General features: G+C 34.9%; 1 protein-coding gene across 1 annotated transcript; it reads left to right on the top strand.

Moving 5' to 3' along the window:
• The first annotated feature begins 36,547 nt into the window (after nt 1-36,547).
• LOC147396589 (AP2-like ethylene-responsive transcription factor BBM) lies at nt 36,548-41,315 on the top strand. Its single transcript, XM_086450767.1, has 8 exons — nt 36,548-36,964; nt 37,064-37,676; nt 38,189-38,271; nt 38,589-38,677; nt 38,753-38,826; nt 38,942-38,992; nt 40,033-40,109; nt 40,223-41,315. The coding sequence occupies exons 1-8, from the start codon at nt 36,721-36,723 to the stop codon at nt 41,071-41,073; spliced, it is 2,082 nt and encodes a 693-aa protein (XP_086306893.1). The 5' UTR covers nt 36,548-36,720; the 3' UTR covers nt 41,074-41,315.
• Nucleotides 41,316-72,089: the final 30,774 nt, after the last annotated feature.

Below are 72,089 nucleotides of genomic sequence, written 5' to 3' on the forward strand. Positions count from 1 at the left end.
AACAAAAGGTTTTTCTTAGAGGTTAAAAATGAGGATATTTATGTCATTCTTTATTTTTCTATGAAGAGAATACCGAGGTCAAGGGCAAGGGCGGAGTAAGGAATTGTTTTTTTGCCACTATTATCTCATCTAACAAAAGCATAAGAATCTTATAAGTTTGAAAATTAGGAAAATTACTTAAAAGACGATTCTTTCTAATTAGTCCTTGAGTTTTTGGTGATTGCTTGATAGTCCATTTAGTAAAATTTTCTTTTCTTAATGATCCCTCAACCTCATCTCACTTTATAATATTTTTGAAATTCTTAAACTACCATTTTTCATGTTCGTCATATACTTAGGTTTTCCAACTATGATTCCATTAATTTTCAATGAATTTTTATTTTTTTTTATCATGAATGACGAATGAAAATTATAAACTTTTAATTTTATTAAGCTCACCGGATTTATTTATTGTGAGATCACCAATTTGTACTTATTGTTGAGCTCAATAAATTTTAATGTTGAGTTGAACATTAAAAAAAAATTGTCAAACTTGACAATAAAAATGTTGAACCCAAGAATAAAAAGTAGTGAGCTTGACGTTGATAAAATCCACCCGTTTTCACTTTTCAAGGTTTTTTTATTAAAAACTTGACATAACGACTTGTGTAGATGATGTCAATTCAAAAGAATCATCCTCGATTGATTTTCATCCAAAAAATGAAGTAAAATCATTGAAAAAATGCTAATTTTTTTACATATATCTTCAAAATGCTTGAAAAACTTTTGAAAATGACTTCTACCTTCTCAAATCCTTTCCATCGGAATGGAGTCTTCGAAACTCGATTAAGATATCAAAAATATAATCTTGTTTGGATGAAAATGGTGAGCTCGAATGGTAAGAACAATTTTAACATTTCAATTGTAAGAGATGTGTGGGGTGGGATTCAAGGATTAATTAGAAATAAAAATTTTACTAAATTAACTATTAAGAGAAGTCCTAAAATTTAGGGATTAATTAGAAAAAAAAAAATCCTTCTACTAGGTTCCTTTAAGTAATTTTCCCTTGAAAATTCTTTGGGGGCCAGTGGCCCCTTGACCCAACTATAAATTCGCCCTTGATCAAAGGTTCCATTACTTAAAGCATAGGAGTATCTCAAATATTCACCAAATTGATGTGGAAGGGTCTATCAAAATCATGATCACATTTATTATATATCAAAGATATTTTTTTCCCTTTAAAACCAGTAGATCCACTAACTAAAATCAACTAACAAAGCCTAAAATTACTCCATTGAGTCACAAAAATGTGAATAACATGAGCTTTTAATAAGTATTATTTTCTATCTTCATATTTAACTTTTTTCCCCCTTACAAATACCTATTTTTAAAGGGTCTTGTTAGCATGTGCTCTTAAAGTACAATAAATGCACTTTGGAAATTAGAATTTACAAGTATTTTATTAAAAATAACAATTTTTTAAGGGCATTTTCGATACAAAATCCAATTTCGAAAATGTATCGTTACGGTACACGTTAACAAAATCCTTTTTTAAGAGTTTCTAGTTGTACACAAAACATGAAAGTGGCAATGGGACACGTGCACTAGTCTAACTAGTAATTCAAGGATACGCATGGATCCACGTGCCAGGAGGTATGATGGTAATCACACCCATAACACGCATAAATGAGGTTGGGAGTGCATGCACATCCACTTGAGAGGTGAGAGTAAACCTGGTATTTCATATCCCACAAGAGTTACACGTGCGATATTCAAAATCTTGGATAAATGGTTGTTTCAAAATTTTCAAGATGTGAATTGTGTGGGGATAACTTTATTTTACTAGAACTAGAAGGTGGCATGTTATTTGTTATTTAAAATAGGGTAAATTATACTTTGACTCCTGTAGTTTGGCATAATTTCACTTTGATCCCCTAATATTTTGATAATTGCATTTACCTCCCTTTTCACTGACGATGTTAAAATTCAGATGTTATTTTATTATTTTACTCTCTTATCATATATAGGAAATGTTCAGCACCCAACCATTTACCCAATAATTTGCCCAACATATTTTGTCCTACATGGGTTAGAAGTTTTGGAATGGGCTGATTTTTGGTGAGGATGATCTCTACGGTTAGAAGATCATCCTCACCAAAAATCAGCCCATTCCAAAACTTCTAACCCCATGTTTAGAAGTTGAAAAATCGTGGACCGTCCTTTTTTGTAAACCATTTGTGATGGGGTTAGAAGTTTTGAAATGGGCTGATTTTTGATGATGATGATCTCCTCACCGTAGATATCCTCCTCACCAAAAATCAACCAATTCCAAAACTTCTAACCCATGTTTTGAAAAATGTTTTGCCAAAATGTTTGGTGCCGAACATTACCCATATATATATAATTTTTTTTTTATTATTATTAAAAGATAAATTTTAAAACAACAATTAAAATGCCCAAGTCTGTGCATTCATTGAACCCATTTTTTCACAGGCATGTATTTTTTTTATATAAAAAATTACATTTTAAAAATGGCAAAATGGACTTTATAAAAGAAATTTAACTGGTAGATTGACAAAAAATTGATGGAAGGGGGTAAGTGAATCTCTTAGAAAACTATAAGGGAGGTAAGTGCAATAATCAAAATAGTAGAAGGTGAAAATAGAATTAGGCCAAACTATAGGGGGACAAAGTGTAATTTACCCTTTAAAATATGGATTAAAGGGTTTTTGCATAAAACAAAGTCAAAAAGGATAATTTTGTAATTTTGAAAACAAAGCAATGTTATGGGTTGGAATTTTTTATTTATTTATCAAAATGACCTTGATTATATAAAATTAAATATAAAATTCGGGGCATTGATGGCTACTGAAATTTTGGTGTCAAACCACTTTAACTTATTGGACAATTTAACTTAGAAGGAGCATAAGCAATTTTGGGAGGAATTGGACAATGTGGGAACTTATTGGAATCATCCGTGGTGTTTGGGTAGAGACTTTAATGTTATTAGATTCGCCCGTGAAAAGAAAGGGGGATCGAGGATAACTTCAAGAATGAGGAGATTTGGAGAATTTGTGAATCAGAACAACTCAATGGACATTTCCTTGCAAGGTAGAAGTTTCACGTGGTCCAATCATCATGATGTGCCCATTCTCAACAGAATGGACAAATTCCTTGTTTCAGAAGATTGGACTTTGTTGTTCTGTCAAATCTCTCAAGTAGCCATTCCTAACCCAGTGTCTGATCATTGCCCCATATAATTGGAAGCAGGGCCATTTAGTAGGGGTCCTATTCTGTTACATTTTGAAGTCATGTGGTTGAAGCACCATAATTTCAAGGAATTGGTAATAGATTGGTGAATGAGTTTTGCGTTTGTAAAAACAGTAAGGGAAGTGTTCAGAAAGAAATTGAAGGCTCTAAAAGAGGTTTTAAAAAATGGAATAAGGAATCATTCAGAAGGGTGTATGTGTAGGAAAAAGAGGCCCTGACAAGAATTGAGGAGTTGGATTGAATTGAAGAGTTAAATTCGATCTCGATGAACGCCAAGACAACAAGAATCAATCTTTGTGAGAAGTATCAGCAGTTGGCTCTTATGGAAGAGGTTAGTTGGAAACAGAAATCTTGACCTAGATGGCTTAAAGAAGGTGATGAAAATATAAAAGTTTTCCATGGTATGGCTAGTGTTCGCTATAGAAATACTTGCATTACAAGAATAAAGGTGAACGGGGATTAGATGGAATGGGAAGAGGTGGTTGCTAAAGGAATTGTAGATTTTTATTTGAAGCTATTTTTTTATGGAACTCATTTTAAACCTAAACCCAATTTATTACAGTTTGATAGAGTCACCGAGCTTCAATCTGATTGGTTGGAAAAATCTTTCGAAGAAGATGAGATTTGAGATGTTATCTCAAGCATGAAACGCAATAAAGCACCCGGGCCGGATGAATTTCCAACGGAATTCTACAAAACATGTTGGGAGACCATCATAAGTGACTTCACCGCGGTCATAGTTGAAATTTTCAGAGATGGATTGCTTGATCCTGGTTCTAATTGTAGTTTCATCACTTTAATCCCTAAAGTGGCGGGGACAAAAGATATTAAGGATCTAAGGCCCATGAGTTTGGTAAACATTAATTACAAGATTATCACAAACCTAATAGCTAATAGATTAAAGGGCGTCATTCAAGGGTTGATAGGTTGTAATTAAAGTGCATTCATTAAAGGGAGACAGATTCTGGATGGGGCCTTAATAGCAAACAAATGTATTGATTCTAGACTTGAGTCTAGGAAAGCGGGGGTGGTTTGCAAAGTAGATTTTAAGAAAGTATATGATCACGTCAATTGGCGATTCTTGGAATACATGTTGGGGAGATTGGACTTTGGTAGAAGGTGGATTTCCTAGATTATGATGTGTATGTCTTCTCCATCTTTCTTGGTGTTGGTGAATGGGACACCCCACGATTTCTTTAACAGCACCAGAGATCTTAGACAAGGGGATCTTATATCGCCCTTCTTGTTTATCATTATGGCAGAATCATTCGAAAATATGATGGAGAGAGGGGTGGCGAATGGATACTTCTCTGGATTTGGAGTAGGAGTAGGTAACGTTACCATTGCTCACCTTTAATTCCCAGATGATACACTAGTCTTCTTAGATGATTCCATAGAGCAAACAAGAAGATTAGGTGGTTTGTTATGTTGCTTCAAAGCAATGTCGGGCATCCTAGTTTACATGAGGAAAAGTAAGGTATTTTCGGTCGACATGATCAGGAGTATTCCTTTACTTGCAGCCTCGTTGGGATAGCAAGTGGGTAGTTTGCCTACCTCTTACTTGGGGATTCCGTTGGGGGCTCCATATAGGAGGGTGGCGATTTGGGATCCGATAGTAGAAAGATTCAAAAGAAAGCTTGCGAATTGGAAAACAAATTTCCTTTCTAAGGGGGGTAAGTTGACTTTGATTAAAAATGTCTTATCTAGTATTCTAGTATATTTTCTTTCAGTACTTTCATTACCCCGCAGTGTGGAACTAAGGCTAGATAAGTTATTTCGTAACTTCCTATGGCATGAAAGAAACGGGGGTAGAAAACATCATTTAGTAAATTGGAAACAGGTTTGCTCAGACAAGAAAAATGGTGGTCTCGGGGTTAAGAGACTTGGGATAATGAATTTAACATTGAGGGGGAAGTAGTTATGGAAGTTCGGGTTTGATGTCAATAGTTTGTGGAGACAAGTCATAGAAGGAAATATGGAGCTAGGCGAATGGGGTGGGAAAGCGGACTAGCTAGACATCCCCATGGTAGTGGGATGTGGAAAGGCATCATGAAGATCATTCCTCTGCTCAAGTTGAGAATCAAATTCAAAGTGGGGTAATGAAACAAAGTAAGATTTTGAGAGGATATTTAGTGCAACAATCAACCACTTATGGAGGTATTTCCTTCCTTGTATTCCATATCCTCAAAAGGTTCCCAATCGAATCATTAAGATGAGTCATAGGTGGAGAGTTGGCTTGGGATTTTGGGTTTCGAAGAGGTCTAGACGGCTTGGAGTTGGTAGATTAATTGACGAAGCTTCGTGCATCGATATACGTATGGGTAGGGAAGACGAGAGAGTGTGGATGGCAAGCAAGGATGGTAGGTTTTCGGTACATTCTTTTTACCATTCCTTGCGTAATAATGAAAATAATTCATTTCTATATGTCTCAATTTGAGGACTAAAGGTGCCAAGTAAAGAGAGACCAAAACGAGTTTGGATTGCGTAAGGGAGGAACGACTTCTGGCAGAAGATAAGTTACGAGTATTATTGTTCCAAGCTCGGTCGCTTGGAGAAGGGTTGTAGAGTTATGCTACACAAATTGGATCATGTTCCGAATCATAAAGAGGTGGTGAAGGCTGCCCCTACAATACCACAAGTTGAGATGGAGGTTCTGAATCCTTTACATAGGAAGAAGAAAAAGAAACATGTTTTGATTCTACTCAGGCCTAAGAAGGTGTTGAATCGCTTAAAAAACACAATGGACTGCTAAAGCGATTGTTATTAACAATGATGTTCGTTCGGCCCAAGGTGAAAGACCATCCCATAGGTAAAGCTAAGGAACCTACTTCAATGCCAACAACTTCAGAATCCAATGTCAAAGAATTTTGGAGAAACTGTAATATTTTAGGCAATGGAAGGTGCAACACGTTTGGAGCGAAGCCAATACTATCGCAGATTCGTTAGCAAAATTTGCAATTCAGACACAAGATTCTAGAGTTTTCGACGATGTTTTGAGTCTGCCCATTGGTGCCAAAACTGGCTTAATGGGCGATAAGTTGAGTTTACCTATTTTCAGACTTGTAACCTCGAGGATTTAATCCTCCTCTCTCTTGTACATTCTTCTTCATATTAATATACTTTTTCTGCTTTGCAAAAAAAATAAATAAATAAAAGGAAAAAAAAAGTTTAATGTAATTTTTAGAAAATAATTAATTTTTAAAATTTTTAAATATCGGATCAATCACTAGCATATTAGCTAGATCCCATTGCACCCCCATCACTTAAAAGTCCCCATTGACTCCATTGATATACTTGCATTCTTGAAGAAAAAGAAGTTGCACTCCTTCATCTTCTTCCTATATAGAGAGATCCTCCTCCTCCTTTCCTTCAACAAACACATTTGATGGAGAGACTGAGAATCTCCTATGTAAATTATATTTTAGTTTTTATTAACTCTTTACTTTTTAAGAAAACAAAAATGCCCTACAATCGTTTTTTTATGAATATTATTTTTTTCAACAATTTTCTAGTCAAATCATGGGTGCCACACAAGACTTATTAGAGAAAGCAGTAAAATTCGCAAAAGGGTTTTTGTATTTGAGGATGTTTTCAAAAATCAAAAGTCATAGCTCACTCTTTCAATTTTTGGATCCATGGCAATAGGAGAATGGTATCTTTCTAACAAAATTGTTCTTTCAAAATGCATGATCACAAGCTTGGGAGTCGTTTTTTGCTTAAAAAGAATTCCATCAATTTTCTGTGGCGGAGCCAGGAAGGGGCTAGGGTGGAACTTCTCCCTCAACTTTTTCGGATTTGGTAGACTACCCTCTACATTTTGATTAATATTTGAGATACCCATATGTTTTCAAATTGATGAGATGCCCCTTCGACCAAGTTGCCCCCTCTCCCTCCACACTTTCAATTTTTTCCCTCCACCCTCCCCAAAATATTTGTAGGTGATTTAGACACCCTTGTATGATTTAGTGAATATTTTTTATACCCTTAATGTAACAGTGTTCAACTTTTTAGGTTTTTAGACATCTCTCGGCATTTTGGTCAATATTTGATGTGCCCCTATGTTTTCAAATTGATGAGACCCCTTTAATAGTGTTTGTACTACCCTCCACACTTTTAAGTTCCCTACCCACCTCGCCCTCTCCCCTAGAAAAAAAGTTTCTTTTGACTTGATTTAAATACCTCGTATGTTTTGGTGAATATATGTGATACGTTTGATATTTTTAAACTAATAACAAGTCCCTTTATTTTGTTTCTCCCCCTTCATTAATATTTTGCATAACTGAGGCACCCCTGTATCAAATTGGTGGAATTTGAGATACCCTTGAGATTTCAAATTGAAGACATGCCCCCTTTAACCTGGATGTTCTTTTATAGATTAACAAAAAGAACCTAAATACCTTCTTTTTCAAGTTTGTTTACCTTATCTAACTAATTTTAATTTATTTAACATTCTTCAATCCATTGTTTTGAGCATTGCCATAATCCTTTGTAGAAAAATTCTAGAATTTTTAATCAAAAAATATCATCAGCTTTACTTAAAAAATCATAAAAAAAATCCTATTTATATTGCTCTTTTGATTTAAAGGTTAATTTATATTAATTTCAAGGTTAAAGTCTTGGATTAAATCATTTGCCCAAGAGATTGAAAATGACTGGTTTTTGAGGAGAAAAAGTGAAAAGAGTTTTCTATTTCAAGTTTAAGACTATGGTCAGGGGAATAAATGCTTTGGTGAATGTTTGAGATACCCTACGTTTTTAAATTGATGACATTGAGCCTTGAGTCTTTTTTTTTTTTTTTCTATATTTCCAAAGTAAGATGTATATTGATTTATTTTTATTTTTTAAATTGTAAAACGCTATTTGCTTCCCCAATTGGGGAAGAGCAAGTTTATCCTCCCCTGTGAGAGATTTTCTAACTAGGTGAGGAAGACTGTCAAAAGAATGGAAAGAACATGAAGAACAACTAAACACTACTTTTGTTGCTAGAGCATCCGCAACGCTATTTGCTTATCTCCATTAGTGCGATATTCTCCAAGTAAAGTGCAATAAATGTTCCTTAATTCGTTGCATGCTATGGTCGAGCTTTCAAGGTAGACTTGCACCAAGAACTTCATTGATGATTATAGATGAGTTCATCTCAATGATCAAACGCCTCCCTGATATAGCTAACTCTTCCAGCGATCTTGTTAGAGCCTTGACTTGGTTCTTTTTACATATATCTTTACTATTATAATGAGAGAAGGCAAAGTAAAAGTGGTTCAACATCAAGTTTAGATCTCACAAATGCCCCCACTTTTACATTAAAATTTAATATAATTAAGGTCATTTTGAGAAAAAACACATCAGCACATCCCTAGAGTCATGTTAATTAGATTTTAAAATTACAAAAATATCATTTTTTTAATATATAACGTTGTCAAAAATTATTTAATCAATATTTTAAATTACAAATAAACCCTTTTGTTACATGTGCGCTTGCACATGCCACCTTCTAGTATTTACTGATAAGAAATGATCTAAATGCCCTTTTCTTCAACCTCTACCAAAAAAACACTTGAACTTTCTTCTTAAAGCTAGCAAGTCATCTTTAAGCTCTACAATCTTAACTACAATTTGCCCCGAACAAGAAAATCATAACTCCACCCTTGATCAAAAGTGTAGGCCTGGCATTGATTCAGATAACATCTGTTTACACCTAACTCATCTAAACTAAGTTATTCAGATAAACATTTTTATCCGATGAAGAACTTGAGTAAAATTACATGTAATTATTTAGAGTTGGATATGGATGTGCCGTATCTGACCTAAAACCCTCTTATCCATCCAAATTTAAAAAGGTAAATTGAAAATGAATATATATATATATATCCTAAAATTAGGTTAAACATTGCAAAGTGATTTTGTAAACCACTTTAAGGACGGGTTTTAAGGTCAAAAGCCATTCATATCCCAACTCTATGCCTCACATCTTTTAACCTCACTAAGCTAAGGTGGAGTGTAAATGTATGATTATTGATTAGATTACCGAGAGAGCATTTATTTTTACAATGGTGTGCAGGCTTTAATTATATTAAATTTGGGAAGCTATGGTGCTGATTGATTCAGCTTCTTAAAACTGCTGTCAGCTTCTGCTGTCAGAATCTGCTATCTGAATCTGCTGTCAGAATCTGAAAAGCTGAAAAACTTGTTTGATAGAGCTTTTTTAAAACTGTTGTGCTGTTGACTAGAATCTGACTATGGACTGTTTGATACAGCTTCTAAAATCTGCTGTAGTAGGGTAAAAGGACCAGAATGCCCTTAAGGTTGATAATGCAACCAGAATGTATAAAAATTAACAGAATACCCCTATACATATATAATTACACTAAATATATATATAAATATAATAAAATTATATAAAAAATTAAAAAATAATTATTTTAATTTTAAAATGTTTATAAATCTATAAAAAATTAAAAAAAATTTATAATTCTATAGAAATTTCGGCAGCATCTCCTCTTAAAAATAAACATATAAAATTTTCCTGATAAACAAAATACCTGCATAATACACAACCCAACATAATGCACGCAGAATGCATCAAAAATTACTAAAATACCCCTATAAATATATAATTACACTAAATATAGATAAATATAATAAAATTCTATAAAAATTTCGACAGCATCTCCTCTTGAAATTAAACATATGAAATTTTCCTGATAAACAAAATACCTGCATAATATTCAATCCAAATTTCACATTTTACATAACACATCCACATTACATCGTATATACATAACACATCCACAACCACCACATTTAGATTCTGACATCATTTAAACATAATAATCATAGTGTGAAATCAGTGTCCTCAACAAAACTAGCCCACATGCAGCATATGCTTTTTCTCTATAACTGTGTGAAATCAAGCAACCATAAATGGGAATTTGTTCTCCTAGGTAATCAAAAATTACCCCCAACAATGGATAATGTCGTAATCCAAACCAGCCTTGCAATTATATGTACTAAATCAAGCAAGCATAAATTGAAACTTGTTCTCCTAGGTAATCTAATTACCTCCAACAATGTACGACGTCTTAATCCCAACCAACTTTTTCAGCACATAACTCTTTTGTCGACTTTAGGATGATCTAATCAATTCTACCGAGTTTTGAGTCGACTCAAGGAGTTTGTAATATAACATAGCTTCATCCCTTTCACTAATTAAGACACATTAGCTAATAAATGATCTAGTTGGCCGATGAACACTACTTCATATTATTAGTAAAAAAATTAAAAAGTCAATATATTTTAATAATTAAAAATATTATAAAATGGAATCTCTTTACAAGGAGCATTTGCAGCCTCAAGTTTAATTATATTCCAATCCTTCTTGCAGTTGGATTGTATTGGAATAAAAGAATCCATAAATGTTGGATCAGAATATTAGATAAGTTCGATTCCTAATGCAGGATGAGCCACGAATGTATGACAAAGTTACAATAGTCCACATGGCATGATCTCATTGGTTAAAAGATAGTGGTATTAGTCGACATGGCACTTAGTCATTGGATGACAGAAACATATAGGCGTAGGCATCATGAGCAGAAAGAATAATAGAAAAGCTTTGAAATTAAAGCTGAAATTTTTTCTAAAGCTGTGGACATGGCATGATCTCGCCATTCATGAAAATCCTCCCCAAAGCTAAATTTTTTTCTAAGGTGAGCTACTACTCTCATTGAATTGGGGAGAAATTTCCAAGGTCATATGTCAGAAAATCCTCCCCAAAGCTGAAATCCCAACATTGTAAAGGCCCAATCAATTTCAATATCCCAAATGTTTTCTTCTTTCGTAACAAATATTGCTTGTTTCTAACAAAAATTTCTAAAAGGCGTTAATCGATGCAATTTCTAACAAAAAAATTTCTAAGAGGCATTAATCAACAACAATCATTCACAAATATTTCTAACAAAAATTTATTTTAATAAAAATCAACCAAAAAATTACAACCCTAACAGAAAATTTTCTGTTAATATGCAATTTCGTCAAAAAGAGATAGTGAAATCGATGAGATAGAGAGAGAGAGCTCACAGAGATGAATGGTGTCGATCGACGGTGGGTTTCGTTTGACCGAAGCTAGCGTCGTAGTCATCGATGGGTTTCGTTTGAACAAAGATACCGGCGTCGTCGTCGTCGTCAAAGAGTTAGATCGGTGATTCGGTGGTGGTCGTCATCGATGAGATCGGTCGGCTGGTCGTCGTCTTCAATGAGATCAGTCGGCTGTGAAATCGAAGGGTGAATGTGAACGAGGTTAAAATCGCGGACAGTGATGTAAATGTTAAAAAAGTCGAAGGGCATAACAGTCTTTTCATATCATCGCGTTTTAACGTTGTTGCGCGAAGCTCTTCACATCCGCTTTTCAAAATAGTGGTAAAAATGACAAAATTGCATTAAAAATTTCAAAACGCTGCGTTTTAACGCTGTATCAAACACTCAAAAAAATAATAAAATCCCGCATTTTGACGCAAACGCCGGTAAATTTGCGTTGTGAAGCGCAATCAATTGCACCCTATGTGTTTACCGTCTTTGATTCCTTTCTTGACGGTCAAACTTACAATGAGATCACACGCATCGAGATGAAACTATTTCTATAAAAAAAAATTATCTAAATCACCTTACATGTTCGTACTGCCATAGTTGTGCGGTAAGAGAAGAAATATTGTACAAGCTTTTTGAGTAACTTACTCTTAAAATTATAAGGGCGTGTTTGACTGCACGGCAAATCTTGTGACAAATGATTTGCCACGAAAAATCATTATATTTCGGTGTTTGACAATGAAAAAAGTTGAAAAAAGGTGGTAAAAAGATTTTGCCTCGTGCATAAGATTTGACAGTTCAAGCGAAAAATCTTTTTTTACCCCCCAAAAAAAAAATGATTTTCCACATTTAATTAGAAAAAATCACAATTACTTAATAAAAAAAATACGATAAAGAGTAAACATATTCAACCTAAACCACTATCTTCTTTGAGTTTCAGTTTGCCCCAACACTTTCAATCACTAGTTTTTCTTTGTTTTTGTAATTTACACGTTTTTATTTTTTACTTGCTTATATTATTTCTTTCGATTGGTTGTTGTTATTGTAGTAGTTGTTGGTTAATATAGACCATTTGAGCTCATCTTGTGGCATCCAAAAACATGATCCGATTCCAAAGGAACATGGTTGAAAAAATTCTATGAATGGTAGAATAAAAAAAAGTTAATTTTCACCATTAAATTTTGGGATTTCCATGTGAGTTCAACAACCATCTAGATCAAGACCAAATAAAAACAAAAAAAATATGAATTTGTTTTTATCTGAGTTTTTCCATGAAATCAAGAGTGATGTGTTGTTGGATTGCCAATTTAGTAATCCTTTTGAGATCAAGAAATTTTTGTATGATTTGAAAACTTACCAAGTTTGTAAAAAAAATGTTTCTCTTTGTTGATTGGAAAACACTTTCCTTACTAACATAGTAAGATTTCAAGTTTTGTTAAGGATCATTTAGCTCAAATGGATTACGACATTGGTAATCCAAGACCATAGTCCTCTAGATTTCATGGAAAAATTCTCATCTAATTTTTTTTTTTTCAAAATAATAATTTATTTTGGATTTGATCTAAGGTTTTGAAAATGAACAACTATCAAATTCCCCAATTTAAAATTATTTTAGACGAAATTTTCTTTGATGCTCCCAAACAATGGAAAAGGATTTTCCTGGCAAATCACTTGTCAAGTAATATTTTGTCTACAATCAAACATGCCTTTAGTATATTTGAAAGGAAAATACTGGAGTGCCTTCGTTGGACACTATACTCAACACTTCGTTGACATGGCAGTGCATAGAAATCCATTGACTTGTTTATCTTGTATCTCGAGGAAATACAAACATGGTTATTTGTGCACTACCACGTCAGTGTAGTGTTGAACACAATGTCCAATGAAAACAATGTAATACAAGTACACAACTCTATTTGAAATGCCTCCTTACTTTAAAAATTGATTGTTTCCTTTAATTTAATTCGCTCTTTATTAACCTCACTACCAAAGCTAAATAAAAACTCTATTTTACATTTTCATAGGTTTAATTAAATAATGCCAACTATTTTCTTAGAAGATTAATTATCTTATGATCATTTTCGTAAGAAAATATTTTTCTTACAATCATATAGCTCAACTCGGCTTGTCCAAGAAAAATGATTAGGGACTTGACCATGAGCTAACAAAGGTAGGGTTAGACACAAAATTTTCTAGCTCATTAAATTCATGCTATGCTAGAGCTCAAAATTGGTGTGGAGCCGCCTACGAGGCTCTGATACTCAAGTTAGAGTTCAAATAAGTTGTAAAAAAAAAGTTAAGTAGAGATAAAAGTGAGTTCATAATTCACTCCTTAGTGTGGAGGGGCTTTTCTATTTTATAAGCTTGGATGACTAGTGTAGATGCAAAAACTTGCACTATCTCGAGATTCCTACTGAATTTTGATTCCTCCTTTTCTTATACACCTAGGTGTGCCTGCAACAACATCTCTCAAACGCCCAAGTTAGATCCTTAGTACAAGAAAAATAGTATTTAGAATTTTTAGGGAGAAAATCACATACTTATACAGTGTCTTGTGTCTTTCTATTTATAAGGGTTTCTTTCCACTTTTTTTCTTTCAACCGTTTTCGCCCTTTTTGGGATTTTCCTTGATTCTTGAGAATATAGTTAAATTCTTGATTTTCAAGGATTCGATGTTTTCGAACTTTCGTCCTAGACCATTGAAATCTTGATTTAAGATGTCAACCGACCTCCTTTCTTCCAATCTCCTTCACTAGATCGGATATTCAATAAAATCATCTCGTAACTGCCACGTGTCATTTAAAAAAAAAATATCCTGCATAATACCCCTTCTTGGTGCTTTGGATCTAGATCTGAGGGGTCGAGACTAGTTTATTAAGTATCGACATGTGGTAGTTTCCTATTGGATTGTTACTGTTCAGTTCTCTTTTCGCCTTCTGCCTTTGGCATTAAAATCGAAGTCTGACCGTTCGAACTTTCATAACGACACTTTAAATGATTCTCTCGTTCAACATGTTGTTGACTATCTTGTATTGATAATCGTGAATGTTTATTGTGGCACATTTATCTGCCGCACACACTTGTCAAATTTCGCATGGCTAATTGCGTACGCCTGCTCATACCATTTTTTCGTTTCCAGCGTGCAATCAATGTTTCGACAACCTATCATCATCACGTTCATCAAGTTAATCTCAGCCCTCTACTATTTGCATATCTTAGTGCTTTTGAAGTCTATAAATACTCCATTCTCCTTCTCATTTTCATTTTTACTTTTCTTTTCTACTTTTTCTTCTTTTTCTCTTGTTTCCTACTGTAGACACCCCATTTTTGCACTTGCCTGATTAATCAACTCGTCAACCCGATTGCAACGGTTCTCAATGATGGATAGTTATTCCAATGCTTCGTTTGTTACCAGATATGTTTTAGAAATTCAAATGAAGTATCTCAAACTAACAAAACTGTAGAAATCACACTACGCTAGGAAAATATGACCCAAAAAACATAGAAATTATTATCTTACAGACTAAAAAGAAGCTTCACGGTAAAAATTACTAAAAAATGATCAAATTATCAAAATACCCCTAACCTCAAAACATCCCTAGAGCCTACATTACGCTTAGGAAAACCCTTTTAAACAAATAAAATAATAAATTGAAATCAAATAAATTATTTCGCCAATTTCATAAAATTTGATAAAATTACGAAAATACCCCTCATAAAATTCACGACCATTTCACACAAAAAATTTCATAAATGACACAAACTAATATTCCCATTGAATTCCTTACAAAAAATCGATTCCAAAATATCGTGGAACATTGAAAAACGACTTAAAACGAAAAAACTCATCTCCGATGACAAAACGGTAATTTTACAATTTTAATAATTAAAATTTTTAAAATTAATAATTAAAACATTAATTAATGTAAAGTGAAATCTTAATTAAAATTAAGTTAATCAATTAAGACTTAAGTCAATCAAACGAGACTTAAGTTAAAATAGAATTCTAATTAAACTCTAAAACTACCTAAAAGAATTCTAATTAAACACCAAAACTACCTAAAAGAAACATAATTAAACTCTAAAACTAACCCTAAAAGAATTCTAATTAAATACTAACACTATCTAATAAATATATAATTAAACTCTAACTCTATCTAAAATAATTATAATTAAACACTTACTCTATCTAAAAGAATTATAATTAAACATTAACTCTATCTAAAAAGCACCTAAAAAAATCTATAAATAGAGACCTCTACAACCTATTTTCGAGGGTCAAAATAAATCCTAGAAAAAGTAAGTTAAAAAGCTTCCCTAGCCTCCCCTAAACCCTAATTTTGAAGTCCTAACTCCTTACCTAACATCCATACCCCCACTTTAGCTCAAAAAACACTTAGAAACCCTTCAAAAACACTTAGAAATTCATAAACAAATCAGAAAAATTCAGATCTAAGAAGGAGGTATTTCATCTTGGAGATCTGAAGTGAATTCGGTGATAAAACAAAGTAAGGAATATTAATCAAGGGATCTCTCCGCTAGATCTGAGGGAACAAAACCGTTGTATTCGTAAAGGTAAATATTTTTTATTTTTTGTTATTATTTAGGTCTTTTTAGCAATGTAGTCTTCTTGAAAAATAGTAGAGACTGGCATTTATCGGGCGGGGTTAGTGCCTAACACCTTCCAACCCCGTAACGTGATCTCCGGACCTGTAGTTTCTTTCATAAATTAGTATTATTTATCTTTTTAGAGTCAATGTTCGATTCCTAGACCATAATAACTAGGTGACGACTCCCAAACCTCAAAAATCAAAAGTGGATCCACGCACCCCAAGGATTGAGGGCGCTTTCTGTGGCGACTCCACTAGGGATTATTGATGATTAGACTTGAAAAACCCCACGTTTGGGGAATATTGCCATTTAGACCTACTTTTTATTATTTTATTTTTTATTTATATTTTTTTTATTATTTGATTTGATTATTTGTTAGGATTATATTGCATTCTCTCAGCATTGTTTGGATTAATTATTGTGGAATGTTATTTGCTATGACTTGTTTAGGGACATTTGGAATGACCCTAAATAATGCAGGCTGTGAAAAGGATTTGACCCATTTTTATTTTTTGGATTATTTTTGGGTTTGTATTATCCATTATTGGTACTCTTTGATTCAATTTTGGATTTGACATATAATTTTTTCTTTTTGGTTCAATCGAGGGTTATTTAGAATGACCCTAAATAATGAAATATTCAAATTGACATATGAATTGAGAATGGAATGATGATGGTTGGGATAAGAGTTATGATTTTTATTTTTATTTTTTAAAACTTTTTGGATGAATTTTTTTAGCACGTTGCTAGGCATAGGTGGAAGTTGTGAAAATAAATTATTTGTGAGTGATGGGTAGGAAATAAAAAAATTATCTTTTTTAATGTTGTTGGTGATAATTAAAGAATTAAAAAAAAAGTTAAAAAAACAATTTAAAAAAAAGCACGTAAAAAAAAGAAAATAAGAAAAACGATATAAAAAAAAACGTTTTGAATAAAAAAAAGTAAAAAAAATAATAATAATAAAACGTTTAAAAAATAAAAAAAAATGTTTAAATTTTTTAAAAAAAAACATAAAAAAAAAATTTAAAATTAAAAAAAAACGTAAAAAAGTTAAAAAAATTAAAAAAAACGTTAAATAAAAAAAAACATTTTTAAAAAAAAGTTAAAAAAAAAACTTTTTAAATAAAAAAAAAAGTAAAAAAAAAAAAAAAAACAAACGATTTTAAAATAAAAAAAGAAAAAAACGTTTAAAAAAAAAAAAAAAACTTTCAATTTTAGTCTTACTTGATTGACTTTAAGATTAATTTTAGTCTTACTTGATTAACTTTAATTTTGACTTTAATTTTACTTGATTGACTTTAAGATTTTGACTTTAGTCTTACTTGATTGACTTTAATTTTAATTAGGATTTCACTTTACATTAATTAATGTTTTAATTATTAATTTCAGAATTTTTAATTATTAAATTGTAAAATTACCATTTTACCCTCGGAAAGGACTTTTGCGTTTTAAGTCGTTTTTCAATATTCTAGGATGTTTTGGAATCGATTTTTCATAAGGAATTCAATAGGAATATTGGTTTGTGTCATTTATGAAATTTTTTGTGCGAAATAGTTGTGAACTTTGTGAGGGGCATTTTGGTAATTTTGTCAAATTTTTTGAAAATTGGCGAAATAGTTTATTTAACTTCGATTTGTTATTTTATGTGTTTGAAATGGTTTTTCTAAGCGTAATGTAGGCTCTAGGGATGTTTTGAGGTTAGGGGTATTTTGATCATTTTTTAGTGATTTTTATTGTAAAGTTTTATTTTGTCAGCAAGATGATCATTTCTATGTTTTTGGGATTATATTTTCCTAGCGTAGTGTGGTTTCTATAGTTCTATTAGTTTGAGATACCTCATCTGGATTTCTGAAACATATCTGGTAACAAAATAAAGTATGGGAATAAATATCCATCATTGGGAACCGTTGCGATCGGGTTGATGGGTTGATTAATCAGGCGAATGCAAAAATGGGGTGCCTACACTATTTTAGAAAAGAGGTGATTTAAGAGTGCCTTTGCTCAAGCATCGCGCGTCACCATTGATTTAAGGATTAAACTGGCTACTTTTAGCTTCAAAGAAGTGGGTTGAAATTTTAGATTATCACATATACGGTATATCAAACCAAGTCACCACGTACCGTCTGATTGAGTATGCTCGAGAGGTATATAGGTGTACTTGGGCAAGGGTGGTTAGATAAATTGCATTGCACGTAGTAAACCTAGAGTCTAGAAGCCTTCCTATAGGTCACGACCTGAACTTACTATGGGTATTCTCGGGTTGCTCTATTTAATCCAACCAATAGGTAAGTGGGTGGACTGATCCAGACCATTCAAACTAAATCCACTATATCGGCCTGACCCAATCGGTGAAGTGTACCGATCAATTTGAACCAATTAAATCAGTTGGCCCAATTGACAAATGGATCAAACTGATCAATACCAAATCAGTTGGACTAATTGGTTTCTCTTTTAAAGATCCAGACCACTTCATATAGAAAGATTCGATCTTATGATCAAATTAATTTATCTGATCAAAGGATATATCCTAATCAGGGGTAGACCCGTGACTAATCTTTTTCATATTCTTGGTCACTATAAACTTATAGTGCATTTGGATTCAATATTTCCTACCGGAGGGCTAATTTATATCAAAATTTTAATTATGTGGCTAAGAGTCAAACCTTCAGAATTGATGGTTAATCTTAGGTGCCCCTAAACGTTTTAAACCTTTATCTATGTCATTTTGGGTCTGTCAAAAGAGTCGTCTAGTCAAAGTACCAATGTCAAGTCCAAGTAGTTCATCCACCTAGAAGGACCTTCTCGTTTTGTAGATAATTGTCCTTGAGTTTTCTTTGAGTTTCAATCCAGTTTCGTCAGTCTTTAAATCCAGTTAGTTGTTTCAGTTACGTTAGTTTTCTTCAACTTTCAAGTTTTAGTCGAGTTTGTTAGTCTATGTTTTTCAATTCCAATAAAATAAAGAAGCTTTTGATTATCATGCGTGCAATAATGATATGAACATAAAATCTAACATGAGGAATAACTCAAAGTTTACTAATCAAACTTGATAAATATGGGAGTTAAATAGTACACTCAAGAAGTACAAATCGGTACTACATTATCCTCAGGGGAACATGAGATAATAATAAACTTATTGAGAAATTCAACAATGTTCCTGTATGGTCTCATAAGGATATATTGATAGATTGCACAAAAACATAGATCAAGACATAAAGTCAAGGGTGATTCTCAAAGTCAAAGTTCTTCGATAAAAAATAATGCAGTTGAAACCATCGACAAAGGTGCTAAGAACCATAAAGAAGGGATCCATCATGTTTTTCACTTAAGAGAGAGAGTTCTCATTCATTAAAAAATAAAAGATTTTCTGGAAGTTCTAGAAAAGTTGAACAGTTAAATACAAAGAACTCAATTACACTCAATTTCGTAGAAGAAGATTGAAGATTACTCTTTCTTAGAAGAAGATTGAGGATTACGCTTTTTCAAAAGAAGACCATACTCAACAGAGTAATCAAGTTATCGAGTTCCTAGAACCTTAACCAAATCAATTAGCATTTCACCAAAAGAGGCCTACTTTGGTCAAACTATTTTCTTGTCTTACCAAGAAGAAGATAACCTTCTTTAGCCCCTTGCAGCCTTTAAAAAAAAAATCAATAGCCTTTTTTTTCTAAACCGCACAGACCAACCTTGAGAGGGAATCTTAGTATGAACTACGTTTTGACCTGATCTCAAAAGAAAAAAAAAAAATATTTGGGGTACGTAGGCAACCTGAGAAGTTACTTCAGGCCCGGTCACGCAAAAAATTATATTATCTTAAGAAAAGTGCCATCCAAAAGGAAAATCCCCTATTGAAAGGTTCAAAAGAAGAGAATGTCAAACTAGGGGCATTAGAAAAAATTGACAGAAAAGAAAAAAAATGCCAAACTAGGAGCATTAGAAAGAAAGAGTCAAAAGAATTTATAGAAAAGAATGACAAAAAAAAAAGAATATTAAACTAGGGTCATTTTGGGAAGTCGAGCCTTTTACTCTTTCTTTCTAAACCATGTCCTAAGCCCCACCTATTAAGTCCTCCTAAATGCTAACTGACTCGGTTAAGGTGTAGGGAACCAAGAAGCTATCGAGTTGAATATTCAAGATCATCGAGAAAAAAATAGAAGCCCACTAAATCAAAACCTGAAAAGGCGACTTAGGCAAAAATTATGACATAACCATAAAAAAGAAAGCTTGCTAGGTTGAAAATCTAAAAAGGAAACCTAGGTAAAAATCAAGGAATCTTTAGAAAAAAAAAATCCGCTAGGTTAAAAACCTGAAAAGGCAATCTAAGCAAAAATTAGGACATCATCAAATGGGAGGAAAAGTCCAATCAAGAAGAAAAATTCAGAAGAAAGCTTATGCAGAAACTAGGAAATGCAGAACCATTCAAGCCACAACATTCGTTTTTCAGCCAAGAGCTCACATCCGACGAAGACAATGTTGAAGTCGAAAAAATCAGAAGTCATCTTGAAATTGCAAGATTTTCATAATATGTTTACTTGTTCAAGTGTTCGTTAATGGAAGATGTAATCATCAACCACTTTGAAGAGAAAGATCTTCTATTCTAATATGTATCAAGATTTTTTAGGTCCAGCTCAAGCATTTTTCAAGAGAAATTCGAAAGAAAATGATCAATCCCTTATTGCACATATGATAATCTTAAGAGTATTAAATTTAAGGGAATGTCAGTTCTTCTATCTGTCATACATCAGAGTCTATATTTTTCAAGCGTAATCCATTCCATCAATCTCGTAGTTAAGTTCCAGTTAAGCCCAACCTTGAAACTAGGGGCATTTTTGAAAGTCATTTAATTCCAAAATTTTATTCTTAATCACATGATAAAAAGGAAAATCTTACTTAAAAGTCTGATGAAGTCCAATGACAATTATGAATCAAGATACTTGATAAGCTAATAAAGACTCGATCTTTCAAATTTTGAGTTCGATTTTGAATCATAGAATAAATTAATAGGATCGTTTAAATTCCTATAAATCTAAGCCCGAGAAACGTGGCTTAGTAAGTTCGAGTCCGAGAAAATAGACTCCAACTTTTTTTTGAATCATAGAATGAATTAATAGGATTGTTTAAGTTCATATAAATCTGAGCCCGAGAAACGTGGTTTAGTGAGTTCGAGTCCGAGAAACGAGACTCCAACTTTTTTTGATTCATATAATGAATTAATAGGATTGTTTAAGTTCCTATAAATCTGAATTCAAGAAACGTGACTTAATGAGTTCGTGTCCGAGAAACGAGACTCCAACTTTTTTTGAATCATAGAATGAATTAATAGGATTGTTTAAATTCCTATAAATCTAAGTACGAGAAACATGACTTAGTAATTTCGAGTTTGAGAACAAGACTCCAACTTTTTTTTTTGAATCATAGAATGAATTAATAGGATTGTTTAAGTTCCAATAAATTTAAGCCTGAGAAACGTGGCATAGTAAGTTCGAGTCTGAGAAACGAGACTCCAACTTTTTTTGAATCATAGAATGAATTAACAGGATTGTTTAAGTTCCTGTAAACATTAGTCCGAGAAGCGCGGCTCTAATAAGTTCGAGTCCGAGAAACGAGACTCCAACTTTTTTTTGAATCATAGAATGAATTAACAGGATTGTTTAAGTTCCTTAGCTCGAGAAGCGTGGCTACAATAGGCTCAAGTCCGATAAATGATATTCAAATTGTTTCGAACTCTAAAAAAGAATTTTAAATAGGATTTAACGAAATTCCTACAATGTTATGACTTCAATTACCTCATTGTTCAACCTTGCCATGATTGCTTTCGTTGCATAAACACATTTCAATTTTGAATCATTATTGTCAGTGAGAGAAGATCTCTAGGACCTGACACATTTTTACTCAGTAAGCATCATACCATTGCACACACGTACACTTTTGCATTAGTTAGGGAAAATTTTCTAAAATTTGAGGATTTGACATCGTCAGTGAGAGTTTAAGCTCGAGAACCTGACAAACTTGTTCGGGGAGAGTTTTACCTTCAAGGATCCAAACGTCCAAACAATTTGCTAAATCAGGCTGCAAAATGAACTGTCACTTGCTTTGGCATTCTGATATCGCACAATCTACCAAAATAGATATACTATCTAGTTTTCTTCAACCCTCTGCCAAAGAGGGGCATCTGTAGACACCCCATTTTTGTACTTGCCTTATTAATCAACTCGTCAATCCGAGTGCGACGATTCCCAATGATGGATGGTTAGTCCAATGCTCCGTTTGTTACCAGATATGTTTCAGAAATTCAGATGAGGTATCTCAAACTAACAAAACTGTAAAATCACACTACGTTAGGAAAATATGACCCATAAAATATAAAAATTATCATCTTGTAGACCAAAAAGAAACTTCATGGTAAAAATTACTAAAAAATGACCAAATTATCAAAATATCCTTAACCTCAAAACATCCCTAGAGCCTACATTACGCTTAGGAAAACCCTTTCAAACACATAAAATAATAAATTGAAATCAAATAAACTATTTCGCTAATTTTCACAAAATTTGATAAAATTACGAAAATGCCCCTCATAAAATTCATGACCATTTCGCACAAAAAATTTCATAAATGACACAAACTAATATTCTCATTGAATTCCTTATGAAAAATTGATTCCAAAACATCTTGGAACATAGAAAAACGACTTAAAACGAAAAAAGTCCTCTTCGAGGACAAAACGGTCATTTTACAATTTTAATAATTAAAAATTCTGAAATTAATAATTAAAACATTAATTAATGTAAAGTAAAATCCTAATTAAAATTAAAGTCAATCAAGTAAAACTTAAGTCAAAATCCTAATAGAATTCTAATTAAACTCTAAAACTACCTAAAAGAAACATAATTATACTATAAAACTAACCTTAAAATAATTCTAATTAAACACTAACTCTATCTGATAGAAACATAATTAAACTCTAACTCTATCTAAAATAATTCTAATTAAACACTAACTCTATCTAAAAGAATTATAATTAAACATTAACTCTATCTAAAAATACCTAAAAAAATCTATAAATAGGGACCTCTACAACCTATTTTCGAGGGTCAAAATAAATCCTAGAAAAAGTAAGTCAAAAAACTTCCCTAGCCTCCCTTAAACCCTAATTTTGAAGTCATAACTCCTTACCTAACATTCATAACCCCACTTTAGCTCAAAAACACTTAGAAACCCTTTAAAAACACCTAGAAATCCATAAACAAATAAGCAAAATTCAAATCTAAGAAGAAGGTATTTCATCTTCGAGATCTGAAGTGAATCCAATGATAGAACGAAGCAAAAAATACTAATCAAGGGATTTCTCCGTCAGATCTGAGGGAACAAAATCGTTATGTTCGTAAAGGTAAATAATTTTTATTTTTTATTATGATTTAGATCTTTTTAGCAATGTAGTCTTCTTGAAAAATAGTAGAGACCGGGATTTGCTGGGCGGGGTTGGTGCCTAACATCTTCCAATCCCATAACGTGATCCCTAGATCCGTAGTTTCTTTCGTAGATTAGTGTTATTTGTTTTTTTAGAGTCAATGTTCGATTCCTAAACCCTAATAACTAGGTAGTGACTCCTAAACCTCAAAAATCAGAAGCGGATCCGTGCACCTTGCGAATTGAGGGTGCTTTCACCTACCTTAAGGTCTCCTATATTTTTTTCTTTACGCTTGATTCTAATGACATTTAGTGAAAACATTTTTGAGAGATCTTTGAAAGTTAAGAGTCTTGCCATTTTCCCTCTTTTCTGATCCTTTTCCCTTTTATTTTATTTTTTCTTCTCTCCATTCTTTGATAGCTTGGGAAATCGTATTCTCCCACTTGTACTTCGCTCTCTTAGGTCAGAGATACTTATGTTATCCTTGACGATGTGGGTACCTTTTATTCGAAGGAACCCTCATCTTTTTAGGGGTTCCCCAAGGTTTTATTGTAGTTTATTGGGGGCAACTTAAGATTGATCTTCAAGTTCTTCTAAGTAGACTAACTCGGGAGGTCTTAAATTTCAATAGAAGGGCGTCCAGGCAAATGAACGGTAATTTCTACTATCTTATCATTGCTATTGAGCAAATGAATGCTCAATTATAAAAATGGCTAAAGCTCGGACTTCTTGATATAAAGGTCCAATTTTCCTTAAGAGGTGCCCCAAAAATAGGGGTATTTCTATTTCATGAAGAGATAGGGAGATCGTCCATATTCAAGCTTCTTGATTCAGTTATGGAATGGTTTTTGTTCTCGATTATGCTTACTGGTCGGTGGTAGAGTGCACCTAGAGACAAATTTCCCCCACTCGCCTTCAACCAAATTGGTAAGTTTGTTTTATGAGCTTGATCTAACATTTCTCTTATCATTTTGGAATTTAACTTCCATCTTATTTTTTTTTCCTAATTTGACAGATTCGAGAAAAGACAAAATGGTTCTAGACTCGGTAATGATAAATCATATTCTTTTCGATTAAGAATTGTACCACTAAGTCATTGACATTCTTGCCCCTACCAACTCTTAGCATGAAGGAGATAAGTAAGAAGTAAGGTGTGCTTTTACCGAGCCTTATCCTTTTAGAGGACTCCGTGAGGTACCCGAAGACGATGTCGAAGATATGGCATCGCTATGTTCCTACCGTCTTATCTTTGTTGACTTCATTGATAAGGTTTAAGAGGTGCAACATTTTACTCCTTAAGAAGAGGAGGAAGAAGAACAACTTCTGTTGAGGAGGTTGAGGAGGAATACTATAGTCCGCCCCCTTTCTGTTCCTGATTCTGCTCTGGCTTCGGCCTCAACCTTAGCTTTCTAGTTGAGGTCGAGGGATGGCGACCCCCCGAGTATTTCCTAGGTTGTCTCCCCATTCGTGGTTGGCCACCCAATCACGGATCAATGTGCCGCGTTCTCCAATTCTAAGATTTTATGAGCCATATTTGAATCATTTTGTCTCCCTAAGGACAGGGCACTCACCAATAAGTACTCCATAGAAGATCCAATTCAGTTATTCTATGACATTTTCTGAGTTTTGGCCGTGGTATGAAATTTACATTTATTTATTTTTGTCTTCTTTGATTTTATTAATAACTTCTCATCCATTTTTCGTTTTCCTTTTAGGTTCAACACAGGGCCCTCAAGTTCAGATAGTCAAGGGATACGGGCATCATCAATCGTGATGTCGCCGAGGCAGCTGTTAAGAAGCTGCAAATCGAAAGGGATGCTACCTTCTCCCACAACCTGAAGATCTAAGATGACTGGGATGCCCTAAGATCCGAGCTCCAAAGTTTGAAAGGGTAGTTGGAGTGGGTGAAGTAGGATCTCACTTCGACTTTAAAGGAACTCGCCTTCTCAAAAGGGTAGTTGGAGGCCAAAGAAACGAAAAAGGAGAAGGAGTTTTAGGATTAGCTCAACCCCCTCTAGGCGTCATTCGATGACTCGAAGTTAGCTTGGGAGAAGGCCTGTAATAAAACCCTTTGGATATATGAGTTACTACAAGCCAAAAAATATAATTTTATAAAACTCTTTTATGGTGTCCATTCGTACCTTAATTGAATGGTGATAACTCCTAAACCCGTGTAGATGAGCTCTAAACCTCCTTAAAGATTTTGAAGACAGCGTATCTACAGTAATGAGCTAAGACTTTCCAACTCCTAATGGTCAGGCTTGGCTCCTGTAATGGGCCAAGACTTTTCAAATGGTCAGGCTTGGCTTCCATAATGAGCCAAGACTTTCCAACCCAAAATGTTTGGCTCCCATAATGAGTTAAGATTTTCCAACCCCAAACGGTTGGGTTTGGCTCCTATAATGAACTAAAAATTTCCAACCCCAAATGGTCGAGGTCACTCCCGTAACAAGCCAAGACTTTCCAACCCCAAACACTTCGCTCTTTTAACAAGTCAAGATTTTCCAACTGCAAACGGTCAGGCTTGATTCTTGTAACGAGTTAAGATTTTCTAATCCCAAATAATTGGGCTTGACTTTCATAATGAGCCAATACTTTCCAACTCCAAAAAAAGATCATATTACTGGAAAATAGAAAACTCATTGATAATATTTCTTAAGGTTAAAAACATTCCATGGTGCCATAATTACATCTCTCATTCTAATTTTCAAATAATAAACTCCAGTTTCCCCTTATTTGTATATAATGCACAGTCCTTCCCAATTTTCCCCAAGCTTTTTACTGTTCAACTCTTGTGTGTTTTGAAAAAAATTTCGCAGGACCATATCTTCAATTTTGAACACTATCCTAAGAACTTTTTGAATATAAGATCTCGTCAACTATTGCTAATATATACCGAGTCTTTTCATAACTTATTCTCAAGTTTTATCTAGCTAGTCAAGGTTTCATGCCAACAATTCCTTATTTTTATGAGTCTCGACAGCCTGTGTTCTAGTCGTCGGAACCTACACTTTTGTTGGGATTATGACTTCTATTCCATAAGCCAGTGCAAACAGTGTCATCTCCGTAGCTTATGTCAATATTGTTTGGTATGCCCATAACATACTGTGTAGTTCATCCACCTATCTTCCCTTGTGTTCAGCCAATTTAAATTATCTAGGATCGTCTTGTTCAAAGCTTCGACTTGCCTATTACCTTGAGGATATCTAGGTGATGATTGGAGTAAGCGTATTCCGTATGTTTTACAATAAGTGAGGATTTGATTATCCTTGAATTGCATTCCATTATCCAAAATTATTACTTATGAGATCTTGAACCATCTTATGATGTGTTCTCATATAACTTGATGACCTTCTCCCCTTTAATTTGAGTCAAAGGGATTGTGTCTATCCATTAAGTAAAATAGTTGGTAGTGACCATTATAAATATCTTACTCCTGGATCCTTGTGGTAACGGTCTAACAATGTTCATTCCCCATATTGCGAATGGCCAAAGAGTAACCATTGGATGAAATTCCTCGGCAGGTCGGTGATTCATCTTTGCATGTCTCTAGAACTTATCGCACAATTTCATGTATCGTTTGCAATCCTCGGCCAGTAATACCCTTATGTTATCACCTTATTTCCCATTGATCGCCCCCTGAGTGATTTTCACATATTCCCTCATGAATCTTTACTATCACTAGTTCTAATTCTTTCGAATTTAGGCATTTCAATAGTTGGCCCCCAAATGACATTCTATACAACACTCCTTCGACTGACATATAGCTTCCGACCCTATAAAGTAAGTTCATTGCCTTATTTCTATCTTCAGGAATGGTTACTATTTGAAGGTATTTGATGAATTCATGCGTCCAGCATTGAGCCTGGTCAATCTGCATGTATGTTTCCACAATCTAATCAATTCTCTATATATGTTAATATTCCATAGGAATCATTCGAATCTTTGAGCATAGATGTTATATAGGCTAATGAGTCAACATGCCTATATTCCTTTCTCGGGATCCTACCTATCTTTACCTCTATGAATTTTTTGAGTTCTGTTTTTAATATGGCTAGGTACTGCGACATTCGTTCATCCTTTGCCTAATATTTTCCATTGTATTGATTAACGACCAGTTGGGAGTAAGTGAAAATTGTTAGCTTGTTGATTTCATTTTCCGAGCCATTTTTAACCCATTCAAGGTTGCTTCATACTTTGCTTCATTGTTCGAGGCCTCATAGCCCAGTTTCAACATCTTCTCTATTATGTTGTTGTTCAGTGTTACCAAGACTATCCCGATTCTTGACCCATTATAGTTTGATGACCTATCTATGAACATTCTCCATCATAACTGAGCATACCATATACCTAACTCCTTCGTTTCTTCAGTTGTTACATCATCATTTTCTTCCTAGTTTGGATCCAAAGTAAGGAAGTCGATTAAGAAGTCTGTTAGTACTTATCATTTTATCGTCGTTCATTCATCAAATTGTAGGTCATGCTCCCTGAGCATCAATGGCTGTTTTGCCATTCTCCTAGACTTGTCCATCCTCTATAACATATCTCATAGATGATAGCCAATAATTATTTTGATTCGATGAAATTGAAAGTACGAACAAAGCTTCTAAGCTAAGTATACCAATGCTATGTTGGTGTACTTGACTTCTGATTTTCTAAGGGTTTTACTGATAAAGTAAATGGGATACTCCTGCCCAAGATCTACTCTAAACAAAACTAAACTTACCGATAGTGTCTTTGCTACTAAGTAGATCCCTAAATCATCTCCCTTTTCTAGTGTACTGAGTATGGGTGGCTATTTAAGGTATCTCTTCAGGTTCTAGAAATTTTTTTGCATTCTTCGGTCCTTTCAAATCCCCTTCCCTTCCTTAAAAATTCGAATAGTGGTCAGTACCTATTTGACACTCGTGAGATGAATCTATTAAGAGCTATATCCTTCCTGTCAAAGTCTATACATATTTTAAGTTATTTGGACTTGGCATCTCAATTAACGATCGAATTTGATTCGAATCAGCCTCTATCCTCCTTTATGTAACCATATATCCGAGGAATTTTCCTGATCAGAACCCAAAAGTATATTTTTTTAGATTTAATTTCATTCAATAGTCTTTGTGTCGTGTAAACATTTTTCGAGGTCGTTAAGGTGGTCCTTTGCCAATTTGCTTTCTACCTACATATCATCTATATATACCTCTACCGTTTCTTCAATCATATTCTTGAAAATCTTTATTACCAATCATTAGTAAGTTATTTCTATAGTTTTAAGTCCAAACGACATGACCTTGTAGCAGAACAACCCTTGTTCAATCACAAATGATGTTTTTTTCTGAACCTCTAGAGCGAGGGAGATTTGGTTATAGCCTGAGTAACCATCCATAAAAGATATTTTCATGCCCCAAGGTTGAATCAACCAATTTATCAATCCTTGGGAGCGGAATGCTATCCTTTGAGCAGACCTTATTCATATTGATGAAGTTGATGCAAACCTTGACTCTTCCATCTTTCTTCGGGACTATTACGATATTTGCTATCCACTCTAGATATTCAACTTCTTAGACAAACCCTACCTTGAGTAACTTGCTGATTTCTTCATTTATCCCCTGCCTTCGGTGGGGAGATAACATTCTTGGCTTCTATCAGATTGGTTGAGCTTATGATTCCACATTCAATCGGTGGCTTGCAATGAGATGGTCTATCCTGGGCATGCCTTCAAACGACCATGTAAAGATGTCTTTCTTGGCTCTTAGAAACTATATCAACTCCTTTCATTATTTCTCAGATATGTTTGTCCCAATATTCATTTTTCCCTTTTTACTGAGGTCCACTTCTACCACTTTTTCCATCGAAGTTACCTATTCCTTATGTGGCTCCCTCTGTAATTGCTATTGCTCCTGATTTCCCATTGGTGAATCCTTCATCTTTTTATCTGACACTAGTTCGGCAACCTTTCCAACCTTGAGTACCGTAGTAAAGCATGTTTGTGACATCTTTTGATCTTGTTTAATCTCTATTAGTTTGTTCCACTTGAAAAACATTCCACTTGATGATATGTTGATGGGACCATATTTATGTCGCGTATCCATCTTCTTCATAAGATTGCATTGTAAGATGAGTCGGTATCGATTATAATAAATCATATCATGAAGATCTCTGGTCCAGCAATAATTGAAAGTGTAATCTCTCCAATAAGGATGGTCGGAGCACCATTGAACCTAAACACGATCGTTCTAGTAGGTTCAAGGCTTTTTGATACCCCCCATCTTCTTTGTGGCCTCCGAAAAAAAATGTTGACAATACAGCCAACATTGACCAAAATTCTCCTTAAATCTATATTCCCAACTGGGAGTATTACCACTAACACGTCATAATGGGGTGTGACTACCCCTCGAAGGTTTTCTTGAGAAAACACTGCCGCTTTGTCCCCTTATACGGACTCTGGTACCCATGCCACGACTACCTCCGCTGTCACCTACTACACCCCGACCTCATGCCAAATCTTTTTTACCATAGACCTGGTAGTTTTTCCAGTTCGAGATTTTGAACTGTATACCCTTACTATTGCATGTATCACCCTTCATTCTTCATGCTCTCTATGACTTTCCTCTTTTGGAGGTGGGGGTGGTGACATCTGTTCCTCTCCTTGTTGACACCTCCGTTCCTTCTTAATGGCTGTTACAAATCTTCTAAGCTTCCTGTCCTCTATCATATCCTAAATGATATGCCTTAATCTGTATCAATCGTCAGTCAGATGATCCTCCATACCATGATAGCCATAGTACAATTTTCTAAGCTTTACATAATAATCTCAGGGTGGCTGCATGAATCCCGGATCATTTCATATGTCTCAAGATCTCAAATATTTTTTCATTTAATGATGTATAGATTCGTCTAGTCTTCCACCCTGACCTTTCCTTAGTCTCCCTACGTCTCTTCCTTCTATAATTATTTTCCCTTACTTGTTCTGATTTTCTGGGAGCTTCAGGTTTTACTGTATTGATGGTGGCTGCAGTGCTGTTTGCCCCCTATTTTTCATCGATTCCTTTACCAAGATATATTTCTCCATCGTTACGTACAAGTCTTCCATTCATGATGGATTAGTCTTAATTAATGATTCATGCAACCACTATCTAAGAGTTATTACGACTTCATAGGCTGCACACACAATCGTTTCATCCAAATTCTCCATCGTCAACATTCTAGTCTTAAATTGCGACATAAAAGTTTCGATAGTTTCTCCAACTTCATGCTGTAGGTGAAAGAGCGTATTCACTCCGACCATCCTCTTCCTTAAGTATATGAACTATCCGATGAAAGCTTTTTCAACTCGGAAAAACTTTTTATTGATCCTGAGGGTAGTCCTTGGAGCCAAGACACAGTTCCTTGCCTCAATGTCATCGAAAAGAGTTTATAGGGTGACGAGTTGTCGTTCTGGTATAACACCATCTGGCTCATGTAGTGAAGGATGCGCTCCATTGGGCTTTTCGTCCCATCAAACGTTTTGAACTTCATGAGATGAAATAATCTCGGAGGTTCAGATGCCATTATTACTAGTGAAAATGGTGACCCATGAGCTCCTGAATTATATTTCGAGCATGGGGCCTTGTATCTCTTCCCCCGACTTGTTCCTCATCCTTCCATAGCAGCAGTTCTTCTACTTCCTCCCTTGTCATGGGATTCTGAACTTTCCTATTGGGTTCTTACTTATGTCAAATTTATTGTTCGATCAATCTTGATTTGATCTGCTATGGGGGTGGAGGTCTCTATCCTACTCCCATTTTCCCCCCAGTTTTGGTTCCTTCACCTAACTTTTGTCTGAGTTCTTCATTTCCCTTTCTTATCCCTTGAATTTCATTGTTTTAACATTCGAGCCCATGCCGCATCTCTACTATCATTTTTGTCAACAAGCAATGCACCACCTACAAAGGATTTTGTGGTGCTAATGACGGATTCACAAGTTCTTCAGGCCCTTTTCGTCTTGTTCTCACCACTCTGTTCATTTCTCCTTGTAATATTTCCCACAGATGGTGCTAAATTGTAAGTGCAAAAACTTGCACTACCTAGAGATTTCAACTAAATTTTGATGCCTTCCTTTCCTATACACCTGGGTATGCCTGCAACAATACCTCTCCGACGTCCAAGTCAGATCCTTAGTACAAGAGAAATAATATTTAGGATTTTTAAGGAGAAAATCGCATACCTCTACAGTATCCTGTGTCCTTTTATTTATAAGTGCTTTGTCCATGATTTTCTCTATGATTTCTGCTCTTTTCGCTTCAACCATGTCTGCCCTTTTTGTGATTTCCCTTGATCTCGCAAACATGATTAAATTCTTGATTTTTAGGGATTCGATATTTTCGAACTTTCATCCTAGACCCTTGGAATCTCGATTTAAGATTTCAACCAATCTTCCTGCTTCCGATCTCCTTTGCTAGATCAGATATTCAGAAGAATCATCTAATAATTGCCATGTGTCAGTTTTTAAAAAATGTCTTCCACAAGTAGTTATGAATAAGGAGCACTAAAGTCTCATTGGTAATTTCTCATCCACTCACATATGCATGCTTAGAAGTTAATAAAGTCATTAAACACCAATATTTTGGTATTGACAAGCACCCTTCGGAGTGTGTTTGATAGAGAAACTATCAAATTCGATGTCGATTCAATTATATTTTTGTAGAACTCTTGAACTAAACCTCTATTGGTGGATTTTTTGTAATTATTAGGCTAAAACTTGTAAGGCTAATTAGATCGTACTCTCTATGATTATGTAGGGGATAGTCAAGTGGGTGGAGCTTTCTATTTGATAGGGAGGCTTATGGGTGCAACCTTTTGGGCTCATTATTACAGTCAAACTTTATACCCTTGAGTGGAGAGGGTTTGACCTTTACTTTGGATTGAAACATGAATATTGAACTCTATGTGGCCGAACTCGCTATGGTTTAACCCTTAGGACCAGACTCTTTATGGCCAAGCCTTTAAGGCCAAATGTTCTATCCTTGGTGGGAAAGGGTCCGACTTCTGTTTTGCGTTGAATCCTTCGAACTAAGCTCTCTTTGATCGAACCCAAAAAGTCGAATTCTCTATGGTTAGACTCTTAGGGTCGATCTCTCTTTGGCCAAATACTCAAGGCCAAACTCTTTATTAATGGGGGTAGGGGTTTGGCTCCTTACTAGTGGTTGAATCCCTATCCACGGGAGTTGGGATTTTGACTCTACCCTATGGTTGGAAATATATTAGTTTGGTGAGGAGAATTATAATGTTGAGTCATTCCTTCATCTCACTTGTTTAGAGATTTATTCGTTTGAAGCAAATCGTGCAACTAATTACTTGGATAAGTGTGGAAATCGGTTTAGAGATTTTTCTATTATTATGGAAGATTAGTTCACTCCTCTTGAGTTAGGCATCATGCTTAGAAATGATTTATCATGCAATTATGTGGTGATGTAATTTTCTTTATTTATTGAAGGGAAGGTACTTTTTAGACCTCACCTTAAAGATAAAAAAATGTTAGTCATTATGTCCAACACTCGTGGACTTTTTCATTATAGAAACTTATATATGTGTGTGTGTGTGTGTGTGTGTGTGTTAGTTATAGAGATTAGTTTTTCCTAATAGGTTTGTTAGGGTTAGGAAGTTGCATTTCTTCAAAAATTGTGTGATTGTTGAAAAATTATATGCATTCTTTCTCCCTTCTATCATTCTCAAAACAAAAATTAACACAAAATGTGTTTGATTTTGTAGAAAAAGAAAAATGAAAGAATAACAATTATTTAAAACATTTTTATGAAACACATGGATGAATTTAATCATTTTTATATAGCCTGAAAACCAACCTTGGTCTAGTTCGAGATTGTTAGGCGGCTTAGCTAATTGAGGCCTAATAGAGTATGGGGCTAGTCTACGGTGCATCCTATGTCCTTAGGATTGGGTTAGGGCTAAGACAAGCCCTGCCTGAACCCCCTAGTGATAACCCAATACCCCCTTTGTCATAACTCTTTGGTTAGCGAGGACTAGATGCATCTTTGACAACATGACCCCACAGTCCAAGGAGTCATTCACAGTTGCCTTAAATGGATTAAGGAGTTGGAGGAACATCAAAATTTCAAGCTCTCTTCTTCAGATGGTACAATCTGAAAGCTAATGGATATTGGAATCCATAGGAAACAGTTTCATGGATGTACAATCATTGTTTGTTGGCAAAGGCCTCCTTCAAGATGGTTCAAATTAAATTCTAATGGGTATGTAATTGGTAATCCAGGTCGCTCAGGAGGTGGTGCCATCCTTTGCGATGAAAATGGAGATCTTGTGGAAGTAGGACACTGGGATTTAGGTATGGCTACAAACAATGAAGCAGGAATCTATGCTTTCGTAGCTGCGTTGGAGAGTTTCCAATTAATTGGAAGAAAAACCATCATTGAAAAGGATTCTGCAATCATAGTGAAAGGTCTCATTAATTAAAAAGTTCCTTGGAGATTAGATCAATGGGTGCATAAAGCAAGGATGATGACTTCTAAACTTGACGTTCAGGTAAATCATGTTTGGAGAGAGGCGAATGCAACTGCAAACGCCCTTGCTGTTGCTGCAACTCATAATTCTCAATCTTGGATCTTCAAACGAGTTCCTGATTTGCTATTTATTGTAAAAAATGCTTGTTTTGGAGATAAGCTTGAACTTCCTTGGCTTCGTTTTGTAAATCGTTAGGGGCCTTCCTATGTACAATTTTTTACTGATCTAATACACTTTCCTTGCTTGCTCAGCAAAAAAAAAAAAAGTGTTTTTTTAAAGGAAATCAAAGTACCATGGAGATATAAGCTTAAGGTTAACAAGACTATAGGATGAACAAAGGGATTTGATGAAGTTATTTTCGAACACCACTAGCGAGAAACCAATCAATGTGCATATTATTTATCAAGTTCAGTTTAGAGTCTACTTGTGTGACTAGATGGATAAAATATGATAACCTATATCTAGTGCTAAATCTCTTATTGAAAGAGAGAGAATTTATAGTTTTGAAAGAATTTCTCCCCCAAAATTAAGGGGGTTTTTGCTAAAGGTCTTTGCAAAGGAATTTAGGTCATTTTATGTTTGTCTTTGTTACAATACCTAGGTCCACTCTAAACACAGGGTACCTCTAATATTGACCAAAAGGTAGAGAGGTCTGTTTAAGTTAGTCTATTTGTGTTATATATATATATAACTTTCCTTCCCTCACATTCCTTTCTTTATCAATTAACTCTAGGAAATGATTTGCTGGAAAGGTTTTCACCTGTGGCGAATAGATGAAGAGATTTCTTCAATTGGTTTTTTTAAAGGTGAATTACCATTTCATGAGCTGAATTTGACGAATTTACAACTTCAGCTCACTGTTCATTTTATTTACCGAAACATGAATCGGAACGAATTTGGAGGTTTTAAAGTGACAATTTCGTAGGTTTAAGGTGACTATATTGTTAAAAATAGTGAAACCTGTAAGATAGTCACTTTAAACCTACAAAATTGTCACTTTAAACTTGTAAAATAGTCACTTTAAAACCTTCGAATTCGTCATCATTTATGGTTTGATAATTAAAATGAATAGTAAGCCAGAATTGTAAATTTGTCAAAAGTTGATCACGTTTTAAATATCCCGCACCCCCCCCCCCCCCACCCCCACACACACACACACACACACACAAAATTCAATACCATTGACTCTTTTAAAGCTAAAAATCTAAAATCATGCATGGGGCTTTCACACCTGTATTAATTTTTCAGATGATTTTGTAATATATTCTCTGCTTCGTTGTTTAGAGGAAAAAATAAAAAAATCTGTCCCCCATTATTTAATTTCCACCAGAAAATTTTGATATACTACCCTGTCTATGACTTCGTTTTGTTTTATTTCATAAACATCTTAACTATCTTTAGGAGATAGGTTGGTGCTCACTTTCTTCTTTGGTAAAAGTTAAACATATCAAGTCATGCATGCATTTCAATTATGGGCCCAGTAGTTTGTAGGTGTGTGCGACTGTGTCAGGTGTGTGTGAGAGAGAGAGGAGACGTCTCCCGGGTATAAAGGGGGAGCAAATTGATGATTAGGAGGAAGAGATAATAGTTATATAATGCGGTGGGGATGGATCGATGGTTGGAATGGGAGAAAGTTATGGGTGTTTTAAGGATGATATAGAGAGCGAGAGAGAGAGCAATGAAAGGGGGTTGGTTGTGAGAGTGGTAGTGGCAGATTACTGACATGACAATGACTTGCCCCCCAACTGTTCTTGAATGAATGGGTGTGGGGAGGGGCTGCGTGTGGGGTTTTTTGTCACATTTTGTCAGATATCATCAGCTCTTTACAGGTGTGCATGTGGAGTATCTTATATATTTGTAACTATTGTAAAACACTATAGCCTAAAATCAACGGCTGAGATGGGAAGATACTCTTAGTGATTCCCAAGAAATTGTAATGATCCTTTGGGATACTAATATGATCACTTGGAAATCCGTCTTTCCTCGCATTTCTGCTGTAAATTTGAAGTTATTAAAATATAATTTTCCTATAACCTACAAGCAAACTTAAATCTCAAATGACCTCTGATGCTGTTGCCAAGCCCAAGTCTCAGATGAGAGGATATTTCTAGGGATTCTGATCCCTAAATATAAATTACCAGGAAGTTCACACAAACCCCAAGGAAACTGGTATTTTCCCTTCCATCTATACCGTATGTTTGACATGATGATGCATCAAATCACCATTGGAGGTTAGAAAGGTCCACAGTGGAATGTAGAGAAATAAGTCCAAAGGATAATACAAATTGTTTTCACTCTACGCCAATTGGGTTAGGGTTGATAACATATAATAACTTAAAGTAATAAATATGAAGAAAAAAGAGAAGAAAGAAAAGCAAATAGGTAAGTTCAATTTGGCTATTATTAGGTTTTGCCACATACAGTGTAACAAGAGCATTTACATCCAAAACTTGATTTCTTTCTTTAAAAGTTTCTTATCTTAATAGTTAATATTCAGATAATTTGAGGCGGTAGCAAATCTGTTTTAATTATTGAGTTGATAATAGCATGTTAGGGTCGCCTAGAATATTTTACTAGTCTGGAAGGCACAGTCTCTCACATGTAAAACGCTTTCTGTCTTCTTAGGTTTTAGATAGAGAGAGATAGAGGTTTACTTATTTAGTAACCTTCTTTAAGAGAGAGAGGTTGCTTAAGTTGAAATGTTTTCTTCACTGATTTCCTCATCTTTCCAAACCCCAATGCACACCTCTGCAACTTCCCTATCACAGCACCACACCCACCTTCTTGTTTCTTTCTAAAATTCTCTTTCTTCTTCAACAAAAAATCTCTTTCTCTCTCTCTCTCTTTCTAAGAAAGAAGTCCTTCAAATGGCTCCCATGAACAACTGGTTGGCTTTCTCTCTTTCACCTCAAGAACTCTCTTCACGAACTCAAATTCATGCTCCATCTCGTCTTGGTTTCGACTCTGATGAAGTCTCTGGTACCGATGTATCCGGTGATTGCTTTGATCTAACTTCTGATTCAACTGCTCCTTCTCTAAACCTTCCTTCCTTAAGAACTGATGGTCCTTTTGGCTTCTTAGAAGCTTTTAACAGAACCCATCAACAACAAGGTCAGTTCCTCTCCTCCTTGAACAATTATATTAATAGTTTGCACTCTAATAAGGGGTAGCTTTTGATTGTTTTTCTAAAAATATTGTATTTTTTAATAGATTGGAGCGTGAAGGATTTAAGCATGAACTGTGATACTAATACCTACAAAACAAGTTCAGATTTTTCTATGCTCATGGGTGGTGGTTCCTCAAGTAGTGATCACCATAACCTACTCCATGATGAGGAACCCAAACTTGAAGATTTTCTTGGAGGGAACTCCTTTACAGATCATGAACAGAAACAGCTTCATGGGTGCAACTCTATCACCCCGGCGTATGATAGCACCGAAGGAGGCTACATATTCTCTAACACTAACTGTGGAGGTGGAACGAACAGTGTGAACAGCAACTCAATTGGGTTGTCGATGATAAAGACATGGTTGAGGAACCAACCAGCACCACAACAACCAATGATAGAGAACAATAATATTGATGGTTGTGGAACATCAACGAATAATGTGCAAACTTTGTCTTTGTCTATGAGCACTGGATCACAATCAAGTTCCACCTTACCGCTTTTAACATCTGGTGGTGGTGGAGAGAGTTCATCATCGGAGAATAAGCAGAAGACAACAGTGGCTCTTGATAGCCAAAGTGGTGCCATAGAGGCTGTGCCTCGGAAGTCAATTGATACATTTGGGCAGAGAACTTCAATCTACCGTGGTGTAACAAGGTTCCTTTTAACATCTTTCAACATTGTTACTTTTGGTCTTCAAAAACGACTTATTAGGGCAAAGAAGCCTCTTGTATTCTTCATTTTTTTTTTTTTTGGATCTATTTTATTTTCTAATTTTTTATTTTTATTTTTTATACTCAAAGGGAAAGATTATTGGATTTCTTCTACTAATAAATCACTTGAGACAAAGGAGCCCTGGTAGCTTTCCCTCCCTAAGAGTTTTTAACCCTAAATCCATTTGCTAAAACCACTTCTTTCTTGTCATCTTAACATGCTTTGAGTTTTTCTCGGTTTTTTGTTTTTTTATTTTTTAAAACCCATTTGCTAAAAGCACTCCTTAAAGGAAAGATTATTGGATTTCTTCTACTACTAAACCACTTGAAGCAAAGAAACTCTGGTACCCTTCACTCCTTAGAGTTTCTTACCCTAAAAATTTCGTTTGCTAAGCCCATTTATTTTTCTCAGCTAAACATGTTTTGTTTGCTATTGTTTTTGGTTTTCATATACAGACATAGATGGACTGGTAGATATGAGGCTCATCTGTGGGACAATAGCTGTAGAAGAGAAGGGCAGACTCGTAAGGGAAGGCAAGGTAAATATATTCATGTTATCTCTTGGTGCACTGAGAATGTTCGTTGACATTTTTGTTTTGTAGATCTGTCTATTGTAATTTGTTTTAACCTTCTTTTTCTTTTCCTGGAATTTCTTTTTTTCTTCATGTGGGTCTCATTCAAATCGATTGCAGTTTACTTGGGTAAGTATGAGATCCTATTTATTTAAGCCTTTTCAGCATTCATCTTTTTTCATGGATTTCTTTTTCTGTGAGATGTTTAAGATAAAAAGGGTTTCTTTATTTATTTATTTCTGTTTTTTTTTTTTTTCCTCTTCACTTTTTATTTTTAAATATAGGCGGTTATGACAAAGAAGATAAGGCAGCAAGAGCTTATGATTTAGCTGCTTTGAAGTATTGGGGCTCAACAACCACAACAAACTTTCCTGTAAGCCTAAGGGTTTCCTAATTTAAGAAGAGATGATTTATATGTCAATGAAATATTCCTTTTTCACTTGTTCAGATTAGTAACTATGAAAAAGAGTTGGAAGAGATGAAACACATGACCAGGCAGGAATATGTTGCATCTCTTAGAAGGTATATTAACAATGTCCTGATAGATATGCTTTATGTTTAAAATTTGTATACATTGAAAGGTTTAGGATATGACGACATGAAGTTTAGGACATCTCAATGTTTCTTCTGAATGCAGGAAAAGCAGTGGATTTTCTCGGGGAGCATCTATTTATCGTGGAGTGACAAGGTATAATTAATTGCTCACTGGTTTTGTGGACATCTTTTTACTAAATTTCAGGGCGATGAGAGAGTTATGGATGTAACTATTTTTGAAGTTATTAAGGAATAATATTAATTTATTGATAATGGGATAAAACACAATCACTCAGTAGGTTTGTATATAGAAAATTACATGTCTAGGGCTAATCAACCTAATCTAGAAAATTATGTCTTGATACACAAATTAAGAAAAAACCAAAAGAGACATTTGTAGAATGGTAAAACTCTAATTTTTATTGATAAAGAAAAGGCCTATAATAGGCTTTACATCAGAACAACAACAGAACACTTCATCCTAGAACTAACCACAACTCCGATAAAATAGGACCACACAGCCATTTCATCCTAGCACTAACGACAACTCCTATAAAATAGGTTCACACATAAGACACTTTCTCAGCCACTAAATCAAATAACTAAATTCATAAAGACTTGGACAAACCTACCAAATACTAGAGCTTCCAATAAATAAAACATTTAAGTCTTAATATCTTTCTTCATGGGTTAGGCTGTTGAGTATCTTATGTAAATTAATACAGGATGGATCAAATTCTGTAAGAAATCGTAAAGAAGCTACTTAGATAGATGTATTTATCTTCAGTTAGACGTGAAAGACCCTCTATGGAATCGGGTTTGTCTACAATAATACTTATGTAAATTAATTGCATTGCCGCATGAGGTGAACTTCCCTAACAAATAAAAAACAATCACATCATCAAGGGTTTCAAGTCATACTCTTTATGGATAAATCATTAATGTTTCAGTCAAGGATCGACACCAAGGCCAATATTGTTTATTTATTTAACCTTTACTTTATATTTCATATACTGTAATACATATGCGAATAATTCCATAATTTCAAAGGAAAATTTGTCCTTGCCCCTTTTCGTTTTCCTCAATTGTAATTATTAGGGGGTTGCCTCTGAAATTTGTAACCTTTTTTTATAATTTAAATTAAACAAAACATCACTTGCTTAGAACAAAAAAAATAAAAAAAAATTGTTACAGGCACCATCAGCATGGAAGATGGCAAGCTAGGATCGGAAGGGTCGCAGGGAACAAAGATCTTTACTTAGGAACTTTCAGTAAGTCGCCCGCCTTACTTCATTTAGCTCAGTTCCACAATTTCGGGTTTAGTGATCTTAAAATTCCTCTTGAGAAGCAAAGGAAGAGAAATAAAGAAGTTTCATTCTTTTAGGCACCCAAGAAGAAGCAGCTGAGGCCTATGACATTGCTGCCATAAAATTCCGTGGCCTTAGTGCGGTAACGAACTTTGACATGAGCAGATATGACGTAAATAGCATAATAGAGAGCAGCACTTTGCCGATAGGAGGAGCTGCGAAGCGTTTAAAAGAAGTGGAGCAGACTGAAACAGATGTGGCGGATGGAAGGAGGGCAGATGATGCCAACATTACTTCACATTTTAATGGACTCAACAACTATGGAAATCTCCATCATGGGTGGCCCAACATTTCATTCCAACATGCTCAACCACTGAGTATGCATTACCCATATAATCAACAAAGAGGATGGTGCAAGCAAGAACAAGATACATTTGCTTCCCATAACTTCCAAGATCTTCATCAACTACAATTAAGCAATACCCACAATTTCTTTCAGTCTAATGTGCTTCAAAACCACCTCATGACCTTAGATTCGCCCCCAATGGAACATAGCTCTGGTTCCAATTCTGTTATATTCCGCAATGAGGGAGGTGGGAGTGGAAGTGGTGGGAATGATGGGTTTGCTGTGCCAATGGGTGTTTTGATCACTGATCAAGGCAATCATAATCAAGGGAGTAGTTTTGGAGAGAATGAGGTGAAGCCGATGGGTTATGAGAGCATTTTAGCATCGGATCCTTATCAAGGTAGGAATGCATATTATCTGTCACAGCAGTCATCACCAGACATGGCGAAGACTCATGGATATGATCATGGTTCTGCTTGTAATAACTGGATGCCCACAGCAGTTCAAGCACTTGCGCCAAGGTCGGACAATCTTGCAGTTTGCCATGGAACACCTACTTTTACAGTATGGAATGAAACATAGATAGAAGAAGGGATGAAGGATAGGCAGATAGAAGGGAATGAGAGGAAGGAATAGAAGAAAGGGTTATGGGGATATAAATGATTGTATACAGCTTAATTCTCTCCTAATTTTGACTTCTTTTTTCCTTTTTCTTTTTTTATAGTTTGGGAACTAAGAAAGAAAATCTTTTCTTTTTGAAATCACTTTCATGAAGGATTACACTGAAGTTCGGTAATAGCATGAGACAAGCCTCATCATCCTCACTTGCTATGAATTTTGGGAACTTCAGATGGATGAATCCTAGAAACTCTTATTACACCATGCTTTGTAAATCGTAATAACAAAATGAAGATTCAGAAATTTTGGATTTTGCACCAGTTGAGCCTTGCAAACTGATGTTGATGTGAGTAAAGGTTGAAAGAATTGTTCAGGCCAAAAGTGATCCTGTCAGTTAAGAGTTCTCTTAGTAAATATTGGAGGTCCATGGATGCTTTCAAGTTTCACTCATTAATGGGACGGCTCCATGCCATGTCATTTAATGGATTTTCTGTCACATCATTATTCTTAGTTATCACACATGAAGATAAGAAATCTTTCCGCAAGAATAGCAATTATTTATTTATTTATTTTTTTTGAGCGAGGTGATCCCCGTGGTAGCTGGCCACCCCAAATACTACCTTATGCACAGGACTAGTCCCTGGACCGCATGCACCATCCCACCTAGTCACGTAAGTCATTAAGTAGCCACCTTAATGGTGGAAGGGCTCTAGAGACTCAAAGTCACGATCTGAGGAGCACACTTAATCACTTCCTTACCATCTCGGCTAGACCTCGGTGGGTCACGAAAGGCAAATTATGATAGGTTTCAATCCAGCTATATATATATAAATCGTTTAGTAAAGATAGTATTGTACTTAGGGTGAGAATAAACCACAAAGAAATTTTAATTGGAATAAACTTGTTTTATTAATGACAAGAGAGAGTTTAAATACAAAAGGAAATTAACAATTATTCCTAATTTTTAGATCACATCCCTAAGAAACAGGTGGTGTGCTGTCGCAAACAATCAAAATAAAACCTATACTCGTAAAATACATGTAGTGGTGCGAGTAAGGATCGTTCCCACAGAGAATATCTAGCCTAATTTTATGTTACGTGAACAAGAAAAGGGGGTTCGAGTAGAACAAAAACAATTTTAAGAAAAACAACTAAGGTACAATTCAAATTGAAGTATCGAAATCAATTAAAAGAACAAACCTTAGTCTAAGTTAACATCTACCATAGGAATTTTAAAACTGATCATCGATGCAAGTATATATCAATTCACAATTTGAATATTCATCATTGGAACTATTTTTCTATTTCTCCTTAGTCGTAGTTAAATAGAAAACAAGCAATCTAATTAACCCTAACTACTAAACAACTCAAAACAAGCGCTAAAGGTTTACTCTAGTAGTAGCCTTAAGAATTAGAGAGATCGATGAAGCTCAACAAGACAAGCACAAACGGTTGCATTTAATTTAGTCAAGCGTTTTTCCTAAGATCTAACAACTTCTGACGCAGCAAATCATTAAATCTTAGTTGCTTCACAAATTAGAGGAATCAAATAACTACAGATTTGATATCTAACCTAGCAGTAAATTGCAACGAATAATAAGTTAGTAGGTCTCCTAGTAATTAAACAAGACAGTCATGAAAATAGACACAGAAGAACATCCAATACTCAAAGTATAAATTGAACAATAAAAATTAATTAGATCTCACAATTTTATTGATTATTAGGCTTCCGTTTCCTTCAACTAATTATGAAAGTTTAGCCATGCAAGGCTATGATGAAAATTCAAAGGTGAAGTTAGAAGAGAGGAGATAGAAAGACGTCCTCTATTTTTTTTTAAGTCTTCTGATTTTTTTCTTTTTTCTACACATTATTTTTCTTTATTAGAAGCCTACAAAATCTCCTAAAAATATTTTAAATCTTATCCTAAAATAACACTATTCAAATCTAACTAATTAAGAAATAAAATGAAGTTCTAATATAATCAGAAAAGTGGTGTTTTCAGTTGAAATTTTCATGCACCAGATCTGGAGACTTCTGAAAATAAACTGCGTCAAATCCGCGTATTAGAATTGCACGCTAAGGGACGTTCTAGAACATCAACAGTGTAGGTACAATAACTTCAAACCCGTTTTCGACCTTGATGCAGCCAGTATCTCTCAAAACTCAAAACATGAAAGTTGTAGATCTTTTTCTTGGCGTTGTATAGCATATTTAATCATCTAAATCAGAGCTTGGATGAGAGATTTATTCCCAGATTACGAAGCAATATCGAAACTGTCCAAAATCACCCAATTAACTTCATTTTGCACTTAACGCCTCCATTTGCATCTTAAATCAAAATAAAATAATAATAAGTACATTTAGGTACCAAATAAGTATAAAAGACTAAACATTAAAGGAGAAAAATATGAAATTTTACATTTTCATCAAATTTTCCCACACTTAACTTTTTGTTTATCCTCGGGTAAAATTCAAATTCACTTTCCCAAAAACATCAAGGTTGCAACGCCATCAACAAAAATAACCAAGCTCTTGAAAATTCATAATATATCATGAACAAACATTCTTAAACAACTTATAATTACTTAGTAAGCATTTTCACTCGAAGATGGGGTAAACTAAATATGTAGACCCTTAGGACATAAATACTCAACTCTCATTTGTTTGAAGGGTATGTGTTTCCCTTAAATGTATCCCAATGGAAATGATCTACCATAGGTTTGCATATCTTTTCATTCTCCACAATTAGGATCACATGCATAACATGAATCATAAGGACTTTTCAAGAGTTGTAACGAGGTTTAGGATCAATGTGGGGAAATATTTGGGAATGTAGCTCAAAAGTCATCGAAACTAGTGGAGCAAAAATGAATCAACTCAAACTCGAATATATAAGACATGTAAAACCAATCACTCCACTCAGCAACTTCTTCAATTTGGCTTTAAAGCATTTAAACCATGTACAACTCTTGCATTGAAAAAAAGATCGTTCAAAAGGAATACTTTTCGTTTGTAGCGGGGAACAATCCTTCACAACAGCTTCCACCTTTGTATGTATCACGTATAAATAGACCCACTTTTTTTTCCTTTTTGAATTTTAGGAGGGCTTGTGAATATGGACAATCCTCTATCACTTCCTTTTTTTTTTTTTTAATAATAAACTTACATCCACAATGGAACTCATGAATTGAGAATAAAAACATGTTTCATTTCACCAGTCATACCCACACCACAAATCCAAACACCCCCACACTTATTTCTTACACACCCATACATATCATAATGATGAACAATGCTCCACTAGCTTTACGACTTGAGCAAAGGCATTGTTTTTCGGGTTTAAAGCTTGTAACTTGGGTTCACAATAAACAAAAAAATAATAATAAAGCTCAAAAGAGTTCAATAAAAGGAAAAAAAATAATTACAAAGTAGACTATTTGGCTTATGTAACTTATAACAAAGAGGGCCTTAATCATGTTCGTGCATGCATGTGTCAATATGACCTCGAAGAGAATCAAGACAAGTTCTAGAGAAACAAATCCATGGAAGAATATCTCACATGCAAAAAAATAGTGAGACTAATATGGATGTGTTAGTCTAAAGGCTCAAAATCTTACTGGTTTTTGTCTATCAAATTTAGTCACTACCATTCTCAAGGAAAATAACTAGACTAATTAATTCTAAGTTGGAAGATTACTTATTCAATCATGTTATGAATTTTTAAAGCTTAAATGAATCTTGCTCATGACATATACAACTAAAAATCGTTGAAAACCACAAAAATAAAAAGCGAATTTTTTTTTTTTCAAAAATAAAAAATTAAAACAAAATCTAAATCCCCTCCCCCACACTTAAATCTTATATTGTCCCCAATGTAAGGTGAAATACAAAGAAAATGTAAAAATAACCAAAATATAAATGTAAAAATAAAGAAGAACAAACTCCCCTTAGGTTGCCTCCCAAGCAGTGCCTTTTGTTTATTGTCTTTGGCTCGACTCAATGCTTCATTTTTTTATCAATATAAATCAGATCCTCAAGGTCCAATTTTACCACATTCTCTACTTGGAAACCTTCATAAAAAGGCTTAAGTCTATGGCCATTCATCTTGAATACTTTGGAAGTTGCTAAACTCTGAATTTCAACTCCATCATGAAGAAAAACATTAGTAACAACAAAGGTCCAATCCAATGAGAACACAACTTATTAGGGAACAAATGAAGCCATGAATGGTATAAAACTTTTTGACCAACTTTAAACTATTTCCTAGAGATCATCTTGTCATGAAAAGCCTTAGTCTTTTCTTTGTAAATCTTTGCACTCTCATAGGCATCATTATGAATTTTCTCTAACTCTTGTAGTTGCAACTTCCTATGTTCTCCACTCTTTTCCATCTTCATGTTAAAACTCTTGATAGCCTAATAAGCCTTGTGTTCTAACTCAACTGGAGGGTGACATGATTTCCCAAACACCAATTGATAAGGTGACATTGTAGACACCCCATTTTTGCATCCGCCTGATTAATCAACTTGTCAACCCGATCGCAAGGATTCCCAATGATGGATGTGTATTCCGTTAGTTTATTTTGTTACCAGATGTGTTTCAGAAATCCGGATGAGGTATCTCGAACTGACAAAACCTTATAAACCACGCTACGCTAGGAAAACACAACCCCAGAAACATAGAAATCATCATCTTGCAGACCAAAAAGAAGCTTTACGATAAAAATCACTAAAAATTGATCAAATTACCAAAATACCCCTGACATCAAAACAACCCTAGAGCCTACGTTACGCTTAGGAAAACTCTCTCGAACACATAAAATAACAAATTAAAACAAAATAGATCATTTCACCAATTTTAAAAGAATTTGACAAAATTACAAAAATGCCCCTCATAAAGTTCACAATCATTTCACATAAAAATTTTCATAAATGACACAAACCAATATTTTCATTGAATTCCTTACGAAAAATCGATTCTAAAACATCCTAGAACATTAAAAACCAACTTAAAACGTGAAATGTCCTATCCGGGGGCAAAACGGTAATTTCATAATTTTCATAATTAAAAAATTCGAAATTAATAAATAAAACATTAAATAATTAAATTTAAACATTAATGAAATTAATTTAAAATTTTGAACCTAAAAAATCGATCAATCGGGCTCTCAGGCAAAATTGTTGAGGGTTCGTGGGATATTTCTTTAAGGACCCCTCCATTTGGGGGTCCAAAGAATTAAAGAAATAATGGAAGAGGGTTCTCCAAAAATCAAAGTAAATCAAGCAAGACTAAGGTCAAGGTATTAAAGTCGATCAAGTAAGACTGAAGTCAAAATTAAAGTCAATTAAGCAAGATTGAAGTCAAGATATTAAAAGTCAATCAATTAAGACTAAAGTCAAAACATTAAAAGTCAATCAAATAAGACCAAAAGTCATAATAGAGATCTAATTAAATAATAACTCTATTTAATAGAGTTCTAACTAAAAAACAATTCTACCTAAAACAATTTGAATTAAAACACAATTCTACCTAAAACAATTTGAATTAAAACACAATTCTACCTAAAACAATTTTAACTAAAACACAACTCTAATTAAAAGATCTCTAATTAAACACTAACTCTATCCAAATCAACCCCTAAAAACATCTATAAATAGAGGTGCTCACACCCTATTTTCGGATCAAATCATAAACCCTAGGAGAAGTAGGTCTAGAAGCTCCCCTAGCCCCCCATAAACCCTAGTTTTGGAGTCCCAACTCCTTAGCTAACATCCCTCCTTCAATTTTAGTCTAGAAAACACCCAAAAGCCTTCTAGAAACACCCCCAAATCCGCAACGAACTTGAAGAGTTCAATTCAGAAACAAGGAGATACCTTGATCTAGGAAATCCGAAGTCAAATCCGAAAACAGAACGAAGCAAGGGAGCACGGTACAAGGAGCTCTTTTTGTCAGATCTGAGGGAACCAAGTCCTTGCCATCGGAAAGGTAAACCTTTTATTTTTATTTATTTTTTTATCTAGGTTTTAGCAATGTAATTTACTTGAGAATTTAGTAGAGACCGGTTTTGGCCAGGCGGGGTTGGTGCCTAACACCTTTCAACCCCGTAACATGATCCCCGGATTCAGATTTCTATAGTAGATTAGTTCTTTTATCCATTGTAGGGTCAATTTGGTTCCTAGACCGTAATAACTAGGTGGCGACTCCCAAACCTCAAGGGTCAAAAGCGGATTCGCGCACCCCGCGAATCGAGGGCGCTTTCAGTGGCGACTCCACTGGGGACTATTGAGGATTAAACTTGAAAAACCCCAAGTATGGGAGCATTGCCAAGATGACCTAGTTTTTTTTTTATTATTTAGTTGGATTTATTTTATTTATTTTTTCTGTTTATTTATTTTATCTTGATTGTAGATGATTTTGGGTATTGCATTTTTTTTTTTTTTCAATTAAGGATCACTTTTTGATGACCCATAAATAATGAAAGATTCAAATTGATGGAATGATGAAGGTTGGACAGAAATATTAAAACGTTTTTAGAGAATATTCTAGTGAGAATTAAGTCTGAGAGTCTCTTAATAAAACATAGATCTCGTCGAGTAGATTAATTTAGAATCTGAGTTCACTCAATTTCGTTATCGGAAGCCTTAGATATCATCGATGCAAGTTCAATCTGTAAATCTGGAATTATTTCTGAATGAAAGTTGGGACAGCAACGTTAAAATTTTTTTACAGAATATTCTAGTGAGAATTAAGTCTGAGAGCCTTTAATAAAACATAGATCTCGTCGAGTAGATTAATTTAGAATCTGAGTTCACTCAATTTCGTTATCGGAAGCCTTAGATATCATCGATGCAAGTTCAATTTGTAAATCTGGAATTATTTCTGAATGAAAGTTGGGACAGCAACGTTTAAAATTTTTTACAGAACATTCTAGTGAGAATTAAGTTTGGAAACCTGTTAATAAAACGTATATCTCATCGAGTAAATTAATTTAGAACTTGAGTTCACTCAATTTCGTTATCGGAAGCCTTAGATATCACCGATGCAAGTTCCATATGTAAATCTGGAATTATTTCTGAATGAAAGTTGGGACAGCAACGTTAAAATTTTTTTACAGAATATTCTAGTGAGAATTAAGTCTGGGAACCTCTTAATAAAACGTAGATCTCATCGAGTAGATTAATTTAGAACTTGAGTTCACTAAATTTCGTCATCAGAAGCCTTAGATATCATTGATGCAAGTTCAATCTGTAAATCTGAAATTATTTCTGAATGAAAGTTGGGACAGCAATGTTAAAACTTTTTTACAGAACATTCTAGTGAGAATTAAATCTGGGAACCTTTAATGAAACGTAAATCTCATCGACTAGATTAATTTAGAACTTGAGTTCACTCAATTTCGTTATCAGAAGCCTTAGATATCATCGATGCAAGTTCAATCTGTAAATCTGGAATTTTTTCTGAATGAAAGTTGGGACAGCAACGTTAAAACGTTTTTACAGAACATTCTGGTGAGAACTAAGTTTGGACACCTATTAATAAAATGTAGATCTCATCGAGTAGATTAATTTAGAACTTGAGTTCACTCGATTTCGTTATCGAGAGCCTTAGATATCATCGATGCAAGTTCAGATTGTATTTTCCTAATTCACAGAAAATCTGAATTTATCTAATGTTGGCACAATTAATGTTCTTGAGAGTGAGCTCATCTCAACCATTGTCATTCTATCATCATGTAACACCTATTGGAATCTCGATTTATTTTGGATCACCTAAAAGTGATCATTGATTGGACTTTAAAAATTATAAAAATTGTGCCTATTGCGATGATTAGATCTAATTAATTATTATAGGCCCTTATTTATTAATTGATTTGCTAATTGATGAATGCTAGAGATGTGCACGTTTAAAGCTTGAATTAAACCATATGAGTATGTTCCTGATCGATGTTTGCTTGCACTTGTATGATTTAATATCCTCTCTTGATTGGCTTGATTGGGCCATGGGCCCATTTGTTTAAAAAGGCCCCGGGCACACCCCACCTTACTTTGCACACACCACATGCACGTTTACCGCTTTACTCACTTACACGTCCCATTTAGCCAATGTGGCACTAGTACGTGGCCCGGTCTCTTCGGAGATGCGACGTCATTCATGAAACCCACAACTCCAGTCACGTACCTTAGGGTATATCAAACTGGGGCATCAACACCGTCTGATCAGGTGATTCTGAGAGACATATTGATGCACCCATGCTGGGGTGACCTGAGCCTTTGTCCTATTGTAAGCCACACAGTCACATGTCCCGATTGCCAAGCGTAGTACTAGTACGTGGTCGGTCCCCTCGTGGGATGCCAAACCATTTATGAAAGCTACAACTCTTGACTCGTACCCGTAGGTATAAAAGGTAATCTAAGTATATCAATTGCACTTCTTGGTCAAAACCGGTGCCTAAGCAAGATCTTGCCCCGTTGTACCCTACTGTACGAGGGGGATAGACTACGTCTATTCTAGACGAGAGGTATTTAAGTGGGCCCTTGCTCAGCATTGTGCGCCACCTCTCAACTGGAGATCAAACTGGCTGTTTTTGGCTTCAGAGAAGTGAATTGAGGTTTTAGATTATCACCTATACGGTATATCAAACCAAGTCACCACATATTGAAAGGTATATAGGTGTGCTTGGGCAAGGGTGGCTAGATAAAAATGCATTGCACGTAGTAAGCCTAGAGTCTAGAAACCTTCCCCATAGGTCATGACTCGAACTTATCGTGGGTGTTCCCGGGTTGTTCATTGAATGAATGCCTGTTGTTGGATGAATGTTTGTGAGTGATATGAATGTTGAGATCAAAGTGCATGATTGTCCTCAAGGATCAAAGAAATTTTATTTTTGAAAATTAAAATGGGTGCACCGACCCAGTAAAGAGTCCATTCTTTTACAATAATGACCCAGTCCATCCCGATCCAACAATCGTGATGGACCGGGCCAGTTAAATCAAAATGGAAATCGAATTTTCAAAGAAGAAAAAGAAAATATTTTTCGAAAAAAAAAAGGAGATTATTTTTCAAAAGAAGGCTTCTTTAGAAGAAACATTTTTCAGAAAATATATTTTCCAGAATAAAATATTTTCCAAAAGAAGTGTTTTCCAGAAAAAGTGTTATTCTCCAGAAAAAGTGTTATTCTATAGAAAAAAATGTTTTCTAAAAAAAAAATTTTTCTAAAAAAAAATTTTTTCTAAAAAAAAAATGTTTTCCAGAAGAAAATGTTTTCCAAAAGAAAAGAAAAAAAGGAAAATTTGGCAAAAGATCTATTTTTGCATGAAAAGTTTTTATAGACCTTGGAAAACTACCAAAAAATGTTGTAAAAATAATCAGATTTGTGAAATAAAAACATTATTTTCCAATATTTTTCAAGAGTGCAACATAATTATTTTTCTTCTGAATAATCATTGAATGGATGAATTTTTTAATGGATTGATGCACCAAATTCAATAAAATCTCAGGGTTCATTTAAAATGTTATCAAGGGGGTGACACTGAAATTGGTTAAATTCACCTTCAAAGAGGTTTAAGGGTTATCATTGTACCTAAGCTCAATCGTCCACCGTCTAGCTAGGGTTACTAGTCCAGTCAGTTGGAACGAACGTCAACGCCAAATCAATCCTTTAGAATTTCTTAACATCGCCCAGTTATTCCCTGAAGATCATAGTACTTTAGTCTTGTCGGTTATAAGCAATGTCTCAGTCCTTAGTCCTAATCAAGCCCGTTGTGGGTAGTTGTATTGAGTTTTCATGAGTTATTTGAGTTAGCTCGAGTCCAATTTTTCAATGTCATATTTTCTTTAGATCGAGTCTACTCTTTTTCTGTCGAGTCGAGTTAGTTTGTGGAGTCATAGAGGTGTCTGTCGCCCCTTTTGAATTTGATTGGCTAAAGGAAATATTTGAATACCTCGAGCGCATTAACGAATTAACTACTAATTTGGCTTCAAGGATAGATTTCTTTCCTGAGCAAGAAGATAAGAGTCAGGCTCAACGTTTAATCGAGAAAGGAAGGTCTTTTACCTCGAAATAAAAAAATAATTCCTAAAGAGATTCAAATAGAAACCATCTTATCCCTAAAGGAACACGAGGGATAATGAATTTACTCAGAAATTTCAAAAGACTTGTTCGTGTGATCATATGAGGGTATGTTAGGTACAAGCTTGGGTGTTGTTCAACACGGAATAGATACTCGTCTATATCGATGGAATCAAAGAAGATGTTATAAAATGTATCAGCACTATCCTTACTATATCTTGAGTTTCAAATCACATATTATCAGTCGATATGGGGGTACCTTTTGAACTGATCTCTGATAATGGGTCGTACTTCAAAGCATAAATCATTACTCTATGTTTAAAGTTGAAGATCCGGAAGCACAAATCATCCCTCTACTGACCTCAGACTAACGGAGCAGTCGAAGCAGCTAATAAGAATATTAAGACTATCCTCAGGAAAATGTGCCAATCACATCGAGATTGGTTAGAAAAACTACCATTTGCATTATGGGCATATCGAACCTCAATTCGATCCTCCACTGGAGCTACTCCCTACTCCTTAGTGTATGGCATGGAAGCAGTCTTGCCAGTTGAAATGGAGATTCCATCTCTCAGGATTTTGTTAGAAAGTCAGTTGTCAGAACCAGATTGGGTTCGTCAACGGTATGAAGAGTTGAATTTGATCGAGGAAAAATGACTGAGAGCGTTGTATCACGTGCAAGCTTATCAAAGAAGAGTCGCCCGTGCATTTGACAAGAAAATCAAGGCCCGTCACTTACAAGTCGGGGATTTAGTACTCAAAGAGAACAGGGCACCGATTTTTGATCCCAGGGGGAAGTTCAAACCAAATTGGGGAGGTCCGTTCATCATCAAAGAAATATTACCAGGAAAAGCTGTCAAACTTCAAGATCATGATGGAATCGAATTACCAGAACCAACCAACCTTGACCAAGTCAAACGGTACTACATTTAAGGAGGCCATCTTTGGCCGAATCAATTTCCTTGCTACCCAGTTCATTATCTCCTTTCTCAGCCTTTTGCAGCCTTTTTTATATTGTGCCTTGTATTTCTTAGCCCGATCACCTAACCTAGGGGAGGGAAGATTCGAACTACGTCTTGGTCTGATCCCAAAATTCTGGGGTACGTAGGCAACCTGAGAAGTTACTTCAGGCCCGACCACATCAAAATAAAAAAATCTATTTCCCCACACAAAAAATAAAAAAAAAATCAAAAAATAAAAATTCAAAAGAGAAAGAAATATCATCCAAATGGGGAAGAAAATTCAAGAAAAAAGTTTAAATGAAATGCCACACAAGGGGCATTTGGGTTTTTGAGCCTCAAGATTCCTTTCTTTTTATACCCAGTCCTAAGCTTACCCATGAAAGTCCTCCTAAGTACCGTGCGAGAAATCAAGGAAGATAGCAAAGCATGATCAGACAGCAACTCTAGAAGTTCAGAAGGGAAGAAGAAGAAAAAAATTTGCTAAGTTGAAAACCCAAAAAGGGCGGCTTAGGCAAAAATTAAGGTAAGCTCGCAAGGTTGAAAATCTGAAAGGACGACCTTGGCAACAATTAGAGCAAAGAAAAAAGAAAAAATTGTAAGCTAGCTAAATCGAAAACCTGAAAAGGCGATCTAGGCAAAAGCTAGAGCAAGCTCGCTAGATTGAAAACCTGAAAAGGCGATCTAGGCAAAAGTTAGAGCAACAAAGAAAAACAGAAGAAAATCCCAAGCTGAGAGCGGTCCGAGCTGAAACATCAGAAGTCCGAATAATCAAGTTCAATACTTAGCTTAAACCAGGCATAGACTCAGAAGCCCCAAGTATCTTGTCTACGATCAATCTGAAAATGTTTACTACCCCAAGTGAACCAAGGGAGATAAGGGTGAATTCTATGATGAGTCTCGAAAGGAAATAATTTTGTACTCTTGAGCCTGACTCAAAACCTTCAATAAAATTAATCAAAATTAAAAGTTGAGTCTTTATTGCGCTTGTGGTAATCAATTATTTCAAACCTTCATACAAGGGGCATTTTCTTTCTTTTGTTAATGTAACTTTTCCCCCTTATACTAGGGGCATTTTTTTATGATGTGTTCAATTATTTTCAAGGCCATGGTCATTGTCAAACTAGGGGCATTTTGTCTTCGAGCAATGTTAATCCTAAAAAAAAATAGGAACCCCAAAGTAAGGTTACCCTCTTGATAACAGTTCTTTCGAAAAACTTTTGAGGTTCAAAAGAAATAAAAACTCAGGTTTTAAATTCATAAAACTTTTTGATAAATCCTTGAGGTTCAAACAAAAGCATATTGGATCTCACATAGGAGATATAACATTCTTTCGTTTTCCAGATTCTTTTCCAGATTCAATCATTCTTGGAATCAATCATTTCTCTTCTAGATTCATTATCTTCCAGATTTATTCGTTCTCCGATTCGTTCTAATCAGTTTTCTCCAAAATTCATTCATTCCTTTGCCAGTTTTGCTCAGTCTCCGCTAAGGGTTATCTTGGATTTTGTTCAGTCTCCGCCAAGGGTTATCTTGGATTTTGCTCAGTTTCCGCCAAGGGTTATCTTGGATTTTGCTCAGTCTCCGCCAAGGGTTATCTTGGATTTTGCTCAGTTTCCGCCAAGGGTTATCTTGGATTTTGCTCAGTCTCCGCCAAGGGTTATCTTGGATTTTGCTCAGTTGCCGCCAAGGGTTATCTTGGATTTTGCTCAGTCTCTGCCAAGGGTTATCTTGGATTTTGCTCAGTTGCCGCCAAGGGTTATCTTGGATTTTGCTCAGTCTCTGCCAAGGGTTATCTTGGATTTTGCTCAGTCTCCGCCAAGGGTTATCTTGGATTTTGCTCAGTTGCCGCCAAGGGTTATCTTGGATTTTGCTCAGTTTCCGCCAAGGGTTATCTTGGATTTTGCTCAGATGCCGCCAAGGGTTATCTTGGATTTTGCTCAGATGCCGCCAAGGGTTATCTTGGATTTTGCTCAGTTATCGCCAAGGGTTTGCTCGAACTATGCTCAGCCAGATGTCATCGAGGGTTTGCTCAGATTATGCTCAGCCAGTTGCCACCGAGGGCTTTCTCGGATTATGCTTAGTCAGATATCGCCGAGGGTTTTCTCAGATTATACTTAGATAGTTCATTACTCTTTCACCCCGAGTATGTAGAGTAGAACTCCAGGAAATTAGTCCATTACTCTTTCACCCCGAGTAGGTAGAGTAGAACTCCCAAAAAAAATAGTTCATTACTCTTTCACCCTGAGTAGGTAGAGTAGAACTCCCGAAAATAGTTCATTACTCTTTCACCCCGAGTAGGTAGAGTAGAACTCCCGAAAATAGTTCATTATTCTTTCACCCCGAGTAGGTAGAGTAGAACTCCCGAAAATAGTTCATTACTCTTTCACCCCGAGTAGGTAGAGTAAAACTCCCAGAAAATAAGTCCATTACTCTTTCACCCCGAGTAGGTAGAGTAGAACTCCCAGAAAAAATAGTTCATTACTCTTTCACCCTGAGTAGGTAGAGTAGAACTCCCGAAAATAGTTCATTACTCTTTCACCCCGAGTAGGTAGAGTAGAACTCCCGAAAATAGTTCATTACTCTTTCACCCCGAGTAGGTAGAGTAAAACTCCCAGAAAATAAGTCCATTACTCTTTCACCCCGAGTATGTAGAGTAGGACTCCCAGAAAAAATAGTTCATTAGTCTTTCACCCCGAGTAGGTAGAGTAGAACTCCCGAAAATAGTTCATTACTCTTTCACCCCGAGTAGGTAGAGTAAAACTCCCAGAAAATAAGTCCATTACTCTTTCACCCCGAGTATGTAGAGTAGGACTCCCAGAAAAAATAGTTCATTACTCTTTCACCCTGAGTAGGTAGAGTAAAACTCCTAGAAAAAATAGTTCATTACTCTTTCACCCCGAGTAGGTAGAGTAGAACTCCCGAAAAAGAATTCATTACTCTTTCACCCCGAGTAGGTAGAGTAGGGCTCCTAGAAAAAATAGTTCATTACTCTTTCACCCCGAGTAGGTAGAGTAAAACTTTTCAAAAAAAATTGTTTATTACTCTTTCACCCATGGTAGGTAAAGTAAGACATTCAATTTTTTTATGCTCAATTTATGCTCAGTTATGCTTAGTTTATGCTCAGATTTTACTCAGTTTCACACAGTGCACACACTTGCACACTTGTTCTTTTAGTCAGGGAGAATTCTTTAAAATTCAATGATCTGACGCCATCAGTGAGAGTTAGCACTCAAGGACCTGACAACCTTTTAATTCGGGGAGAGCTTTACCCTCAAGGATCCGAACACCTTGACGAATTCCTAAATCAGGCTGTAAAATGAACTGTCACTAGCTTTGGCATTCGGATATCGCACTATCTACCAAGATAGATTTGCTATCTAGTTTGCTTCAACCCTCTGCCAAAGAGGGGCATCTGTAGACACCCCATTTTTGCATCCGCCTGATTAATCAACTTGTCAACCCGATCGCAAAGATTCCCAATGATGGATGTGTATTCCGTTGGTTTATTTTGTTACCAGATGTGTTTCAGAAATCCGAATGAGGTATCTCGAACTGACAAAACCTTATAAACCACGCTACGCTAGGAAAACACAACCCCAGAAACATAGAAATCATCATCTTGCAGACCAAAAAGAAGCTTTACGATAAAAATCACTAAAAATTGATCAAATTGCCAAAATACCCCTGACATCAAAACAATCCTAGAGCCTACGTTACGCTTAGGAAAACTCTCTCGAACACATAAAATAACAAATTAAAACCAAATAGATCATTTCACCAATTTTAACAGAATTTGACAAAATTACAAAAATGCCCCTCATAAAGTTCACAATCATTTCACATAAAAATTTTCATAAATGACACAAACCAATATTTTCATTGAATTCCTTACGAAAAATCGATTCTAAAACATCCTAGAACATTAAAAACCAACTTAAAACGTGAAATGTCCTCTCCGGGGGCAAAACGGTAATTTCATAATTTTCATAATTAAAAAATTCGAAATTAATAAATAAAACATTAAATAATTAAATTTAAACATTAATGAAATTAATTTAAAATTTTGAACCTAAAAAATCGATCAATCGGGCTCTCAGGCAAAATTGTTGAGGGTTCGTGGGATATTTCTTTAAGGACCCCTCCATTTGGGGGTCCAAAGAATTAAAGAAATAATGGAAGAGGGTTCTCCAAAAATCAAAGTAAATCAAGCAAGACTAAGGTCAAGGTATTAAAGTCGATCAAGTAAGACTGAAGTCAAAATTAAAGTCAATTAAGCAAGACTGAAGTCAAGATATTAAAAGTCAATCAATTAAGACTAAAGTCAAAACATTAAAAGTCAATCAAATAAGACCAAAAGTCATAATAGAGATCTAATTAAATAATAACTCTATCTAATAGAGTTCTAACTAAAACACAATTCTACCTAAAACAATTTGAATTAAAACACAATTCTACCTAAAACAATTTTAACTAAAACACAACTCTAATTAAAAGATCTCTAATTAAACACTAACTCTATCCAAATCAACCCCTAAAAACATCTATAAATAGAGGTGCTCACACCCTATTTTCGGATCAAATCATAAACCCTAGGAGAAGTAGGTCTAGAAGCTCTCCTAGCCCCCCATAAACCCTAGTTTTGGAGTCCCAACTCCTTAGCTAACATCCCTCCTTCAATTTTAGTCTAGAAAACACCCAAAAGCCTTCTAAAAATACCCCCAAATCCGCAACGAACTTGAAGAGTTCAGATTCAGAAACAAGGAGATACCTTGATCTAGGAAATCCGAAGTCAAATCCGAAAACAGAACGAAGCAAGGGAGCACGGTACAAGGAACTCTTTTTGTCAGATCTGAGGGAACCAAGTCCTTGCCATCGGAAAGGTAAACCTTTTATTTTTATTTATTTTTTTATCTAGGTTTTAGCAATGTAATTTACTTGGGAATTTAGTAGAGACCGGCTTTGGCCGGGCGGGGTTGGTGCCTAACACCTTCCAACCCCGTAACATGATCCCCGGATTCAGATTTCTATAGTAGATTAGTTCTTTTATCCATTGAAGGGTCAATTTGGTTCCTAGACCGTAATAACTAGGTGGCGACTCCCAAACCTCAAGGGTCAAAAGCGGATTCGCGCACCCCGCGGATCGAGGGCGCTTTCAGACATACCAATGGGCGTCTTATATGTAGTCCTATACGCCTACAAGGCATCATCCAAGCGCAAACTCCAATCTTTTCTACTTAGATTGATTATCTTTTTAATGATGGACTTGATCTCTCTATTTGACACTTCCGCTTGTCCACTAGTTTGCGGATGATAGGTAGTTGATACCTTGTGGGTCACATGGTACTTTCTTAACAAAGTCTCTACAGTTCAATAGTAAAAGTGAGTGCCTTGATTACTTATTAGAGCTCTTGGAATTCCAAACTTGGAGAATATATTAGATTTGATAAAATCTGTAACAACTTTAAAATCACCAGTCTTGTTAACTTTAGCTTTCACCCATTTCAAGACATAAACAACTGCAAGCAAAATATAAACATAACTAAAAGATACAGGGAACGACCCCATGAAATCGATGCCCAAAATATAAAAAATTTCGTAAAATAGTATGGAGTTTTGTGGCATCTCATTCCTTTGGCATATATTACTTGTCTTTTGACAATGGTCGCATGACTTACAACAAGAATATAAATCTTGAAATAAAAACAGCCAATAGAAACCACATTCTAGCACTTTTCTCACTGTTCTCTTAGCTCCAAAGTGACCTCCACAAGCATAAGATGACAAAAGGTGAAAATAGAAATAATTTCATTTTCAGGAACGCACCTTCTTATCACTTGATCTGCACAATACTTTCATAAGTATAGGTCATCCCACACATAATATTTGGCATCACTTTTGATCTTATCTCTTTGAGCCTTAGACAAACCAGGAGGTAACATATTAGTAACCAAATAATTTACAATATTCGCATACCAAGGTAATGTCATACTTGCAGAAAATAATAGCTCATCAAGAAACGTTTCCTGCAGATGAAGTTCATCCTCCACATGAACTAAACGACTCAAATGATCTGCGACACGATTTTCTGTCCCTCTTTTGTCTTTGATCGCTAAATCAAATTCACTCAAAAGAAGTATCAATCTTATTAATCAATGTTTTGCCTCTTTCTTCGTCATCAAATAACGAAGAACTGCATTATCAAAGTAAACAATGACTTTAGTATCAAGCAAATAAGATCAAAATTTTTCTAAAGTAAAAACAACAACTAAAAATTCATTTTCAATGGTAGAATAATTTCTCTGAGCATCATTCAAAGTCCTTGAAGCATAATAAATGGTATGAGACACTTTTCCAATTTTTTGACTTAAAACAATGCCTACTGCAAAATCACTTACGTCGCACATTATCTCAAAAGGAATGTTCCAGTTAAAAGGCTAGATAATTGGGGTAGAAGTCAATAGTTCCTTCAGTTTATCAAATACCTTTTTACACGCCTCATCAAACTCCAAAGCCACATTCTTTTGTAGCAACTTGCATATGAGTAATGCTATTTTGGAGAAGTCCTTGAAAAAATGAACTTCTCGTACACTAGTGGGATAAGGTAAAGATTGAATAATTTCAACTTTAGCTTTATCAACCTCAATTCCCTAGATGAAAACAACATGACCCAAAACTATACCTTGTTCAAACATAAAATGACATTTTTTAGAATTTAACACAAGATTAGTTTCTATGAATCTTTGAAGAACAAGTGTAAGGTTATAGAAACAATTATCAAAGGAGTCTCCATAAACTGTGAAATCATCCATAAAGATTTCTATGATATGCTCAATATAATCTGAAAATATACTAACCATACACCTTTGGAAAGTGGCTAGGACATTGCAAAGGCCAAAGGGCATTTGACGATATGCAAAAGTCCCGAATGGGCATGTAAAAGTCATATTTTCTTGATCCTCTGGAGTCTGAAAATAACCTAAATAACCATCAAGAAAATAATAATAAGAATGACCAGCTAACCTTTCAAGCATTTCATCTATAAAAGGTAAAGGGAAGAGGCCCTTGCGGGTTACAACATTTAATTTTCTATAATCTATACAAACCTACTACCCATTCTGAACACAAGTAGTAACTAACTCATTATTCTGATTTTTCATAATAGTTATTCTAGTCTTTTTAGGAACCACTTAAATCGGACTAACCCTATTGCTATCTAAAATAGGATAAGTCACTCCAACTTCAAGAAGCTTGAAGATTTCCTTCTTCACTATATCCATCATGGGCGGGTTCAATCTTCTTTGCGGTTGACGGGAAGGTTTTGCTCCTTCTTCAAGTAAGATACAATGCATGCATGTAGACGGGCTAATTCTTTTAATATCTGTAATTTTCCAACCAATAGCCATTTTATGCTCCTTAAGAACCTGCACAAGCTTTTCTTATTACAGTGCACTAAGTTTACAAGAGATGATCTCTGGTAACATTCTTCTATCTTCAAGAAACACGTACTTGAAGTGATTGGGGAGAGGCTTCAAATCCGAAATAGGGGCCTACAAAATAGAAAGTAAAGGTCTCTTGTTAGAAACTGGTAACATAATATAAGGAATGTTACCTGACTGTTGTAACTTTAGAAAATCATTCAACGCTGCAATAGTTTCCTACAAATCAATACTCAAGACTAACTCCTCATTCTCTTTTTCAAGATGTTTACTAATGAAAACTTCTAATCTATCTTTTCCATCAAGTTCAAAAACTTTATGTGCTAAAAAATCAATCACATCAATAGAATAAACAGGATTTTCATCATCAGGATATTTCATGGCTTCATAAATATTAAACTTAACAATTTCACCATCAAATTCCATAGTAAGTGTGTCATTATGAACATCTTTCTTAGTCTTTGATGTCTTTAAGAATGGTCTTCCTAACAAAATAGGAGTAGTTTGATCACCATTCTCCATATCAAGCACAAAGAAATCAGCAGGAAAAAACAAATCATTAACTTGCACAAGAACATCCTCAACTACACCTTAGGATAGGCCAATTGAATCATAACATCAATTTTATTCAAAGGTCCAAGTTTCAAAGAAGCATATATAAAATATGGCATAACATTGATAAAAACTCCTAAATCTAGCATGGCCTTCTCAAATCTAGTGTTACCTATCATACAAGGAATAGTAAACATACATGTATCTTTGCACTTTGTAGGGAGTTTTCTTTGAATAACTGCAGAAACATTCTCCCCTACTCTCACCTTCTTACATCCTTTAAGTTTTTGTTTCCTCTTAATTGTATACAGTTCTTTCAAGAATTTAGCATAACGAGGTACTTATTTAACATCTAAAAGTGCAATATTTACCTTGCATCTACGAAAAGTCTCATATAAATATTTATTTTGCTCATCTTTTCTAGATTCTATTAAAGTCTGAGGAAAATGAGGTACTGGTTTATAATTAGAAAGAGACAAAAACTTACGCTTAGGTACGTCATCGTCATTGGGAATGTTCCTGTCTACAACGTTTTTTTCCTTCTCATGCTATGACAATGTAGGGGCTGCCTTTACTGGAATCTCAACCTCTTTACCACTTCTCAAAACGATTGCACTTGCATTTTCTTTTAGATTTACTACTGTTTGAAAGGGTAATTTCCTCAAATTTTGTGCCTCTAGCCGACTAATTACGGTTGCCATCTAATTGTCCAAACTTTGAATATTGGTCATCGCCTCTTGTTGAAATTGTTTCGTCTCCTGTTGAAATTGCAAGTTGTTAGTAGCAAGAGACTTAACAATATCTTCTAAAAACATACCAGAATTAGAAGTTTGGCCCGGTTGTTGTCTAGGAGGGCATGGTTGCTTATATTGCTGGTAACTTGGGCGGTTTTAAGTCGCAGGCTAATTTACTTATGGATTCCCATAGCTAAGATTGGGGTGATCCCTCCATTCCGAGTTATACGTGCTCAAATAGGGATCATACTTCCTTTGCGATTTTCCAAGAAAATCATCTAACGTATTCACTTGCTCAATGGGTTCCTTTAGAAGAGTTGGGCACATATCAGTTGAATGTCTTACTATCGAACAAATCCCACAAGCTTTCGTAGTTTGCATATTATCTATAGCCATCTGACGAACAAGAAAAGTTAGACTCGCAATTTATTTTTCAAGGGATGAAATATTTACCTCATTAACATGCTTAGATGGAGGGTCAAACCTAGTGCCAAACTATTGAGAATTGGCCGTCATATTTGCAATCAAGTTTCTTGTGGCCTTAGGAGTTTTATCCACCAAAGCTCCTCCACTAGCAGCATTAATCATGCTCCTATCACTGGATAGAAGGCCCTCATAGAAATATTGGATAAGTAGTTGCTCACTAATTTGATGATGGGGGAGTTTGCACATAATTTCTTGAAACTCTCCTAGTATTCGTATAGGGACTCTCCGTGGTGTTGTCTTACACCACAAATTTCTTTTTGAATGTTGGCCGCCCTTGAAACTAGGAAATATTTTTCCAAAAATAACATATTCATCTCGTTCCATATGATAATACTCCCGGAGGATAGATACTAGAGCCAATCCTTAGCCAAATCCTTCAAAGAAAACGGAAAGATTTTTAATTTAATTTGCTCTTCAGTCACTCCCGTGGGTTTCATACTCATGCATACCACATGAAGCTCCTTTAGATGCTTGTGAGGATCTTCACCTGCAAGGCCATGAAAAGTAGGTAAGAGATGTATTAGTCCAGATTTTAATTCAAAAGTAATAGTAGCATCTAAAGTAGAGAACGTTATGTATATGGGTTGTTGATTCAAATCAAAGGCGGCAAGCTCTTTCAAAGTTCAATTTCCAGCCATAACTTTCTCCACTTCTAAATCAAAATCGCTAGCAAATAGGGAATCAAAAGCTAGATCATTCTTCTCAGAATGTCTCCAAACTTTCCTTTTTAACCTGTGCAATATTCTCTCTATTTCCGGATCGCACTACAAACCACCTTGATTAGCAGATCGAGTTACAACCATAAACAATCAGGAAAACTCTAATAAACCATGAAAAACAAATCAGGAAAAATCTAGATTAACGAAAATAAATAAAAATTCTGCGCAAAAACACAAACAATCAATGTGATTTTTGTTTTTTGATTTTTTTGATTTCTTTCAAAAATTTCAAGAACGAAATAAGGATTACAAAAAATCCATTGATGCTTTCAAGTTTCACTCATTAATGGGACAGCTCCATGCCATGTCATTTAATGGATTTTCTATCACATCATTATTCTTATTTATCACACAAGAAAATAAGAAATCTTTCCACACGAACGACAATTATTTTTTTTGAATGAGGTGATCATAGTGGTAGCGGGTGTAGACACCCCATTTTTGCATCCGCCTGATTAATCAACTCGTCAACCTGATCGCAATGATTCCCAATGATGGATGTTATTTCCATTGCTCTATTTTGTTACCAGAAATGTTTCAGAAATCCGGATGAGGTATCTCGAACTGATAAAACTGTAGAAACCACGTTATGCTAGGAAAATACGACTTCAGAAACATAGAAATCATCATTTTGCAGACAAAAAAAAGTTTCATGATAAAAATCACTAAAAAATTACCAAATTACCAAAATACCCCTAACATCAAAATATCCCTAGAGCCTACATTACGCTTAGGAAAACTCATTCAAACACATAAAATAACAAATCGAAACCAAATAAATCATTTCTCCAATTTTAACAGAATTTGACAAAATTACGAAAATGACCTTCATAAAGTTCACGATCATTTCACACAAAAAATTTTATAAATGATAAAAACCAACATTTTCATTGAATTCCTTATGAAAAATTATTTCTAAAACATCCTGGAACATAAAAAATCGACTTAAAACGCGAAAAGTCCTCTCTGGGGGTAAAACGGTAATTTTATAATTTTCATAAGTAAAAATTTCGAAATTAATAAATAAAATATTAAATAATTAAAGTGAAACATTAATGAAATTAATTTAAAATTTTGAACTAAAAAAATCGATTAATCGGACTCTCAAGTAAAATTGTTGAGGGTTCGCAGGATATTTTTTAAGAACCCCTCCATTTGGGGGTCCAAAGAATTACAAATACAATAGAGAGGGGTTCTCCAAAAAATTAAAGTCAACCAAGCAAGACTAAAGTCAAGGTATTTAAGTCAATCAAGTAAGACTAAAGTCAAAATTAAAGTCAATTAATTAAAACTAAAGTCAAAAGTCAATCAATTAAGACTAAAGTCAAAATATTAAAGTCAATCAAATAAGACCAAAAGTCAAAACCCTAATAGAGTTCTAATTAAATAATAACTCTATAGAATTCTAACTAAAATACAACTCTACCTAAAATAATTCTAATTAAAATACAATTCTACCTAAAATAATTCTAACTAAAATACAACTCTAACTAAAAGAATTCTAGTTAAACACTAATTCTATCTAAATCAACCCTTAAAAAAATCTATAAATAGGGGTCTTCACACCTTATTTTCGTATCAAATCATAAACCCTAAGAGAAGTAGGTCAAAATGTCCCCCTAGCCTCCCATAAATCCTAGTTTTGGAGCCCCAACTCCTTACCTAACACCCATACCTCAATTTTAGCTCAAAAAACACCTAGAAACCCTTCAAAAACACCCCCAAAATTCATTAACAAATCCGAAGAATCCAGATCTAAGGAAGGGATACCTCGCCTCGAAAATCAAAAATCAGATCCGGAGACAGACTGAAGCAAGGAACACTGAACAAGGAGTGACTCTGTAAGATCTGAGGGAACGATAAAGTTGTCTTTGGAAAGGTATAATTTCTTAATGGTTTTATCTAGGTTTTTTCTAGCAATGTAATTTATTTGGGAAATTAGTAGAGACCGACTTTGACCGAGCGGGGTTGGTGCTTAACACCTTCCAACCCCGTAACGTGATCCCCTTTTTTCTTTCATAGATTAGTAATGTTTGTCTTTCTTAGAGTCAGTTTGGTTCCTAGACCGTAATAACTAGGTGGCGACTCCCAAGCCTCAAGGGTCAAAAGCGGATCCGCGCACCCCGCGGATTGAGGGCGCTTTCAGCAGGCCACCCCAAATACTAACCTTATGCACAGGACTAGTCACTAGACCGCATGCACCATCCCACCCAGTCACGTAAGTCATTAAGTAGCCACCTTAATGGTGAGGCTATAGAAATTCGAAGTCACAATCTGGGTAGCACACCTAATCACTTCCCTACCATTTCGGCTAGAGCTCAGTGGGTCACGAAAGGCAAATTATGATAGGTTCCAATCCAAGCTATACGTATATAAAGATCATTTAGTGAAGATAGTATTCTACTTGGGATGAGAATAAACCACAAAGAAATTTTAATTGGAATAAGTTTGTTTTAATAATGACAAGAAATAGTTTATATACAAAAGGAAATTAACAACTATTCTTAATTCTTAGATCACATCCCTAATAAACAGGTGGTGTACTATCACAAACAACCAAAAATAAAACCTATACTCCTAAAAATACATGTAGTGGTGCGAGTAAAGATTGTTCCCATGGAGAGTATCTAGCCTAGTTTTATGTTACATGAAAAAGAAAGGGGGGTTCGAGAATAACAAAATTAATTTTAAGAAAAATAACTAAGGAACAATTCAAATTGAAATATCGAAATCAACCAAAAGAACAAACCTTAGTCTAAGTTTACATCCACCATAGGAATTTTACAACTGATCATTGAAGCAACTACATATCAATTCACAGTTTGAATATTCATCGTTGGAACTATTTTTCTATCTCTCCTTAGTCGCAGTTAAATAGAAAACAGGCGATTTAATTAATCCTAACTACTAAACAACTCAAGACAAGCACTAAAGGTTTAATTTAATAGTAGCCTTAAGAATTAAAGAGATCGATGAAGCTAAATAACATAAGCACAAGCGGTTGCATTTAATTTAGTCGAGTATTTTTCCTAAGATCTAACAACTTCTAATGTAGTAAATCATTAAATCTTAATTGCTTCACAAATTAGAGTAATCAAACAATTACAGATTTGATATCTAACCTAACAGTAAAGTGCAACGAATAATAAGCTAGTAGGCTTCTTAGTAATTAAACAAGACAATCATGAAAATAGACACAGAAAAACATCCAATACTCAAAGCATAAATTGAATAATAAAAATCAATTAGATCTCACAATTTTATTGATTCCTAGGCTTCTGTTTCCTTCAACCAATTATAAAGGTTTAACCATGCAAGGCCATAATGAATATTCACAGAAGAAGTTAGAAAAGAGGGGAGAGAGAGATGTCCTCTTTTTTTTTAAGTCTCTTGATTTTTTCTCTCTTCTACACATTATTTTTTTCTTATTAGAAGCCTATAAAATCTTCTAAAAATATTATAAATCTTATCATAAAATAACAATATACAAATCTGACTAATTAAAAAAAATATTAAAAATAAAATAAAGTCCTAATATAATTAGGAAAGTGGTATTTTTAGTTGGAATTTTGGTGCACCAGATCTGGAAACTTCCGAAAATAAATCGCATCAAATCCGTGTATTAGAATTGCACGCTATGGGACATTCCAGAATGTCAACAGTACAGATGCAATAACTTCAAACCCGATTTTGACCTTGATGCAATCAATATCCCTCAAAATCCAAAACATGAAAATTGTAGATCTTTTTCTTAGATTTCTCTATCATCTTGAATTATCTCAATCAGAGTTCGAATGAGAGAATTATGCCTAGATTACAAAGCAATATCGAAACTATTCAAAATCACCCAATTAACTTCGTTTTGCACTTAACGCCTCCATTTGCATCCTAAATCAAACTAAAATAATAATAAATACATTTAGGCACCAAATAAATCCCATGCATTGGGGCTCTTAGCCAAAATACTTCCAGTTCTTCATGGGCACTCTTCGGGATCTTCTTCGCTTATTAGTGCCCCCTCCTTTGGCTAGAACCTTGTCCTCAAAGTTCATATTTATGAATTTGTCTTTCATTTCTTGAGTGTTTTCCCACGTAGCATCATCTACTAGAAGTCTTTTCCATTTGATCAAGCTTTTTTCGACAATATTTTACCCTTTTTTAACCCAATAGGTGTCTAATATTTCCTCCAGTTCCATAGTCAAATCATCATCTTCAGTCAATGGAGGTAACTCAGTACTAGTAGCAATTGTTTTACCCAATTTCTTCTTTAGAAGGGACACATGAAAGACCGAGTAAATACGAGAACCTTTTGGAAGCTTGAGCTTGTAGGCCACCTTTTCAAGTTTTTCTTCAATCTGATATGGCCCATAGAACCTTCTTGCAAGCTTTTGATAGGCTTTTTTAAACACAGAATGCTGGCGATAGGGAAGAAGCTTTAAAAACACAAAGTCCCCCACTTGGTATTCAATGTCTCGGCGTTTGGAATCTGCTTGTTGTTTCATTCGATTGTTTGCTGCATGTAAATTTCCCTTAAGCTGTCGTAGTAAGGCATTGTAAGAAGCTAAGCTTTTGTCGACTTCATTTACTAGACAAGAACCTTCATGGTAATGTGGAATTGTTGGTGGGGGCCTTCCATATAGAGCTTAGAAAGGAGTCATTCTTGTAGATGCATGATAGGTAGTATTGCACTAAAACTCAGCCTATGGAAGGAAAGAATGCCACTTACGGGTCTATTAGTAAGCAAAGGATCGAAGATATTGTTCAATACAATGGTTGACCACTTTCGTTTGTTCATCTATTTCTAGATGGTTGGCGAAGCTCATCTTCAACTAGGTGTCTGATATTTTGAAAATCTCTTGCCAAAAATGACTGATGAACACTGGGTCTCGATCACTTATGATGGACCGAGGCATGCCATGAAGCTTCACAACTTCTTCAATGAATTTTTAAGCAACCAATTTTACTGTATATGGATGGGAGAGAGCCACAAAATGTGTTGATTTGCTCAACCTGTCAACCACAACAAGAATTGAATTTTTACCATTTGAAGGTGGAAGGCTATCAATGAAGTCCATAGTAACATCATCCCATACTTGACAAGGAATTGGAAATCTATCTTTGACGGTTACAGCATTAAGTGCTCTATAGTCAGTGCAAAAACGCCATGAACCATCCTTCTGTTTGACAAATAAAATAGGAGATTTAAAAGGACTAGTGCTAGATCTTATAAGCCCCAATTTTAACATGTCATGAACTTTTTTTTTCAATTTCAGCTTTTTGAAAATAGGCATACTTGTATGGTCTCACATTAATCGGCTCGATTCCTGCCTTCAAATTGATGTGATTATCTACTTCTCTTGTAGGAGGGAAGTGCATCAGCTTTTTGAACAAGTCTTCAAATTTGTCCAATAATTGTTTCATCTCAGGATTGACATCTTGTGATGTAGGATCGACTACGAACTGAAAACAAATAGCAAACATGGAGCTCCCTTATCGTATATCTTTGGAAATAGCTTTTACTAAAGCGGGTTGAATTGATTGTGTATCAATCCCTTGCAAATTTTGAGTTTGGTTATTCCACTGGAATTCCATTGTTAATTACTTTCAATTACATACCACCGTTCCCAATTGTTCCAACCAATGGACACCTAAAACCAAATCCAGCCCAATTAAAGGTAAAACATATAGAGTGAGGACAAAAGGAATACCATAGAGTAGAACTTAGACATTTTCAAATCTTCCTTATGAAAGCGCCCTCGATCCGCGGGGTGCGCGGATCAGCTTTTGACCCTTGAGGTTTGGGAGTCGCCACCTAGTTATTGTGGTCTAGGAACCAAACTGACTCTAAAATGGATAAAAACTAATCTATTATAGAAAATCTGAATCCGGGGATCATGTTACGGGGTTGGAAGGTGTTAGGCACCAACCCCGCCCGGCCATTGCCGGTCTCTACTTATCCCAAATAAATCTACATCGCTAATGTCAAACCTAGATTAAAAAAATTAATAAAAAAGCTTACCTTCGATCTGCAAAAATGTTATTCCCTCAGATCTGGTGAAAACGGTTCCTTGTACCGTGTTCCTTACTTCGTTCTATCTCCGGATCTGATTTCTGATCTCCGAGGTAAGGTATCTCCTTCTTGGATCTGGGTGCTTCGAATTTGTTGTAGATTTTTAGGATGTTTTTGAGAGGTTTTTGGGTGTTTTTAGGCTAAAATCAAAGCAGGGGTGTTAGGTAAGAAGTTGAGGCTCCAAAATTAGGGTTTTGGAGAGGTTGTGGAGGCTTCTTCACCTACTTTTCCTAAGGTTTTTTCTTTGATACGAAAATAAGGTGTGGAGGCTTCTATTTATAAAGTTTTTAGAAGCATTAGGATTTGATTAGGGTTTCTTTTAGGATTTCAATTAGGGTTTTGACTTAGTTTTAGGGTTTTAATTTAGGTTTTTGACTTTAGTCTTATGAGATTGACTTGATTAGTTTAGATTAGGGTTTTGATTTAGGGTTTTGACCTTAGTCTTATGAAATTGACTTGATTAGTTTAGATTAGGGTTTTAATTTAGGGTTTTGACCTTAGTCTTATGAGATTGACTCGATTAGTTTAGATTAGGGTTTTGACTTTAGTCTTATGAGATTGACTTTAATACTTGACTCTAGTCTTACTTAATTGACTTTAATTTTGACTTTAGTCTTATTCGATTGACTTTAATATCTTGACTTCAGTCTTGCTTAATTGACTTTAAATTTTTGGAGAACCCCCCTCTATTATATCTTTGATTCTTTGGACCCCCAAATGGAGGGGTCCTTAAAGAAATATCTTGCGAACCATCAACAATTTTTCTTGAAAGCCTGATTGATCAATTTTTTGGTTTAAATTTTGTAATTAATTTTATTAATGTTTCACTTTACATTATTTAATGATTTATTTATTAATTTTGAAAATTTTAATTATTAAAATTGTGAAATTACCATTTTGCCCTCGGAGATGATTTTTTACGTTTTAAGTCATTTTTCAATGTTCCAGGATGTTTTGGAATCAGTTTTTCATAAGGAATTCAATGGGAATGTTGGTTTTTGTCATTTATGAAGTTTTTTGTATGAAATGATCATGAACTTTATGAGGGGTATTTTCGTAATTTTGTCAAATTTTGTGAAAATTGGCGAAGTGGTTTACTTGGTTTCGATTTGTTGTTTTATGTGTTTGAGTGGGTTTTCCTAAGCGTAATGCATGCTCTAGGGTTCTTTTGATGTTAGGGGTATTTTGGTAATTTAGTCATTTTTAGTGATTTTTATCGTGAAGCTTCTTTTTGGTTTGCAAGATGATGATTTCTATATTTCTGGGGTTGTATTTTCCTAGCGTAGCGTGGTTTCTAAGTTTTTGTCAGTTCGAGATACCTCATCCGGATTTGTGAAACATATCTGGTAACAAAATAAAGGATTGGAATAGACATCCATCATTGGGAACCTTTGCGATCGGGTTGACGACTTGATTAATCAAGCGGATGCAAAAATGGGGTGTCTACACCTTAGCATTTTAATGGCCTTCCATTCGCCACCTTGACATTGAAAGGTTCTGTTGGGACTACTAGTAATTGTAACATATTGGCCACCCTTTTACTAATAAAATTATGAGTAGACCCGTTATCAATTAGAACAACAACCTCATAGGGTCCAATATTTGCCATTACCTGCATTGTTTTATAGGCTGTCCATCCTGAGAGTGCATGAAGTGATATCTCGGGTTGTGATTCCATTAAGCCTTTGGTTTCTTCATCATCTGAATATTCATTGCTACCTTCTAACAGTAGAAGTTGTGGCCCTTTACACCTATGACCATGTGTAAATTTGTCATCATAATTAAAGCATAGCCCTTGTGCCCTTCTCTTACGCATCTCATCCCAAGTGAGCCTTTTCATAGGTGAAGCTATCTTGAATTTTGTTGGAGAATGAGAGTCTACAATGGATTGATTGAAAGGTTGTGTGGCTTTCTTTTGGTGAATCAGCTGCTCATCTCTCATCCGTGTAAGACTAATAGCTTCTTTCAATGATTTCGGCTTGAACATTCTTATGCCATCAGCTATTTCTTATCTGAGGCGTCCCATGAATGTCCCTACCAAAGCTTTTTGTGTCCAACCTTATACTCGATTTCCCAGCCATTCGAACTCTTTTTGATAATCACGTAAGGAGCCCACCTGTTTAACTTTTGACAATGCTTCATCAAAGTCCTCACACTCAGTAGGACCAAATCATGCCCAAAGTTCTTCATGAAAAATTTCCCATGTCACCTCCTTGCCTTCTTCCTTATAAGTTCTTCTCAACCATTGCCAACATTGATTAGCCTCGCCTTCCAAATAGAAAGAGGCCAATGACACCTTTTGTGATTCAAGGGTGCCTTGATACTCAAAAAATTGATCCACTCTTGTGAAACATTAGGTGGGTCATCTTCAGAAAATCGAGGAAACTCCAATTTGGCTAATCTGGAAGAAAATAATTGCCATCCTCTTTCAGAGTTGTCTTGAGATTCTTCTCTTATATTGTGAGAACGCCCATTAGGAGAATTTGCATTAAGTTCGGAATTGTTACTAGTAGATGCAGCTTGGTTGGAGAGTAAGACTTCGGATAATTTGTTGATGGCATCTTATAATTGGTGCAACTTATTAGATACACCCATCTCCACTCGACTAAGGCTATTTTGGAGTCCTACAAGTTCAGCCTCTAAATTCTCGATCTTTTCCTTATTTGTTGCCATAATAACCTGGCTCTAATACCAATGATAGGTCCCAATCCAAGCTATATGTATATAAAAATCATTTAGTGAAGATAGTATTCTACTTAGGGTGAGAATAAACCACAAAGAAATTTTAATTGGAATAAGCTTGCTTTATTAATGGCAAGAAAGAGTTTAAATACAAAAGAAAATTAAAAAGTATTCCTAATTCTTAGATCACATCCTTAAGAAATAGGCAACTGAAAATTATTCAAAATTAAATAATAACTACTTGACATATTCTTAAGTAAGCAAGCTTGTGGACATGATCAACAACAGATCCTAGAATCTAATTTACATGGTTCATGCACATGTCATGCATTTAAGTGAAGTGCAAGTCCTATGTATTGGGGCTCTTAGTCAAAATACTTCGGGTTCTTCATGGGCACTCTTCGGGATTTTTTTGGCTTATCAAATTACTATCTCTCGATTTACATGTCTTGATTACTTAATAAAATTAATAAACCGTGTAGACCAAGTTATAATTTAAATCCCTCTTGGGACAAATATTTAATGTTGTTCATTGTGTTATTGACTTATTGTGAATTATGTGGACTTCTATAAAAAGTCATCAGGAAATCACGTATGACTCTATCTTTCTACTACGCCCCTTCAAACCTGAATGTGATGCCGCAATGTGGAGTTTGAAAGTCAACCTATTGTAGACACCCCATTTTTGCACTCACCTGATTAATTAACTCGTCAACCTGATTGCGACGGTTCCCAATGATGGATGATTAATTATTTCAATGTTTTATTTGTTACTAGATATATTTTCAAAATTCGGATGAGGTATCTCAAACTAAAAAAATTGTATAAACCACGCTACGCTAGGAAAATATGATCTAAAAACATAGAAATCATTATTTTGCAGACAAAAAGAAGCTTTACGATAAAAATCACTAAAAAATGATAAAATTATGAAAATGCCCCTCATAAGGTTCACAATCATTTCATACAAAAAATTTCGTAAATGACACAAACCCATAATCTCATTGAATTTCTTACGAAAAATAGATTCCAAAACATTCCGGAACATCGAAAAATGACTTGAAACGCATAAGTTCTCTTTAGAGGCAAAACGGTAATTTTACAATTCTAAAAATTTTAAATTTTAAAATTAATAAATAAAATATTAATTAAAGTAAAGTGAAACCTTAATAAACTTAATTTAAAAATCTAAACCAAGAAAATTAATCAATCAAGCCCTAAAGTAAAATTGTTGATGGTTGCCCACTTATTTAAGTGGAGCCCCCTAAT

The sequence above is a fragment of the Akebia trifoliata genome, chromosome 8, assembly GCF_017979445.1.
Source record: "Akebia trifoliata isolate Shusen 1 chromosome 8, ASM1797944v1, whole genome shotgun sequence".
NCBI lineage: Eukaryota > Viridiplantae > Streptophyta > Magnoliopsida > Ranunculales > Lardizabalaceae > Akebia > Akebia trifoliata.

Coding starts and splice junctions, on each gene's coding strand:
- LOC147396589 (XM_086450767.1), top strand. CDS start 36,721: ATGGCTCCCATGAACAACTGGTTGGCTTTCTCTCTTTCACCTCAAGAA. Junction 38,272..38,588: donor GACTCGTAAGGGAAGGCAAG/GTAAATATATTC, acceptor TTTTAAATATAG/GCGGTTATGACAAAGAAGAT. Junction 38,993..40,032: donor ATTTATCGTGGAGTGACAAG/GTATAATTAATT, acceptor AAATTGTTACAG/GCACCATCAGCATGGAAGAT.